We start from the raw sequence: 72,089 nt of genomic DNA on the forward strand, positions 1-72,089 counted from the left end.
CACATGTAATTCATAATTACATGTGAATCACATGTAATTCATATGTGATTTACTTGTGATTTACATGTGAATCACATGTAATTCACATATGAATTACATGTGATTTACTTATAACCGTCACACCATGATTCATAAAATTCAAAAATTCAAGAAAATTCGAACATGAACCATTATCAATTATGATTGACCTGATAGAAGATGTCACACCCCAAAACCGGAACGGCGGAAACGTTCTGGGGTGGATGACGTCATGTCAAGTATCACAACACATGCATTATAGTAATCAAAGTACAACAAAACATTGCATTAATAGTAATAATTTTACATGGTTTACATGACAAGGTATCAAAGTAATACAGGTAAATATAATAAGTATAGCAAGGTACTATGCTATCTTCATCAACAGTTCCAGGATGTACCTGTCTAATGCTGACCTGAGAATACAAGTTATTTGAAAAGCGAGTATCAGCATTTTTACAAATGCTGGTGAGTTCATAAGTATTTAGTGTCATTTAGTCAAATAACTTTATGAAGTAATAGATTAAGTGTTTACAGTGCATTAGAGTTCTTTCCAGAAAATCCTATATTTTCTTTAATAAAAGCAGCCTTCTACCAAGACTGGTCAGTGTTATGTGGTAAAAAGTAGTTTTCCCTTAATTGCTATCATTATCAAAATACCGAATTTGATTATTAAAGAAAGCAAGAGACAACAGGGAAATAACATATGCCTCAGCAGTGAGGACTGCTGACTAAGGAAAAGGAATCACAGACTCCAGGAGAGTATCGAACGAACGACACGCCTGGCTCAGTCTAACAGAAAGAGACACAGACCCCAGGCGGTACCAAATGAAAGGTACAACTAGTAAGGTCTAATACAGTGAACACAAACCCCAGACAGTACCAACTGAATGATACATCTAGCAAGGTCTAAAACAGTGAATACAGACCCCAGACAGCATCAGATGAATGGTGCATCTAGTAAGGTCTAAAACAGAGAATGCAGACCGCAAACAGTATCAAATGAAAGATACATCTTGCAAGGTCAAAACAGTGTGACTCTGAAAAATGAGTTACCAGGATACAGTGTAAATTGCCGGTGAATACCGTTACCTTAAGACCATGAATTATAAGGTAACCCTGGATACTCGTAACCATACTGACTAGAGTTCCAGATGCCCTACAAGCGTCTATAAAATGTGATATTTGTCACCCCTTGGCTTGGTAGGTCGTGGATTGTAGCTAGCAGTCAGGGTGCGGGGGTGTCAATCCCGTATAGATCTATACACACAATGTCCGCTCTCCCTACAGGAGACTCTGGTTACCAACTAGACGACGGAGAAGGCCGTGTCCTGAAGATGCATCCCAAATAGTGGGTAGAGACTTCCAAATAGTGGGTTTCTAATGTAAGTGCTGAACTAGAGGTAGAGACTCATGACTGAATTAACTGAAGTAAACCCATATGTCTATGCTTGTGTACATAATATATAACTAATGAATCAAACGACCTTCGGATGGACATCCGATCCCACCAGACCACATCTCAACAAAGAAAAGGAAATAGGGCGGATAAGCCTTCCTAAGTCCTTCAATCATTATTTATATGCATCTATACAAGCACAGACATACATCTAACTACGCTTGAGTGTGTATCAAGTGGAATCATATCGTGAAGTATAAGTGTACAGTGTGGAATAACCGACTTGTGAAGTATAAGTGTACAGTGAAATATCCGAGTCGTGAAGTATAAGCGTACAGTGGAATATCCGAGTCGTGAAGTATAAGCGTACAAAGTGGGATAATCGAATCGTGAAGTATAAGTATATCCCGAAGTAGAGACGACAATAAATGAAGTAAGAGCGTCTATCAGGTATAAGCGACTACAAGTATAAGTGAAATAGAGACAATAACAGGTATAAACGCATCACGGAGTGAAAGCGTTATCGAGTAGGAGTTTAAAATACATGAAAGCGATGCAGCGGTAACTAACAAGTAAAAATATACAACGTGAAATGGAACTTTGATGAAAACCTTGGAAAAACCTTTATACTCAGGAAAACTCGCATTTGGTATTCTTTGGTAAAATAAGTGTGAAAACCTTTAGAAATCTTTGGAATCTTTCATAAACCAGTTTAAAATGAATTTAGGTAAAACAGTATAAGTAAGAGTTTTGAAACAATTGAAATCCCTTTTGAAAACCATTATAGTGTCTTACTCGGTTAAACAGTGTACAGTGTGGTAAAAAATTGTGCATGCGGGTTATCAATCACATGTGATTGATATGATAACTGGCATGTTTAACTTGTATTCCTCCCTATAAAACATGTAAAAACATTTAAAATGTTCATTCATGGGTATGAACTCACCTGGTGTAAGTAGGTCCGACGAAGGTGCCGGTTGGGCGTTCGGTGTCACGTAAGGACTCGAACACACTCAATGACCTATTTAACATATGATAACATATGTTCACATACAATTAGTATATTTAATACTAATTAAACAAATATACGCACTCAAAGGAGCGGAAAACACTTTGGTTAAGTGTTTGGGTGTCCCGGGTAGTGTCTAAAGGTGTGTATGGCTTAGGAATGGAGTTTAATCTCCGAGAGTAAACTCTTATCACTTAGTTTACGGCCCAGGGACATCTCACCATGAGTTTATGGCCGTAAACTCATGGTGAGGGGTTCTAGTGTGTTTTAAGGCTTCTAACTTGATAGTGGGATTTTTCTAGGTCCAATTCCAAAAGGCATGAGTGGGTTTAAGGTCTTTAAGGGCATCTTAATGGAGTTTACGGCCCAGGGACAACTCCTAAGGGAGTTTACGGCCGTAAACTCTTATTCCTTGAGTTTTGTGAAGTTTCAAGCCCCTAATACCTTGTTAGTAATTTATAATGAAGTGTGAGGCCATTTGGGGGGATTAAAACTATCATTTGGGTATGTTTAGGGGTGTTTACGGCCCTGGTACATGCCTGGGCCGTAAACTCCTTTTGTCCCTCCATTTTGATGTGTTTAAATGGTTAAACCCGAAATGATAAGCCCCTAATTTATGTATTAAGTCCAAGGGTGGTTTGGGAGTGTTTTTGGGGCTTTTTGACATGTTTAAGAGGTGTTTACGGCCTTGGCATATGCCTGGGACGTAAACTCTCTTTTACCCCCTAAAATCATGTGATTTAATGTTTAAACACTCCTAGGAAAATCCCTTAATTTATTTCCAAGCCTTTAGGGACATTTTGGGGTCATTTTGGCCTCATTTTAGGTGTTTACGGCCTAAGGAGGAGCTTAGGCCGTGAACTCCTTTTTAACAGCTTAAATGGTCCAATTCTAAGCTATAAACACGAATCATAATGTTTAGAGTAAGCTAGGGTAAGTGGACTTACGATTTGGAAGCGTTTGGTTGCAGATTTAGGTCGAAAACGAGTCTAGAGAGAGAGTATAGAGAGAGAGGGTAAAAAGTCTCCAAATGGAGTTTACTCTCCTTTATATATGGGTGGGAGTTGGAGCTCAGTGGAATTCTATCCAATACTGTCGTTAGATGAGGCTTTTGGTGGCACCTGATTTAGTGGTAATAATAATAAAAACTAACTTTTTCCAATTAAATGGAAATGTGTGTTATGTGTTTTTATTCCCTTTTATCACGACTTAACGGCATATTAAATATAAACAAATGAAATGTTTATTTAATTGACGACCTCTAATTGATGGAACTTTTATAAATTGGAATATTCCATTAACGGTAACGGGGAAATGTAACGGAACAACTTGGGTTGTCACAGAAGAGTTGTTGGATGACACTTTGAATCATATCCACATGGAGATCCTTGTTATTCTTCCGAGTCTTGTTCTTTCATTTTTACAGTTGAGTTCTCATGCATATATCATTATATATTGCACTGCTTCCCGTGAATGCAATCTGTAAAACATGTTTCCTTCCATGCATCTCCAAAGTCCTATTATGTAACGTACATGAAAATAAAAATAATCCCCTTAATGACTCCATCAACACATTCAAGAAGGACTATATATTTATATTCGCCTTTGTGTCATCAGAAATTCCATCTCCTACAGCACCAAAGCTATCAACATTCACAAGAACACTGACACCACGTTCATCACCTGACCATGATGGCAAGTCAGAATCATCTTCTATTTTTAAACTTTTATCCTCAAGCATGTCCAAGGAGTCAAAAAATTTGCTTTTTGCATACTCAAAAACCAACAACAAAGACAAAGAAAGAAAAGAAATAAATACAAGAGTGCTCATGATTTATAAGTTGTGAATATTGTTTTTTGATGTATAGAAATCCAATGAACTTGATATTTTAATTTATATGTATTAATTAATTAATACATATAAATTAAATAATTTATTTGAGATCTGCTTGCATCACTTCCTTTTGTCATTGCTTCTAGAGATCCCATTCTTCGATATTATTTTAACGCATTGACCAAAATGAGAAAAAGGACTTAATCTGGTAAGTTATATATGAGTGTTTTCTTTTTGCATAATAATTTTAAAATTGCAAGTTACCAACCTGATTTGTATAAGCTCCAGAAGCTTCAGTACTTCCTACTAAAAAGCTCCCCATCATGACAGTTGATGCTCCTAAAGTCAAAGCTTTATATAGCCTTTGCAACAAGAACAACGAACAGGTCCACCTTCACCAAAATCTACTATCTAGAAAAACAATTCACACATTTTTAGTATATATTGAAATTATTATATCTCAATTTCAATAATTTCAAGAAAAAAAGTGTTTTCCAATTTCCAGTCTTACTTAGATAGGCTCCTCGGATGGATGTGGAAGAGCTAATGGCTGAGCCAGTAAAGCCAATTGCATGCCAGATGTGTTTAAAAGATCTGAAGTGCAAGGAATCTAAACATTTCACAAGAAAAGTAGATGAAAACGAAAGACATTAAGACAACATGTATCACCTGATTAATGGTGCACCTCATGTACTTAGGGCTGCAATTTCCAGTATCCCTTACAATAAAATCACTTGTAGTAGGCTTCAATATCAGAAAAATAAGAATATAAGATTAAACCAATTGAATTCAAGCATAAATGAGATTTAGAGAAGTTATGAAAACATTATCTGTACATTTTTAAGCAAAATGTTTGCTTCCAATTTTTTTTTAAATAAGTTAACTAACCTAAAAATTATCACATTTTGGATATAGCACATGCTCTGGTTGGTAACTATGCATCCATTAAGACTCTGAACCATCTGTTCGTCTGCATTATGCAGTATTGAATCCTAAGAAATATCCAAATCCTGTAAAATGGGGTTCATTAGTAAAGTAACCAACTAGTTTTCAGTAATAGATGGAGATGAAAGAAAGATAGAAAAGTTTAGTTACTTCAGGTATGATCCAAAGTGAAAGTTTTGCATAGAGAAGATATATAGATACACCATTCAACTTGAATTTCATCATAGGAACTTGAGCCTCAGGTACAGGATGCAATTCTGTGACATCAGGCATATCTAAGAGCATTCTTTCAAGCTCACAAAAGAAATCTTCATGTTATTATACAAGCACTAGTGAGTGAGTTGACTGAACTGAACATTAGGATTATAAGAGCCTAAAGTGGGTACAGACAGTAGATCTTACATCCTGCGACACATGCCTCGGTCCAACACAGAGTGTATCGATATCAGCACCAAGACCATGCACCTAATAATAATAATATTATCACATTTTGGATATATGCAGCCAAGACCAACAGGAAACAAAAGTTGGTTCCCAGATATCCTCCTATCTAAGGGAACGGAAGACAGAAGAAAATAATGAGTAAATATCCAAAGTTTGATTTCAAAGCCAAAATTGATTGATTGAACATCCACGTGAGAAAGAAAAAAAATCCAATTGCTAGGGACTTAGATGAAAGTACCTGATTCGTGATGAAAATCGATTTACTTCGAGTTTGTATGTGCGATTTCTATCCTCGGTGAGATTTCATAATCATAGTTGATTAGGAGTAGGTGGTTTAATGGTGACGAGAGAGAGAGAGAGAGAGAGAGAGAGAGAGATTAATGTTAAAGACATATTGTATCCTAATAACCAAGATCAATCTCGATCGTTAGAGGATTTTGGAGTTCAGATCTTCACATCGATTAATGAAGAGATCGATAGAGGATGAGGCGACAACATTAGAATGCAAGACGATGACATCAGGAAGGAATGAAATAGATTTCTAAATGTGAATGATGAGACTATGAAATTGAATTCAACCATTGAAATTGAGAGCTAAATCGAACAGATTGTGTTTCAAATCAGAGTTCAATCATAATAGTTTTAACAATGAAGAACAATAACATGATTCGATGGCGATATCTTTCATAAAGGATTAAGAATAACAATTCACAGATGAACACAATCGACAATTAGAAGCACAATTAACAGATTTTATGAATCATACATGATATTACACTTGCGCTTGATCAAATCGACTATGAATGAGAGATTTCTCGGTTTCTCGTTAATGTTTTCGCCGACGGATGCGACATCTCCTGATGGCGGAGCGGTGAAGAATGTATATGTGTGTGTGAGAGAGACAAATATAGAGAAAGAGAAACAAAGTATCTGAGTAAAAAAAAGAAATGACGTTTTATTAATTAATTGAACTGATTATTAGGATATTATATATTTTATGTCCAATATACCCCTCTCATCATTTTTAAAAAGTCTAATATAACATTAAAACAATTGAATTTTACAATTATGCCACTTTTAATTTAAGCCGTTAAAAGTTTTGATCTAACGTTCCACCTTTAGTTTTTAGGTTCTCGGGAAACTATAGGTTCTCAAATGATCATTCCTTTTTATTTTTTTCTTTCTCTCTCTCTCTCTCTCTCTCTCTCTCTCTCTCTATATATATATATATATATATATATATATATATATATATATATATATATATATAAATATAAGAGTATAATAATTTTCCCAGGTTGTTTTTTATTATAAGCTGATTCGTTCGTAAATATTATTATATATAACTATTTTGATTCGTTGTTCATGATCCATGTTAGCTATTAAAAACATAAGTCCCAAAACAAATTTTAATTGACAACTTTGTTGTTTGACTTCTTCTCTGATAATTTTTCCAATATCTATTTTGAGTTGATTTTTTAATTCATAAACTTGACTATATAAATTCTAACCATACTCCTTAAATTATGTGTTTTTTTTTTCATTTAGATCTATATGAAGTCTTGTATCGTAGTGACGGAGCTATATGAAACGTTAGGGTATTATAACATTTTAAGAAAATTATTTTATGTATATAAAAATATTTATTTGTAAACATGTTTATGTTATTGTATCTCCAACTAAAAAATTATATCATGTTTTTTAATACTCAAAATATCATAACTATATTGATAATATTTATATCCAGTATCAAAATGCTTAGTTCTCCACTTTGTATTGAATTCTAATCTCTTATACTAGAATTAAGATTAAGAAATGTAGATGATCGGATCACAAGAATTAAGATTAAATGTAGATGATCGGATCACGCGTTATCTTCTTCCAATCATTATTAAACACCAGTTTGATTTCTATTTGTCTATTTGCGATTGATTAAATTAGCCACTCAATAAATAACATTTTGGCCTTCCCTACAGGCTACATTGGTACTAGAGTTTGGTTTGATTTAATGGGTTGTCTCTTGCACTATGAGAACGATGATTGTATTTAGTTTTTGTAACCAAAATTTTATCGTATTTTAAATTGCTACATGTTTTGATTATTTTTATCCTAATGATTTTAGTAATTTTAATTGTTATATTATATGTTTATACCGGTCAAAGAAAGGGTTTTTACAATTTCTAAAGAAAGACATCTATGATTATGTTCTAAAAATAATATCTGAAATAAAACATATGGTGATGAAATCTTGATGGATACATCCAAATAAATTTATATTTAAGATACAACTCTTTTAACATTTAGCATATTTATTGAGCGGCTCTTGATCTTATCCTTTTTCCTATGATAAACATTCGATGCATTGATGTGTCACGTTATGTTATCTAAAACATGAAAAAGGAAATAAGAAACAGAAACGAGAGAGAGAATAGAAAAGAGTGTCAAATTGCAACTTAAAAAGACATCTATTTTGGAGTATTGGCCTATGGTGAAGACCTCTATATTAAATTTGAAAATTTTCAAAATCAATGTTTTAAAACATTAATATAGAAAACGCACCGATTAAAATAAGTATATTGTTGGATGTTGTCTTTTTGAGTATCATTTGTGTTTGGATTTATCCCATGTAAAAAGAATTAACGGCGAAAGATTTATAATAAATTAAAATAGTATATTGTTGGATGTTGTCTTTATGAATATCATTTGTGTTTGGATTTATCCCCATGTAAAAAGTATTAACGGCGAAAGATTTTTATTATTAATAGTAAATTACACATAATTAAGAATTAACGGAGAAAGATTTTTAATAGACTAAACTGTACAAATGGTCCCTGTTGGTTGCTGAAAATTGTCATTTTGGTCCAAAAAGATTTGGACTAGCACCACAGGTCCAAAGTTTTCATTTTATTGCGAGTTTGGTTCAATTTATTTTAAACTTTTTTGAAATGATGATTTTACCCTTCTTTTTTGTTTTTTCAGTTTATTTATTTATTTATATATTTTTAAGATTAAAAAATTAATAAAAATTTACCTCTCTCTCTCTCTCTCTCTCTCTCTCTCTCTCTCTCTCTCTCTCTCTGCAAATATGAAACACTCAAGAACACATATTGAAACTCGGGAACACATATTCATATTCATGAACACATACACAAACACTCCATATTTTTTAAGTTTATTCTCCAAACACGCACGCTCAAGAAAACATACATGAAATCAGATCTGATGAAGGGTTTTCTAATGAACACATTCAAGAAGAAGAAATCAGATCGAGTATTGGGTCTTTGATCTCATCCTTAGACGATGATCTCCTCCTTCTATTCCTCCTGTTAAAAGAAGCCCTAGCATGAAACTCTACGACCCCGTCATCGTTAACAACCATAACGAATCAAGATCTAGTAGGGGGTCGAAGGCGGCAGCGGCTAGGGTTTAGACTTGTTCCCTCCTCGTCGCCGTTCTCAGTGTAGATCTATCCAACCATCGTGTTTCTCCTTGTCGCCACCATCTCTGAAACGAATCTGTAACAGGCTAGGGTTTGTAATGGTGGCAAGCTGAAACCCTAGTAATGGCGGTGCTGGACTCAACCTAATCGACTAAGGTGTGGCGACCACCACCTCTTTACGAACCCTTCTCAGATCTTACACCGATGAAGGTTTGGCGCTGAACTCGACTGCTGTCCTTCTAGTTTTTTGAAACCTTAGCTTTTCAGATTTGTTGTGGTGTTTATGTGTGTATGTGTGTTTAATCTCTCGTTGGTCTTGTTTGAGTTTGTGTGTGTGTGTGTGTGTGTGTGTGTGTTTAATCTATATGTGTGTGTGTATTTGTGTTGTATCTGTTGAAAAATTAATGGATGTTTGTGTTGATCTGTGTTTGCTCATCAAATTTCATTTTTATGTGGGTGTGTTCATTTGATCTGATTTTTTGTATGTGTTCATCCGATTTCATTTAGGTGGAGATGGATATGGCAAATTGTGGTTGTGGCGGATGGTGGTCAAACAATGGTGGTGGAGGACGACGGTCGAATGGTGGTGGTGGCAGAAGATATTCTTTAGCGTTCTTGAGGAAGAAGAAGAAGATGGGTGAGAAAGAGAAAAAGAGAGAGAGAGAGAGAGAGTATTTTCTTTTTTCTTTTCTTTTTAATTCTATTTAATTGTTGTAATAAAAGAAAATTAAAATATTAAATAATCAGGGGCAAAATCATCTTTATAAAAAAGTTCAAACAAAATCGGACCAAATTCGCAACAAAATGAAAAGTTTGGACCTCTGGTGCTAGTCCAAACATTTTTGGACCAAAGTGGCAATTTTGAGCTAACCACAAGAACCATTTGTACAGTTTTGTCTTTTTAATATTAAAGAGTAAATTACACCAATGTTCCTATAGTTTGGAATAGTACAATGGTCCTATGGTTTTGAATATGTTTGGTATTTAATTTAATTTTTTTTAAAAAAATTATAAGAATGGTCCCTATGTTATGTCACAACTCAAACGTTTGGTCCAAAAAGATTTTGACTCGTGCTAGTGGTTCAAAAGATTGATTTTGTTGCGAGTTTGGTCCAAAATTTTTAAAACTTATTAGTAAGATATATTTATCCTTGATATTTTCCCCTTTTCAATTTTATATTAAATAAATAAATAAAGTACTCACCCCGCCTCTCTCTCTTTCTCTTGTCAAGAAATCAACTGATTAATTCTCAATTCTAATCTCAAAAGAAACAAAATCATTAGCAGGGTTGCAATTTCATCTCTAAGAGATCTGGATTTTGGTGGTTTAGTGAGCCATTAGTTGGATGTCCCTGACGCAATTGGGAAGGTAATCTTCCCTTCTTCTCGTTCCTATCACGGAAATTGTAACGCTCGTGTTTCTAGGCTAAGCATTAATATGATGATGTAATAGTTAGGGTCAACAATTGTAACCTAATTTGAAGTAATAAAGATGAATTACTTGAATATTATATAAATTATGTGATTTTATGTGCATTATACTCATTTATAAGGTATAATAAATTAAAAATGAAAATAAGTGTCAAAAATAAAATAATAGATAAACCCAATATCTATGAAGACAGTTGTAGTGGTCGTGACAAAGATTCCGGAGATATAAAGAACGCCGAAATCCGAGTTATAACGAAGAAGTTATGACTTGTCAAAGTTTTACGGCTAAACCGGCACGACACTGCGTAACGTAAATGTGAACTTTTGATAAATTACTTTTTAGCCTTAGCGATCTAAACATAAGTCGTAGTTTACATTAAACCGAGAACGTGCGTAAAAACATCCAAATCTGATTTCGTATGAGGAAGTTATGATTTTTCTAAGATTTAGCATAGCAATGCACAACGTGGAATTCAAATTTTAGATCGATCGATTTTTAGCCGATACAGCCTAAATGAGAATTGAATATCTCATTAATAGGAGCTCAACGATAAAAAGACAGTCGAAAACGGAGTCCGTATGTAGAAGTAATTAATTTTATACGGTCGTTAACATTGTGATCTTCTCATACTGTTTAATTTAAAATTGGTCGAGAATTAGCCAATGGAGTCAACGTGGATATAAAGAACGTTGAAAACGGAGCTCGTATGCGAAAGTTACGGAATTTAGAAGTCGTAAGGGTGTTGCTACGAAAGGGGTGGCGTGGCTTAATCTGGACCATTGGCTTCTCCCCACGCTTTGCCACCAGATGGTGACATGTGGCACCAAATCGAAGAGTAAGAGGCTCAAACTCGATGAGTTTGGATATTTTCCAGCCTATAAATAGGATTCGAGAGCATCCCATTTTCTTCACACCAAAAGCCTTTCTCTTTCTCTCTCTCTCTCTCTCTCTCTCTCTCTCTCTCTCTTTCTCTCTCTCTCTCTCTCTCTCTAACTTCTCTCTGATCCCTCCCAAAGCCCTAGTAACTACTAAGTGCTAGAGGAAACCCCCGGAATGCCATAAGGATCCGAGAAGAAGAGCTTTCGGCTCGGAAGTTCTGCCCCGCAGAGCCCGGTTCCTCGCTAAACCCTCTGTAAGTTGAGTTATGCTTACCGTACTTTAAGTATAACTTATGTTTAAGTTCATTATCGTTATTATGAACCTATAAACAAGATTTATCAGTGATTCCAAGTCGTTATACTGATTGATCTACTTATGGGGATGATATATATATGTTGTGATTTAGTGAGGTGTTTAAAGTGGTATTTCCAAACAGCATACTTATTATACCAAACACCTCCGATATGATCCTACCTGGTTGTTCCTTACTTGATAGATCATGAAAGTAGACTTTAACTTAATGATGAATCTAGACTAATGATTAGTCGTAATAAATATTAGAATAAGACTTAGTAATAGTAATGCTAGATTATGTCAAAGGAAAAGACAATTGCTAGAAGCGAAGCGTTGCTCGAATTTCGAGTCGTCACTTTAACAAATGAGTGCATAGTTACTTTCATCATACACATAAACATGAAGTATTTAATATAAATTACATGATATGTGTGCATATTATTTGTGTTCTGGATATCTATGTTTGATGAATGATATATACATGTTTTAAATAATTTAAACTGTACATGTATTTTATATCTACGAATATGTTGGGTAGAACATGTGTAGATGAAATAGTTGATGTGTGATGAAATAAAATGATGAGAGGCCTCGATGTTTACGATGATCCAGTCATCTAGCGGAGTATAGATGACGACCATAGATTATTCTAGACAGTCCAGTGGAATGCTAGCAGGCTCGCAACCTGTAGGTGTATATTTGAACTACGTGTTCACCAGATGTACTCCATCCCCCTCATGGTTGCCTTATTTGACATGTATTGCTGAGGAATCCCCAAAGCAATGTTGTCACCCCGATGAAAGTCCTTAGGTTAGGTCCCTTATAGTAGATGCTTTAGGGACGTAAGGTGAGGATAACGGGAATGGGTAATCGGGTTGAATGATTTGACGAAATTAATGAACTTAATTATTATGGGTTGAAAACCCTATGTGCTCACCAGGCTCCCAAGCCTGACCCACTCAGTTTCTTGTATATAGTAGTGGCAAGAGAGCACATGAGTGATGGTTTGATGAGAGATCAATGGATTATAGGCCACTAGAATAAATAGATGTTGTAAGGCCTATGTTGTTTCTGTTTATGCTTTTGATCTGTATTGACAATGATATCACGATGTTTTTTTTAATATAATGAGAATACATTTCTTCGGAAATGTTTTGATAAATTTTTTATCATATTTTTTGGAATAAATTGCGCAACATATTTCTATAAACGTATACTCTGATTTTCAAATGACGCATAAAGAAATCGGTCTTTTCTGTCCGTGAAATTGGGGATGTCACGGTTGGTATTAGAGCATTAATTTAAGCGAACTAGGAATTTGTAGGATTTCTAGACTTAAACTTAGAATGCTAAGCGATGATTTTGAGATGAGTGTCTAGTACATTTTAGACACGAGCACTAGCTTATTTTAGGAAAGATGCCTAAATTGATATTATATGCTAAATAATTTATATTATAGCTATAAAGATGCCTTATATGCTATTATTTGATCGGATCTATGGTTTGTTGTCGACTAGATCTCGAAACTTTATGTGTTCAGGATTCTAAACATATAATTATAGTATTAGAATTAGCATATAACTTTTCGGAGTGACAAGGAGGATTAAATGTCAATCGTAAATAAATATCTAAATTTTCCTACTTTAGTATATAGATTGTCATGGCAAGAACCCGAAGCAGATTCGAAAATGCCAATGGAAATGCTAATGGTAATCAGCAGCCTCAGCCGCAAGCCCGCAAGTTACTATGCGTGTGCCGGTAGCAGCAGATGCACCTGCGTCAATCACAATGGCATGAGTGCAAGTGATGATCCAAATAATGTTGGATCATCAGATGGAGGAAACAAGGAGTTTACTTCAACATAATAGGGATGAGCCTACTATGCCCGTTGAACAACCCGAGCTGAACATTGAGCAGTCTAATGAAGGGAACTATAGTCAGAATGTTAGTCAAGCTGAACCACGAGTGGGAAGGAGAAACCATCACAATGGAAGAAATGACGGACGTGGATGAAAATACATGGATTTCATGGCATCGAAACCACCGTGTCTTTACGGTAGTCCGACGCCGGTGGAAGTAATGGATTGGATCTCCAAGATGAAGATGATGTTTAAGAGTTGCATTTGCAACAACAAATAAAAGACCGCTCTCGTGGTTACACTGTTAAAGTCTGGAGTACTGAGCTAGTGGAAGCTACTAGCTGATACGATGCCCAAGGGAGAGGCTAGCAAGATGTCCTGGGAAGACTTTTTGGTGCAACTGAAAATGCAATACTGCCCTGAGAAGGATCTTCTAGAAATCAACAATGAGTTTTAGAATCCGAGGAAAGGAAGAATGAGCGTCATCGAGTATGCTGCAAGTTTTATAGAGAAGATGAAGCTTGTTCCTTACCTAGTTCCAACTGAACTCTCCAAGGTCAACAAGTTTTCCGATGGACTACCAGCAGACATTGGTCTAATGGTCAAACAAGCAACTACTTTGACGGCCACCATGTAGGCTGCTAAGAATGTTAAAACCCAGATAAGGGAAAAGGGTCTGGAGAGAGCTGAGGTTGGTGAGAAAAGGAAGTTTGATGGATCTTCAAGGTCCAAAAAGAAGAGAAAATTCTCGAAGTCTGGTTCGAAGAAATTTGGAGGAGGAGGAAACGAAGCTAAGTGGTGCGAGAAGTGTAAAAAGAAACACTTTGGGAAATGTAGCGAGGAGGTGAACTTATACATGTGTGGAAAGACTGGGCATTATGCTAACGAGTACGCATCCAACAAAAGGGTGGTCTATCGATTCAACAAAGAAGGGAACATTTTGAAAGACTACCCGAAGAAGAAGGAGGCAGCAAGGCCCAACATTACACTAAGGCCGAAGGAGAGAGCTTTCCAGATGACTCTGGAAGCCGCAAAGGATGAAACAAATGTCACTTCAGGTACCTATCTTGTAAATGGATTCCTTGCCAATATATTGTTTGATTCCAGAGCGAATTACTCCTATATATCACAAAAATTTGGTGGAAGACTAGCATTGCGTGTAGATAAACTTGATAATGCTCTAGTTGTAGAAGTTGCCAGTGGCAAATTCATGCCTGTTAGCGATTGCATTAAAAACATCGCCATCGACTTGAATAGAAACGAATTCCACGAGGAGTTGTTACCCATTGAGTTGAATGGTTTCAACATCGTACTGAGAATGGATTGGCTTAGCGCCAATGATGTCGAGATACTATGCAAGAAGAAGATAGTAAGAGTGAACCCACCCGGAAAAGAGTCATTTATGGTGTACGGGGAAAAACGTAGAGTGATTCTGGAATCATTTCCCTGATGAAAGCCAGAAAATGTTTGTCTAAAGGATGCACATCATACTTGACATTTCTAATAGATTCAAAGAAGGAGAAGAAAGAAATACAAAGATTACCAGTGGTGTGTGACTATCCGGAAGTCTTTCCCAAAGATCTTCTTGGATTTCCCCCTGATAGACAAGTGGAGTTTTGAATAGATTTGTTACTAGGATCAACACCAATAACGAAACGACCATACTGATTAGCACTAATAGAGATGAAGGAGCTTATGATGCAACTTCATGAGTTGTTGATGTTGGATTAATGTCTAAGTCCGTAACTATATTTGGTATGTACTGTTGGATTAGTGTCTAAGTCCATAACTATTTTGGTATGTAGTTGACCCGATGGTGCATGGTCCTTTTGGGTTGCCTTCACCAAAGCAACTTGATAGGATGAATTATGGAGAGGAAGGATTAAATATGATTTATTAATATATTATGAGAATAATATATTAAAGGAGAAATCATATTGTTTAATTAATATTAGTCAAGAATTAATAAGAATTAAGTTTGTGACTAAAAGACATTAATTAAAGTAAGGAACTAGAACTGTCAATTGTATGATAGTTGAATATTGAGCTAATGGACTCCATATTAAAGGGTTGGACGAATTCTATGAGGAAACCCATTAGAAATCGTCCTAGGGCCTTTAAGGAAGGTGTCCATGGGTTGCTTAGGGCTTAAGCATCCAAAATAGGGTTTCCTTGTTAGATAACCCTAATAGCCTCACTATTTAAAGAACCCTTATGCCCCAAAAACGTGGTGAACTTGTTGATTAGGGTTTCCACACGTTTTGGGCAGCCTCCTTCTCTTCTCTTCTTCATCCTCTTGCTCTTGGTGTTTGTAAACCATTAGAGGAGTGACATTTGTGACTCTAAGCTTTCTAAAGTCATTACAAGGAGGATTTGAGATTGTTATTGCTACATAAAAATCAAGGTATGATCTAAACCCTAATTCATATGTTATATTGATTATCATATACTAGATCTAGGGTTTATAGCCTTAGATGAACTGCATGTACAATAGAGAAACCTAGATCCAAGCATTAGGGTTTGTATGAGCACATAGGATGTTCTTATGGCCAAAACCCATCAGTGGTATCAGAGCCCGATTGGTTTCTATTGTATTGATGCCTTGTATGTTTGTTCAAGTTGCAAAATTGATTTTTAGCCCACCTGCCTGATGAACTCAGCGAGTTCCATTGTGGACTCGACGAGTAGGCCCCTACTCGACTCTGTTCTAGGACATTAAAATCCGATTTTATACATATTTATGAGTATATCCTTGATTAAACAAAAGATAATTACCAATTGATTAGATAATAACTTCCTTATATGATAAAGTTCGATTATTTGTATTAATTGGGTAACTTATTTTGCAAGAAATTGAAATTGGGTCAAATATAGATAATGATAAAATTAATTGTTTAATTTATATTATTTGTTATTTGATCCTTGTGTTATGAAAAGTTTCAATTTTCCCCTTTAGGTTTTATAGTTTAAATTTGAACTCAAAAGTTTTTATTTTTGAAATTTAAATAGTTGAAACCCTAATGTTTTGAAAAGGTTTCAAAACCTGACCTCAAGTTTTGGAATTTAAATTTTGATTAAAAGTTTAATTTTGATGTATATTTAAATTCTAAACCCTAAAGTTTTGAAATGTTTCAAAACTTGCCCTCAAGTTTTGGAATTTAAAAGTTGATTAAAAGTTTAATTTTGGAATGTTAAATTCTAAAACCCTAGTGATGTTTTGAAAATTTCATATCACACCCTTATGTTTTTATTAATTAATTAAGGTGTATAATTAAAAGAGGTTTAATAAATCCATAAAGCTTTGGTTTACAATTTAATTGAATTAAAAGTATAATTGTTAAATTTGACCACCTAGTATTTTAAAAGTGTAAAATACACCCTATACTATGTATAACATTAAAAGTCTAACATTATATATATGTATAAGTAAAAGTCAGTCTTACCGTTAGTAGGCCTTATTCACAAAGCTGGTCTATAAGGGGTGTTTAAGGAAATTGTCTATAAAATGGCGATTGAATGGGTATGCACTCTTACCCACCTCACCCTTGACTAGTGGAGGGTCGTTAGCCGAATGGGTAGGATAGAACAGAAACCTTTCATTATAAGTATAATGAAGTACAAAAGTAACTAAATGTTTTACAAATTCTCAATCTTAGTTACTTTAGGCAAAAGTGAATTGATGCAATTCCATGAAATTACACTTTGTACCCTTGCAAAGACATTAGTGGAGCGTGTGTGGTTAACCGACACACTAAATGGTTCTAAGCAAAGGTGGCAAAGGGTGACTCAATGTTTGTCATAGTTCGGTGGAGCGTGTGTGGTTTACCGGCACATCGAATAGGTGACTGTAACATGTGAGGGCACCATGTAAATTTGCATGGTTATTCACACCCGCTTTGTGATCCTCGGCATCCCAGTTACAAACTAGAGGGGCATATCGAGATTTAAACATGCCATTGAAATGTTCAATGAGTCTCAAAGGATCTAGCAGTTTTCATAGATTTAAAAATTAAATTTCTTTTTCGTTTTAATGGTGGAAATTAGTGAATCGTCATTCACTTACCTTCAAATATTCTGCAACTAGATTACGGCATCCCTTTTCTAGGTTGTAGCGTATTGTGTTGGGTCCTAGCCTTAATATCTCATTTGGGTGATTTATTAAGGACTCAATCAATCAACTAACTTGAATTTGTTTTCTCCCGTTTTGTAGATGTCAAAGTACGACAACTATGGTCTTCCCAAATCCTGTGGAACAAGCATTCCACATGAAGATGATATTCCACGATTCGATTGAGGAACAAGAAATCATGCTTCATTACCTCCTCCTCCTCTCGTTGTTCTCCCTGACCCACAAGATCGAAGAATTGAAAGGTTCAATGTCACTAAAGCCCTATTGGAAATGAAACATGAAGATGGTAAACCCGTGTGTGCCCACGTTCTAGGAATGAAATCACACATCGATAGGTTGATAATGTTGGGTGCGTCATTCCCTAATAAGTTGGCTGTGAACTGGGTTCTACAGTCACTCCCCGAATCATATAATTAGTTCAAAAGAAAGTATTATATGATGGATCATGACGATAACCTCATTGACCTAACTTACATGCTCATTGCTGCTGAATCAGAAATGATTTGGCAAAGCAATGGAACATATTTGTTGGGAAAGTCAACCAACCATGCTTCCGAGGACGTTCTAGGAGAACCGACCTGCGTTTGCTGCCAAGAGAAAGGGCGTTGGATACAAGTCTGCCTTAAGAGCCTGAAGAGTCCAGAAGATTGGAGAGTCAAAGAGTATGACTATGCTTCAGGTAAAATCCACTATCTAACTCCATTAAGTTCCTATTCGTTGATTCTTAATACATGATGTGATAAGATTACATTTGAATGTTTTGCATGATCAGTGAAAAGAGAGGAAGCTTGATGAAAGAGCAAGATAAGTCTAATCACGAAGAAATGGATCTCGATCGCATGGATTTGAAGATTAGATTTTGAGCTTAGAAAGTTATGATAGAGTTGTTAGGAATTTTTCTTTTGACTACATAGTTTTCAGTTGATTTTGCATTGTAAGGAGAAATGTTTTCTGCTGATTTTATGAATAAAATAAAATTTTGATTTGACTTATTTATTTATTTATTTATTACCTTGCAATGAAATCGTTATGAAAAATTGATGTTTGCATATTTCTACAACGAATGGATAAGATTCTTAATTATGTTAATAATTGAAATGTCAAGAATTTACCAAATATGGAGAGTTTCTCATCGCCCAAGTTTCAATTGGACAGAAACTTGGAATCATGCAACTTGGTTACACGATGAATGAAAAATTTCATATTTGGAAATTAGACTAATTCGTTGACAAAGTGTCAAGTGAAGGACTAGGAGATCGAGTACACAAAGTTGTGTGTTAATCAAGTCCACCACAAGGGTAACAAAGATATTCGTCATGATTTACTAAAGGATTAGTAAATATGATTATACTTATAAGATTAAGTGGAATTCTGAATTGATTAAAAAAAGGTTTAAATCAATATCAGAACGAATAAAAGAATCAAGTAAGCAGAAAGATAAAAGTTTCTCTATTCTAAGAAGAAGGGAGAGTACCTTTTATACTTTATGATATGTCTTAATGATTAAAGAACCATATTTCAATTGATCCTCTAAAATAAGTCTTAGTAGAAGTGTATGTATAAGAAGAGGAATCAAGAATTGTAGAAATGATTAGATCAAGAAGTCAATCATACTTCATTCCAAAACAAGCCTTAGAGTTAAGATTGTAATATTGAGTGACAAGTCTTAAGAAGGTTTATAACATTCATCAAATGTAGAATTTGGAAAAAGGCTTTCCTATTCTTGCACATTTGAAATTAGAAAGTTGCGATGTCTTGGATAAGACAAAGACCAACTAGGACCAATTTTATGAAATGTCTTGTCTTGATAAAGGCTACACTAACTCTTCAATATTTTTTTGTCAAGAAATGTTTATTGACAAGAGAATCTTATATGTCAAGGAGTCAGTGGGAGCCTTAATGGTCTTGAAAGGTTTCATGAACAAATCAAGAATAAACCTTATCGATCATCACTAGCACACGAGTAGAGGTTTACAACCTATCGTGTTGACACTATTTTGTTTCTATGCCATTCCAATCGAGTTAATTATGCATATGAGTTCTATGAGTTCTCATTTGAACGCATAAAAGGCAAGGACCTTGATCAATGAAAAGTAAATTGATAGGAAAGGGTGAGCTGCTTAACTACTTGGAAGACATGGTGGGCAGCCGTGTTACCATAAGGCAAGAAATCAAGATTGAGAAGGTTCGGTCCATATGATTTTGGATTTGTCGCAAACCTTGGTTTAAACAAATTCACATGGATAGGAACACATACACCATTAAAATCTAAGTGTCATAAGATTCCCTCCTTCATGAAAATGACTATGAGGAAATGCTTTCACTAAGGAAGATTTTAAGAAGATAGTGATTGTGAAAATTGTATTCTCGAATTCGATTATGGTTACGGTATCCCTTTCCATGATTCGAATTATGAGATTTGGCAATTAGTCTAAATTGTTTAAGACACACATATAAACTATCTAAGACAAAGGTGTATAAGTTTAAGAAGTCTTGATAAAAGATTATCAAAGCATTAGGTAGTAGAAACATGAACTTAAGAAATTCAATAAGTATTGTTTTTCTGGAAGTTAAGCTGGTTTCTGAATACATGTCAAAGCTAGTGGGAGCATAAGTGTTATGTTTGTAATAATCATCGTGATAGTGGGAGCATAAATGTTATGATTGCATGATTGTTAAGGCAAGTATTGAAAGTTAGCAATATTAATTATAGATAACAAGAGTCATACTTTGCAAAGTTGTAAGGGTTGAATAGTTGTTTTGCTATAATTAAGGGAGAGAATATTATGCTTCGGTTGTGGAATGTTAATAAACTTAGTCAAGGATACATACTGTGTTCTTAAGTTTCGATTATGATTACGGCATTCCTCTTCATAATTTGAATTATAAGAACGTAGCACATAAAATATTATGGCAGAAGATTGATAAAGTATCAAATCTCTATGTAAGACACTATGCATTGTGTCCCATATGCTTCGGGTATAGGATCGATTGCAAATACTATAATATTTGAACATTATAAAATTTTCCGAATGTCTAGCACATTTAGATGGAAAAGGACAAGAATCGGTTTGACTAAGATAATTAAACAACTATCAAAGGACAATCCAAAGTTCGCCGAGGATTGGTCGCTTGTGAGTAGTTGAAAGTATAGTATTAGATGGACCATATCGACGTTATTATGAATAGAAAAGATTCTATTAAGAATGAGTTGTCATATGGAAAATATGGAAACGTTTCCATATTGGGAATTGAATGTTGAGAATCAATGTCTAGATTAGAAACTTTTATGCAAAAGGATGTTCAAAGGAATGTACTTTGAGTGAGAGACATCACATCTATGGAATTGTCTTGTAACAATCTCCGATAGAGGACTTTGTGATTTCATTGACAATAGTCATTGTGACTTTAGTGCAGTGATATTACGAAAGGATCATTGAAAATGTTAGAATCTAACATATTTTATAAGTGGCAAGAATTTCATATTCTTTCATTTATGAAAAAGGATTAGGAATTGTGAAATGAGTATGATTGGAAATGTGTTCATTTGATCTATTTCACAAAGTAAGAACTGTAGGTAAACATTATGTGCATGCTGAGAGCATGGGACAGGTATTGTAATAATTCAAGTAAGAAGTTGATTACCCGAAACAATAAATAATGAGTAATCGATATGGTGATAAATAAAAGGTGTTTTATTTATACTCAAAGGTTTGAGGCCATATGGGATTAGTATTATTCTTGTATTTCACTTTGCATGTTTTAACTTCCTGAATAATTTAATTAGTTGGGAACAGTCAAATTATTCGAACGGGCCACAGTCATTCATATGTTGGAAGTAGATATGAATGAAGACTATCGTGAATTGGTGTGTGGATTGTCTAAAGAGCATTAGACATAAGCAAATGTTTGCTGCAATGTTCATGAGTGCTTATGAATATGATTTGAGCATTGGATTAAACCCACGCTCACTTGGATCACTTCATGGATTTCATCACGAGTGATTGGTGAGATGATAACATCTTATATTCTTGAAATTGAGATGTGTGAGTTGTATCTTGCGAGTCGGTTGCACATTGATAATATGTAAACGCACCAGTAACTTGGTGTTATAAAATATATTGTTGTGTGTGATTTAGTGAGTGAGTGAAAGCAAGCATTGAGTCAAAGTTTTTCCGTTCCTTTTATCCAAAGTAGGATAAAAGCGATATATGTGGGCCCCTCGATGATTTAGTGATGGCACCTAAGCGCTTTGCCAAGCCGGGGCTAATTTGATGTGTTCAAACTGTAGTCTGTTGTCAGTCGCCATAAATCTAAATTCGGGAAACAACACATAGACAGAGAGAATGATTTAGATCCATGTCTCAGTCTATACAATATCTAGAATGGAGGAATATATCATCCCTTATCTAAAGGACACGCGTATCTGATAAGATCAGAGTTGACAGCGACTTTAGAAAGCTACGATTACAGATCAGGATCTGAAGTCATACGCAAAATAGTTATTAGACTTATCAAAGTGGGAGACTGTTGGATTAGTGTCTAAGTCCATAACTATTTTGGTATGTACTTGACCTGATGGTGCATGGTCCTTTTGGGTTGCCTTCACCAAAGCAACTTGATAGGATGAATTATGGAGAGAAAGGATTAAATATGATTTATTAATATATTATGAGAATAATATATTAAAGGAGAAATCATATTGTTTAATTAATATTAGTCAAGAATTAATAAGAATTAAGTTTGTGACTAAAAGACATTAATTAAACTAAGGGACTAGAACTATCAATTGTATGATAGTTGAATATTGAGCTAGTGGACTCTATATTAAAGGGGTGGACGAATTCTATGGGGAAACCCATTAGAAATCGTCCTAGGTCCTTTAAGGAAGGTGTCCATGGGTTGCTTAGGGCTTAAGCATCCAAATTAGGTTTTCCTTGTTAGATAACCCTAATAGCCTCACTATTTAAAGAACCCTTATGCCCCAAAAACGTGGTGAACTTGTTGATTAGGGTTTCCACACATTTTGGGCAGCCTCCTTCTCTTCTCTTCTTCATCCTCTTGCTCTCGGTGTTTGTGAACCATTAGAGGAGTGACATTTGTGACTCTAAGCTTTCTAAAGTCATTACAAGGAGGAATTGAGATTGTTATTGCTACATAACAATCAAGGTATGATCTAAACCCTAATTCATATGTTATATTGATTATCATATACTAGATCTAGGGTTTATAGTCTTGGATGAATTGCATGTACAATAGAGAAACCTAGATCCAAGTATTAGGGTTTGTATGAGCACATAGGATGTTCTTATGGCCAAAACCCATCATGTACTTGACCCGACTCGACATTGTCCATTTGGATTGCACTTCACCGACACAATTTATATGGATAGTCTTTTGAGAATAGTATATTTATGATTTATATTAATATATTATAAGTTCTAATATATTAATATGGAATCATATTATTTAATTAGTATTTATCAAGAATTAATTTAGAATTAATTAAGTGATCAAAAGGAACTAATTAAATATGGACTCTTATATATATATATATATATATATATATATATATATATATATATATATATATATATATATATATGGAATGTGCGAAGTTCATTTAGGTTGGGCTAAGCTATCATGGATAGTCCATGGAGTTTTAACCCATGGATCCTATGAAATGAAAGGTCATGGGTATTAGGGTTTAGATGAATGTAACCCTAATCCTCCATACATTATAAAGAGGCCTTTGGCACAAGAAATGGCACTAGTGTGTGAGGACATAAGAGTGGGACGATTTTAGTGTGCATACATATTCTCTCAAGTGCTTCCAAGGTGTTTTGGTGATTTGTGATTCCACTTGAGGCTTCCACACTATTGGGGCTAAGCTCTTAAAGCTTGAAGACATCAAGCTACATCGAAAGGTATGTCATCTAACTAGAACTTTATTGTATAGGTGCTTCATAATATGCTAGTTAGGATGAAACCTTGGAAAGTTCTTATTTGCATGTATGATAGAGAAAACATAGATCCAAGGTTTATAGGGTTGCATGTACGTCATAGGAGTGTTAGAATGCTCAAAACCCAATAGTGGAATCAGAGCCATGGGTTGTTTTCTGTTATATTCATGCAAATGTTTGATTTTCAAAGTTGAAAAAAAAAGAAAAAAAAACATGAAGTTTGTCAAATTTTAAGATATTTACTTGTTTTGTGAAAAACTAATTATTTGTAAAATTTGAATCATGTGCTATATGAGTTGAATTAGGTCAAATTTAGTAAAAGATAAGATGATATTATTATTTTATTAGTTTTAAAAGTTTGATCTAAATGTTTTAAGGAGTTACAAATTTTGGAGCTCAAAAGTCTTTTTTTAAAGTTGTGATGTTAAGAGTTGTGAAACTTCCATAAGTTATATGAAAGTTTTTTTTTTTTTTTTTTTTTTTTTTTTTTTTTTTTTTAAATTGATTCAAAGTTTTTATGGAGTTACAAAATTTGGTGTTAATGTTTTAAAGAATTCCATAACTTGTTCTTAAGTTATGGAACATGATAAATTTCATCATAAAACAAGTATTTAACTCCATAAGTTATGGAATCCAAAAGTTTTCAAGAGTTACAAAACTTGTCCTCAAGTTTTGGAATTTGGAAAAAGTTTTTTATGAAAAAAAAGAATTGAATTCTAAAACTCTTGGGTTCATAACTTAAACAATTAATTAAATGGTTTTAATTTTGAATTTAATAATTGGAATTATGATGTTTTTATTGAATAATTCAATTAACTCTTATGGACTTTATTAATAGATAATTAAAGTGTTTAATTAAAAGAGAATTAATAATGCCATAATGACATGGTTTAAGTTTAATTAAATTAAGAGTATAGTTTAATTAATAGATTAAACCACCAAGTATTTTAAATGTCTAAAATACACTCTTATACTATTATAATATTAAAAGTTTAATATATTATATGTATAAGAGCAAGTCATCTTACCATTAATCGGCCTCATTCACGAAGCCGGTCTATAAGGTGGGTATAAGGTTACTGCCTATAAAATGGCAGTTTAATGGGTGTCCACTCTCACCCACCGCTTCCTTGACTGATGGAGGGTCGTTAGCCGAACGGGTAGGACAAGGACTATAATTCTCCCTTCATTAAAAGTATTAATGATAAATACTAAGTAACTAAACACTTATAAATTCCCAATCTTAGTTACTTAGGAAAATGTGAATAAGGTGCTAATCCATGAAATTACACTTTGCACTTTGTTTAAGTCATTAGTGGAACATGTGTGGTTAACCGGCACACTAACCTGGATTTAACAAAGTAGGCAAAGGGTAACTTAATGTTTATCATAGTATCGGTGGAGCGTGTGTGAAAAGTTCAATGAATCTAGGAGTTTCAAAACCAATTAAAACCTAATAATACATTTCGTTTATCTTGGTGGAAATTGGTGAATCGTCGTTCACCTACCTTCTAACATTTTATAGCTTGGATTACGACATCCCTCTTCCATGTTATAAAATGGTTTGCTGGGTCCTAGCCTTAATATTTCATATTGGGTGTTATATTAAGGACTTTAGATCAACTATCTTGAATATCTCCCAAAAAGATGTCTGGTTTAGACATCTATGATCCTCCCAAATCTCTTGGAACTTCACTTCCTCCACCTCCTCCAATTATTCTCCCTAACCCACAAGTTCAAGGTCACTTAAGCCCTATTGGCAAGAAAGGTCTATGTGTGATCGCATCTTGGAGATGAAGTCACATATTCACAAGCCGGGAGAGTTGGGTGTCACACTCTTGAGAAAGTTGGTGGTTCAATCACTTTCTAAGTCACATAGTGAATTCCTCTGGGACTACTATGAAACAGACTATGACATGACCCTTAATGATCTTATCTATTTTCTTGGTGCTACTGAATCAACAATAATTTGGAGCACTGGGAGAGCAAATTTGATTAGTATATCAACTTCCCAAACTACCATGGACATTGACTATGGTAACATTGGATATCTAGAAAAGCCTTCTCTTCCCAAGGAAAGGGATTGCCATAGTCCCATGTACCATTCCCAAAGAGTCCCTATGTTTCTCTTGCCACAGGAAGGGGCATTGATTGCGAAGCAGCCTATTTACCTGAAAGATCATAAGGTTGATCAAGTCAAGAAGATTGACTCTACTTTAGTTAAAGTGCACTATCTAACTTTGTTAAGTTTCTATTATGAGATTCTTGTTACATGATGTGACTGGTTCACATGTTGATGTTTTAAGAATCAAAGAAAAGTGAAGAAACTTAAATGAAGTATAGGCTGATTCTGATCGCGAATATGGATCTCGATCGCATGGTTCTGTGATCAGAATTTTGAGTTGTTGCTTAGGAGTTATGATATATTGCTTAGGAATAGATAAAAACAAAGTTTTTCATGTGGTTTTGCACTGTAAGGATAATTTTTCCGCAAAGTTTTTAAAATAAAAGGAAAAAAATTTGATTTTATTTATTTTAAAATATCCTTATAATGGCATTTGTGAAAAGAAAAAAAATTGTTTCTTATATGATTCCATTAATAGCAAGAGTGGAAATATGAATTTGATTCTTTCAGTTGTTGTAGTGTCTAAATTTTCAAAATAAGGAAAGATTCTCATCACCCAAGTTTCAGTTGGATAGAAACTTGGAATCATGCAAGTTGTATAGTATGATGAATGAGAACTTTCAAGCATTGGAAAATTAAGACTAATTACTTGTTCACATGGATGTGTGAGTCAAGTAAAGGACTAAGGGACCGAGTACACATTCTTGTGCACTGATCAAGCCCACCACAAATGTAACTTGAGTGACATATCTTAAAGAAGGTTTATTAACACTAGTGAAATGTAAGAGTAAAAGGTTTTCTACTCTTGTACATTTGAATTTGGTAAGTTGTGATGTTTTGGATAAAACAGAGACCAACTTAGGCTAATTGTTTTAACTATTTGTCTTGATTAGAATCCACACTATCTCTTGAATATTTGGCAAGAAAGTCTTATAGGTCAAAGAGACAGTGGGAGTCTAAAAGATCCTGAAAGGGTTTCAAGAAGTAATCAAGAATAAAACATGTATTTCATCACTAGCACAGAACTAGAGGTTTATAACCTTCTGTGCCCATTCCAGTTAAGTTGGCTATACATTTGAGTTCTACATGTTCTCAATTGTTTGCATAGCTACTTGGAAGAAATGGCAGGCCCTTGAGCTGCCAGGTGGCAAGAAGTTAAGATTGCACAAGTTCAATCCTATATGAGTTAGGATTTGTCACTAACCTAGTCTTGTGATTATGGCTTGACAAATTCACATGGATAAGAACACATACACCATAAAATCTAAGTGTCATAAGGTTTCTCTCTAATTCATGAAAATGATGGTGAGGAAATTCTTTCACTAAGTAGATTTTAAGTAGATAGCAATTGTGATATTTGTAGATCTCAAAGTCGTTAGTGGAGCGTGCGTGGTTAACCGGCACACTAACATTGACTTATGAGAAATGGCAACAGGTCTAAACAATTGAGACTATGATTATGGCATCCCTTTTCATAGTTCTGAAATTGTTTAGACACACCTGTGATCTACCTAAGATAAGGTGTATGATTTTGATAAAGTCTTATAAAAGCAATCTAGTATCAGAAATCTAAACTTTGGTAAGAATGTCAATAAAGTATTGACTTCTTGAGGTCCAACTAGTTTCTGGATACATGTCAAAGCTAGTAGGAGCATAAGTGTTATGCTAATAATCATCATGTTAGTGGGAGCATGATAATTATGATAAGTATTGCAAGTTAGAAATGTTAATTATCGAAAACAAAAATTTCAATTCATGAGGTTGCAGGGGTTGAAAAAGTTGTTTTGCTATAATTAAAGGAGAGGAAATTATACTTCATTCAATTCTAAAATACTTAGATTGAGTTTATAATCATTCTAAAGAGCTTATATTGAGATTTTTAATCACCTTTAGTCAAGAATATATATATGAATTTCATGTTGGATTCGTTCAACTTAAGAAAATTCTATACATTGCGTTCTCAAAATTCGATTATGATTACGACATCCCTTTTCACAGTCAAATTTTGAGAATACGGCAAACAAAAAATAATTGTGGCAAAAGACTAGTCTAGAACCATGTCTTTATGTGAAACATCATGAATCGTGTCCCATTTACTTTGGGTACAAGATCGATTACATGTGCTATAATTTTTATCCTTTCTGAATTTTCCAAATGCCGTGGGGCATTAAGGGGAACAATGTCTAGAATTGGATATGACTAAAGTGATTAAGCAATTATCGAGGACAATCTAAGGTTTACCAAAGATTGGTTGCTCAAGGACAGTGGGAAGTATACTGTTAATATTGGAAGGACCATATTGACATAGTCTGAAAAGAGGCAACTCTTGTTCAGAAGTGGTAGTCAAAATGGGAATATAGAGTTGTCTTCATAGGTGGAAGCTATCTGTGTAAGGTTAAAGAAACTTAATGCAAGAAGCATGTTCAAAGCAATGCGCTTTGAATTTGAGACATCATTTCCATGGAATTGCTCTCAATTGGAATACTCTATAATGATTGTTGCCAAGTCTTTGTGGCTTTGTGCATAATCATTACAAGAGGAGCAGTGCATATAAGTTTAAAATCTAAACAAATTTCGATAAATGTTTGGAATTCTTACATTTATGACAATGATTTGGAAGTGTGAAAAGAGAATCATTGAAATTATGTTCAATCAATCTAGTTCACAAAGTAAGGATCATAGACAAACATAGAATGCATACTTGGTGTATGGAAAAGCTATTGTTTAGAAAACATAGTGTACATGCTTGGAGCATGGGACAACTAGTGTTTTCAATTCAGGTATAAAGTTGATGAAACCAAAACAATGAATATTGAGTAATCAGTATGGTGATAAATAAAAGTGGTCTATTTATATTCATAGGGTTTGATACCATATTGATTCATTTATTCTTGTGTTTCATTTTGCATGTTTTGACTTCCAGAATAAATTAGGTCATTCTTCCCGAATGACTAAGTTATTCAAACCATCCACAGTCGGTCATATGTTGGAAGTAGATATGAATCAAGACTGTCATGAGTTGGCGTGTAGATGTCCAAGTTGTTGGACATAGCAAAGTATTGCTACAACACTCATGAGTACTCATAAGTTCTGAGTATTGGATTCAACCCGCGCTAATTTGAATCACTTCATGGATTCTATCACGAGTGATCATGAGACAATAATATCTTATATTCTTCAAACCTAGAGATATGAGTTGTTACTATAAGTTGGTTGTACATTGATTGCATGAAAACGAATTCGGTAACTCAATGTTATAAAACGTGCCTTTGTGTATGATTCAACAAGTAGTAGAACAAGCCATATGAGTTGATGTTTATCCATTCCTTTTACCTTCGGGATAAAAGCGATATCTATGGGCCCCTCGATGATTTAGTGATGACACATGTGAGTGCTTGGCCAAGCCAGGACTGATTTGATTTGTTCAATTAGTTAGTCGTCATAAATCGGAAATCGGGAAACAACAAATGGACAGAGAGAATGATTGATAATCCATGTATCAGTCCATATGATATCTAGAATGGAGGAATATATGATCCCTTATCTAATGGACAAGTCATTGACAAAGGTCAGAGTTCGTTGACAAGGTCAGAGTTCGACAACGACTTTAAGAGTTACGATTACCATTTAGGTTTTGAAGTCATACTCAATAATAGTTTTAGACTTATCCAAGTGGGAGACTATTGGATTAATGTCTAAGTCCATAACTATATTTGGTATGTACTTGACCCGACTCGGCATGGTCCATTTGGGTTGCACTTCACCGACACAATTTATATGGATAGTCTTTTGAGAATAGTATATTTATGATTTATATTAATATATTATAGGTTCTAATATATTAATATGGAATCATATTATTTAATTAGTATAGATCAAGAATTAATTTAGAATTAATTAAGTGATCAAAAGGAACTAATTAAATATGGACTCTTATATATATATATGGAATGGGCAAAGTTCATTTAGGTTGGGCTAAGCTATCATGGATAGTCCATGGAGTTTTAACCCATGGATCCTATGAAATGAAAGGTCATGGGTATTAGGGTTTACATGAATGTAACCATAATCCTCCATACATTATAATGAGGCCTTTGGCACAAGAAATGGCACTAGTGTGTGAGGACATAAGAGTGGGCCGATTTTAGTGTGCATACATATTCTCTCAAGTTCTTCCAAGGTGTTTTGGTGATTTGTTATTCCACTTGAGGCTTCCACACTATTGGGGCTAAGCTCTTAATGCTTGAAGACATCAAGCTACATCGAAAGGTATGTCATCTAACTAGAACTTTCTAGTATAGGTGCTTCATAATATGCTAGTTAGGATGAAATCTTGGAAAGTTCTTATTTGCATGTATGATATAGAAAACATAGATCTAAGGTTTATAGGGTTGCATGTACACCATAGGAGTGTTAGAATGCTCAAAACCCAATAGTTGGACAATGGTTTCATTAGACCTAGTTCATCACCCCGGGGAGCTCAAGTGTTATTCATGAAGAAGAAGGATGGAAGAATGAGGATGTGCATAGACTACAAAGAGCTAAGCAAGGCAACGATAAAGAAAAAGTACCTACTACCAAGAATTGATGACTTGTTCGATCTGCTGCAAGGTTTGAGCTATTTCTCAAAGATCAGTCTTAGGTTAGGATATCATCAGTTGAAGGTGAGAGAGCAAGATATTGAGAAGACCGCATTCAGAACGAGATACAGACACTATGAGTTCTTGGTTATTTCATTTGGACTAACCAATGCTCTAGCAACATTCATGTATTTGATAAACTGGGTTTGTAAACCATTCCTCGATAAATCTGTGATAGTGTTCATAAATGACATTCTGATTTACTCAAAGATCCATCATGAGCATGGTAAGCACCTGCAAGAAGTGTTAGAAGTTTTGAAGAAGTAGAAGTTGATGCAAAGTTCTCCAAATGTGATTTTTGGATACGAGAAGTCCAATTCTTGGGTCTTATTGTTAACCAAGAGGGAATAATGGTTGACCAAACAAATATTGAAGCTACAATGAAGTGAGAGCGACCAAAAAGTCTCACTGAGACTCGAAGCTTTCTGGTATTAGCTGGATATTACCAAAGATTTATCCAAGGATTTTCTTCGATAGCTGCTCCATTGACGTCTTTGACCCATAAAGGAGCTACATATACATGGAGTGAGAAACATGAAGAAGCATTTGAGAAGCTAAAGAAGAAGTTGTGTGAAGCACCAATTCATTCTTTACCCGATGGAGTTGAAGACTTCGCAGTCTAGAGCGATGCATATGGAGTTGGGTTAGGTTGTGTTCTGAACCAAAGAGATAAAGTGATAGCATATGCATCTCGACAATTGAAAGAGCACGAAAAGAACTACCCCATTCATGATCTGCAGTTGGCACCACTAGTGTTGGTATTTAAGATATGGAGGCATTATCTTTATGGCACGAAGTGCAAAATTTTCACTGATCATAAGAGTATCCAGTATCTATTTAATCAAAAGAAATTGAATATGAGACAACGACGCTGGCTAGAGTTACTCAAAGATTACGACTATGAGATACTTTACCATCCTGGTAAAGCAAATGTTGTAGTCGATGCTCTAAGTTGGAAAGAAAAAGGCTGAGAGCATTAAGAATTGAAGTTGTCTCAACGATTGTGGAAAGCATCAAGAAAGCTCAGGAAGAAGCTTTAGAGAAAAGTGACCGGAAGGAAGAACGTTTAGGTAAGATGTTGGTGCTCGGTACAAACAATCAAAGATTGAAGATATTCCAAGATAGGATTTGGGTGCCTAATATGGGACGAGTAAGGGATCTTCTGATGGAAGAAGCTCACAAGACCATGTACTCAATTCATCCCGGCAGCACTAAGATGTATAGGGATCTGAAGCCCTACTACTGGTGGTCGACGATGAAGCTCGATGTTGCAAAGTATTTGGCCGAGTGTGTAACATGTACGAGAGTTAAGGCATAACATTAGAAACTATGTGGGAGTTTAGAACCTTTACCTGTACCCATGGGTAATGGGAAGACATCACCATGGATTTTGTGACTAAACTGCCCAGAACGAAGAATGGTCACGACATGATTTGGGTAGTCGTAGATCATTTCATAAATAGTGCACACTTCATAGTAGCCAATGAGAAATGGTCTATGGATAATCTTGCAAATGCTTACGTGAAGGAGGTAGTAAGACTTCACGGTGTTCTTATAATGATTGTATCAGATCGTGATAGTCATTTCACGTCAAGGTTTTAGAGGAGTCTACAAGAGGAAATGGGTACGAAGTTGTGTTTAAGTACAACTTACCATCCACAGACTGATGGTCAAAGCGAAAGAACAGTTCAAACACTAGAATATATTCTAAGAGCATGTACCCTAGAATTCCAAGGTAACTAGGATGAGCATTTACCCTTGGTAAAGTTTTCCTACAAAAATAGTTACCATTCGAGCATGAAGATGGCACCTTATCATGCTTTGTACGGACAGAAGTGTCGTATGCCATCTTGTTGGCTTGAGGCTGGAGAGAAGCAATTTATGGGCCCCAAGATAGCCCATCAGCCTGTTGAAAAGTTGAAAGTGACCAAAGAAAGGATGTTAGCAGCTCAAGATCGTCAAAAGAGCTATGCTGACAATAAGAGATGATCGATGAAATTCAAAGTTGGAGATTTGGTTTTGCTCAAAGTCTCTCCATGGAGGGACTTATAAGATTTGGTGAGAGAAGAAAGTTGAGTCCAAGGTTTATTGGACCATTCAAGGTTCTTGATTGGGAACCAAGCTTACAAGCTAGAACTACTAGAAGAACTTGATGGTATTCATAACACCTTTCGGGTGTGTTATTTTAGGAAGTTCACAGGTGAAGTTCCCGATATAATTCCACTTACGAAGTTAAGGATGAATGAAAATAAGAGGCTAATTGAACAACTTGAGGCAATTATTGACCGTAAGTAAAAGAAGTTGCGGCGCAAGATGGTCGACTTAGTGCTTGTGCAATGGAAACATACAAATGTGCTGAACCTCACCTGAGAAAGAGAGAGTGACATGATGAGTAGCTATCCACATCTGTTTGCTGATGCATGATTTCAGGACGAAATCATCCTAAGGAGGAGAGAATTGTGACGCTCGTTGTATCTAGGCTAAGCATTAGTATGATGTAATAGTTAGGGTCAAACTATAACCTAATATGAAGTAATAAAGAGGAATTAATTGAATATTATCTGAATTATGTGATTTTCTGTGCATTATTCTTATTTATAGGGTATAATAAATTAAGAATGAAAATAAGTGTCAAAAATAAAATAATAAATAAACCCAACATCTATGAAGAAAGATTTAGTGTTCGTGACAAGGATTCCGGAGATATAAAGAATGCCGAAATCCGAGTTATAATGAAGAAGTTATGACCTGTCCAAGTTTTACGGCTAAACTAGCACGACACCGGGTAACGTAAAGAATGAATTTTTGATAAATGACTTTTTAGCCTTATCGATCTAAATGGAAGTTGCAGTGTAAGTTAAACTGAGAATGTGCTTAAAAAGAACGTTCAAATCTGACTTCGTATGGGGAAGTTATGATTTTTATAAGATTTAGCATAGTAATGCACAACCCGGAATTTCGAATTTTAGATCGTTCGATTTTTTGCCGAAAAAACCTAAATAAGAATTTAATATTTCATTAATAGGATCTCAACAATAAAAAGACAGTCGAAAACGGAGTTTGTATGTAGAAGTTATGAATGTTACACGGTCGTTAATTGTGTAATCTTATCATACTATTAAATTTATAATTGGTCGAGAATTAGCTGAAGGAGTCAAAAGGAGATTTGTAGATCTTGTCAATACCTACATGTGGATATAAAGAACGTCGAAAACAGAGCTCGTACGTGAATGTTACAGAATTTAAAAGTCGGAAGGGTGCTGCTCGATAGGGGTGACATGGCTTAATCTGGACCATTGCTTTCTCTCAACGCCTTGCCACCAGATGGTGACATGTGGCACCAACTCAACGACTTTAGCCATTTTCCAACCTATAAATAGGATGCGAGTACATCCAATTTTCTTCACACCAAAATCCTTTCTCTCTCTCTCTCTCTCTCTCTCTTTAACTTCTCTCTGATCCCTCCCAAAGCCCTAGTAACTACTAAGTGCTAGAGGAAATCCCCGAAGTGCCAGAAGGCTTCGAGAAGAAGAGCTTTCGGCTCGAAATTTCTGCCCCGCAGATTCCGGTTCCTCGCTAAACCCCCTGTAAGTTGAGTTATGCTTACCGTACTTTAAGTATAACTTATGTTTAAGTTCATTATCGTTATTATGAACCTATAAAAAAGATTTATCAGTGATTCCAAGTCATTATACTGATTGATCTACTTACGGGGATGATGTCTAGGATGTGATTTAGTGAGGTGGTTAAAGTAGGATTTCAAAACAGTATACTTCGTATACTAAACGGACCCTACCTCAGATATGATCCTACTTGGTTGTTCGTTACTTGATAGATCATGAAAGTAGACTCTAATTTAATGATGAATCTAGACTAATAATTAGTCACAATATATATTAGACTAATACTTAGCAATAATAATGCTAGATTACGTCAAAGGAAAAGAAAATTGCTAGAAGCGAAGCATTGCTCTACTTTCGAGTCGTCACTTTAACAAGTGAGTGCATAGTTACTTTCATCTTACACATAGATATGAAGTATTTAATATAAATTACGTGATATGTGTGCATATTATTTGTGTTCCTGATATCTATGTTGGATGAATGATTTATAAATGTTTTAAATAATTTAAACTGTACATGTATTTTATATCTACAAATATGTTGGGTAGAACATGGGTAGATGAAATAGTTGATGTGCGATGAAATAAAATGATGAGTGGCCTCGATGTTTACGATGATCCAGTCATCTAGCGAAGTATAAATGACGACCACATACTATTCTAGATAGTTCAGTGGAACGCTAGTACACTCGCAACTTGTAGGTGTTTATTTGAACTACGTGTTCACCAGATGTACTCCATCCCCCTCACGGTTGCCTTATTTGACATGTATTGCTGAGGAATCCCCTAAGTAATGTTGTCACCCCGATGAAAGTCCTTAGGCTAGGTCCCTTATAGTAGATGCCTTAGCAACATAAGGTGAGGATAACGAGAATGGGTAATCGGGTTGAATGATTTGACGAAATTAAGGAACTTAATTATTGTAGGTTGAAAACCCTATGTGCTCACCAGGCTCCCAAGCCTAACCTACTCAGTTTCTTGTATACAGTAATCGCAAGAGAGAACATGAGTGATGGTCTGATGAGAGATCAATGGATTATAGGCCACTAGAATAAATAGATGTTTTAAGGCCTATGTTGTTTCTGTTTATGCTTTTGATCTATATTGAGAATGACATCCCAAGATTTTTAATATAATGAAAATACATTTCTTCGAAAATCATTTGATAAATTCTTTATCATATTTTTGGGAACAAATTCTGCAACATATTTCTTTAAAAGTATACTCTGATTTTCAAATAAAGCATAACCAAATCGGTATTTTCTGACCGTGAAATTGGGGATGTCACAGAAATGACGAATCAGAAGGCTACATTGCAGTGGATATACTGGAGACACCCAAGGAACTTATTATGTACATGGTCGTACCTAGTTTATCCTAATATGGAATCAGGTAAATGATTAGTTGATGTAATTTGAAGAAAATTAGAGATTTAGAGAGATCGACTGAACTTGTGTTATTTTTTGTTGCATGTGACAGTGGAGGATGAAAAATTACTGGTGGTGAGAAGAAATGGGAATATGAAGAATGAGGAAAATGAGGAGGAAGGGTGCAAGTACCTGAGACTGGAAAGGAGACCTCCTCAGAAGCTAATGAGGAAATTTCAGTTGTCAGATAACTGTGATGTCTCGAGCATCACCGCCAGGTGCAAAAACGGGGTGTTGACAGTGATGGTGGAGAAGATTCCTCCGCCACCCAAATCCAGCACTGCTGAAGTAGTAATTTCTTGAAGTGGATAGTAATTTTAGGAGTGTTTATTTGGTTTGGTTTGGGGTTTAGTTCATGTATTCATCGAAGCTTTTAAGAACCTCCAAACCCAGAATAATCAAAACCTATAAAATCAAAATTGAAACCGTAAAGGAATTGTGGATAAATTGCGTTCTCGGGTGGGTATCGCTTGCAGATTGTCAACAAAAATAGAGATTATACTTTCATCTTTGCTCTTATGAGTAAGTTAGCTGAAAATTTGTGTTTCATTCTTCAAATCTGAAGAATTATATATTCAAATATGAATCTCTTTCAAAACACCTTCGTAATCCTGCCCTTGTCCTAATTTGCTTTCGATTCTGTTCACCTGTTGAAGGATGGCTGTTTTTTTTGCTTGAGTAAATAGTTAGGTTGTGGGTTTGATGATGGTGTGGGATTGATTTCTTCACCAAAGCATGGACACAACAAGAAAGAAGTGTTTGGGGCTTGATTAATTGTGTGTGTGTTCTTTTTAGGAAAGAGACGAGAAAGAGAGGTATTTTATTTTTAATTGTTTTTAAATTATTGTAATAAAAGAAAAATAAAAAATAAAATAATAATGGGCAAATTTGTCATTAGAAACACTTTGGACCAAACTCGCAATAAAATCAAACTTTTGGATCACTGACGCGAGTCCAAATCTTGATTTGATCAAACTTTCAAGTTATAACATAACACAAGGACAATTCTTGGAATTTTGTTTGTTTTTTAGCTTAGAAATCCCTATTGAATGGTTTTAGTACAACTTTGGTCCCTTTCATACAGCTTTGCTCCATGTTATATACAAAAGAATATTTTGTTCTTACTAATTCATTTTTCAATTTATTTATTTCATATATAATTTCTTATATAGTTATTATATCAAATGTGCCCCAACTTACTTGTTGATACTCTAGTGATTGCTCATTCCCATCACATCCGACAACCATCGCCAGTCCACTTTGGCAACCATTGTAAGTCCACTCCGGCAACCATCTCAGTTCAATCAATTCAATTGACTAGGACTAGTAACCTTCGAAACTATCCAAAACCAAATCAAAACCTACAACCAAAATCAAATCATAATCTGCAATCAAAATAATATATGAAATTAGAATATGAACTTTCCTAAAACATGTAACTTTCTCTCGATCATCTCCATTAAGCTTTTCAATTAGCTCTTCAACCCGTTAAATAAATTAATGGAACGAAAGCACTCAAATTATAAACATCATACTGATTCTTATCACTAAGAAATGTTATCATGAAATTAGAGTACAAAAAGTGAAACAAGATCGAGTTACTAACTTAACTCTTACAGAACATCATGTCAATCGACGCCGTAATTGTAACACTAAAAAATCCAGGTCTTTCATTTATGCCCTCGAAGTATTTCATTTTTGGAAATTATTGACCTTCCATACAATGTCATACATATGCATACGCTTAGTGTATGCTTGTGCATGCATCAATGGGCTGAGGCTTGTACGCGGGGCCTATGAGGCCAATGACCAAAACCCTAATTTCATGGCATGAACCCTATTTATGATGGATTTTGAGCATAACATCATTCCTATGGTGTTCATGTATCCCTAATTACTTTGATCTAGGTATTTCTAATTAAACATACAACATTTAATACCAAAGAAATAAACCTTAGATCTATCATACTATGAACCGAATTAAGGGTTTAGAAATTACCTTTGATTGCTATGTAGCAATAGCAATCTATTCCTCCTTGTAATTGGCTTCAGAAAGCTTAGTGTCACAAATGTCACACCTCTAATGGCTCACAAACACCAAGAGCAAGAGGATGAAGAAGGAGAAGAAGAGAGGCACCCAAAAACGTCTAGAAACCCTAAGGAATCAATTAGCCACGTTTTTGGTGCCCTAGGGGTCCTTAAATAGTGAGGCTATTAGGGTTATCTAACAAGGAAACCCTAATTTGACTGCCTAGGCCCTAAGCAGCCCATGGACTCCTTCTTTAGAAGCCTTGGACGATTGCTAATGGGTTTCCCCATAGAATTCGTCCACTCCTCTAATATGGAGTCCATTAGCCCAATATTCAACTATCACACAATTGATAGTTCTAGTCCCCTAAGTTTAATTAATCTCTTTCAGCCACAAATTAATTCTTAATTAATTATTGAATAATATTAATTAAACAATATGATTTCTCCATTAATATATTATTCTCATAATATATTAATAAATCATAATTAATCCTCTCTCTCCATAATTCATCCTATCAAGTTGCTTTGGTGAAACCAATCCAAAAGGACCATGCTCATAATCGGGTCAAGTACATACCAAAGTAGTTATGGACTTAGACACTAATCCAACAGTCTCCCACTTAGATAAGTCTAACAACTATTCTTCGTATGACTTCAAACTTGATCAACAATCATAGCTTTCAAAAGCCGTTGTCAACTCTGATCTTATCAGAAGCGTGTCCTTCAGATAAGGGATCATATACTCCTCCATACTAGATATCGTATGAACTGAAACATGGATTTTGATCATACTCTCTGTTCGTATATTGTTTCCCAACTTCCGATTTATGACGACTGACAACAGACTACAATTGAACACATCAACTTAGTCCCAGCTTGGCCAAGCGCTTAGGGTGTCATCACTAAATCATCTAGGGGCCCACAAATATCGCTTTTATCCTACTTTGGATAAAAAGGAACGGATAAACTTTGACTCAATGCTCGCGTGTACCCACTCATCAATTCACACACAACAATATGTTTTATAACACCAAGTTACTGGTGCATTTACATATTATCAATGTCAAACCGAATTGCAGAATACAACTCACAAATCTCGGTTTCAAGAATATAAGATAAAATCGTCTCACTGATCACCTGTGATAAAATCCTTGAAGTGATTCAAGTGAGCGTGGGTTTAATCCAATGCTCAAATCATATTCATAAGCACTCATGAACGTTGCAACAAACCTTTGCTATGTCTAATACACTTTAGACAATCTACAAACCAATTCATGACAATCATCTTTCATACCTACTCCCAAAGTATGAGCGACTTTGGAACATTTGAGTAATCTTATTATTTGGGAAGTCAAAACATGCAAAATGAAACACAAGAATAATACTAATACTATATGGCCTCAGACCTTTGAGTATAATTAAAACACTTTTATTTAATCACCAGATTGATTACTCATTATTTGTTGTTTCGGGTAATCAACTTCTTACACGAGTTTTAAAAAAAGTTGTCCCATGCAACAAGCATACATACTATGTTTACCTATGGTTCTTGCTTTGTGAAATAGATCAATTGAACACATTTCCAATTATTCTCATTTCACAATTCCTAATCATTAGTGTAAGAATACAAAATTCTCGCCACTACTAGAATATGTTAGATTCTAACATTTTATGCAACAGTCCTTTCGTAATATCACGACACAAAAGTCACCAAGACTTGGCCAATGAAATTACCAAAATTCTCTATCGGAGATTGTTACAAGACAATTCCATAGATGTGAAGTCTCACATTCAAAGTACATTCCTTTGAACATCCTTCTTGCATAAAAGTTTCTAATCTAGACATAAGTTTTTAACGTCCAACTCCTAATATGGAAACATTTTCATAATTTCCATTTGACAACTCATTCTAAATAGAGTCTTATCTATTCATAATAAAGTCAATATGGTCCATCCATTAGTATACTTCCAACTATCCAAAAGCGACCAATCTTTGGCGAACCTTAGATTGTCATTGACAGTTGTTTAATTGTTTTAGTCAAATCCGGTTCTAGTCCCTTTCCCTCTTAATGCTCCAGGCATTTGGAAAATTTTAGAACGGTCAAATATTACAGCATATGCAATCGATCCTATACCAGAAGCGTATGGGACACGATTCATAATATCTTACATAAAAGCATGATACTTTATCAGCCATTTGCCGTAACATTTCTATTTTCCACATTCTCAAAATTTGAACTATGAAGAGGGATTCCATAATCATAATCGAAATTTGAGGACGCAATTAATATATCCTTGACTAAATTTGATTAAAATTTATCGATCTAAGCTTTTAGATTTCGAAACAAAGTATAACATTCTCTCCCTTAGTTATAGCAAAACAATTTTTCAACCCCTGCAACTTTGCAAAGTGAAACCTTTTGTTTTCTATAATTAATATTACTAACTTGCAATACTTAAAATAATAATCATTCTCCCACTAACATGATGATTATATCCATTCCAATATAATATTTATGCTCCCACTAGCTTTGACACGTATTCAGAAATCAGCTAAACTTCTTAGAAAACAATACTTATTGACTTCCAAAGTTCATTTTCCTAATACGATATGCTTTGATAAGCCTTTATATGAGCGTCTGAAACTCATACACCATTCCTTAGATAACTCACATGTATGTCTAAACTAATTCGAAACTTATATTACTAAGTCCCAAAATGTTCAGACTAATCGCCAAATCTCACAATTCGAACTACGAAGAGGGATGCTATTATCATAACCGAATTTGAGAATGCAATCTACATAATTGCTATCTTCTTAAAATCTCTCTTAGTGAAAGAGTTTCCTCACAATCATTTTCATGAAGGAGAGAAACCTTATGACACTTAGATTTTATAGTGTATGTGTTCCTATCCATGTGAATTTGCCATAACCATAATCGTAAGATAATGTTTGTGAAAAATCCAAAATCCTATGGATAGAACTTGTTCATTCTTGATTTCTTGCCATCAAGGGTCCCACCATTTCTTCCAAGTTAGTTAGCAGCTCACCTATGCCAGTTAATGTACTTTCATTGAACAAGGTGCTTTCCTTACGCAGTCCATTGAGAACTCGTAGAACTCATATGCTTAATTAAATCAACTGGATTGGCACAGAAACAAGAATACGTCAACACGATAGGTTACAAACCTCAAGTCGTGTACAAGTGTTTAATAATAGGTTTACTCTGGATTAGTTCTTGAAACGTTTCAAGATCGTTTAGACTCCCACTGACTTCTTGACATATAAGATTCTCTTGTCAAGAAAACATTTCTTGAAAAATAAATATTCAAGAGTTAGTGCGGATTCTTATCAAGACAAACACAACATACAATTGGTATTAGTTGGTCTTTGTCTTATCCAAGACATCACAATTTACCAATTTCAAATATGCAAGAGTAAGAAAAAACAATCTTCTACTTCATATTTGATGAGTGTGTTAGAACTTCGTAAGATGTGTCACTCAATTCACAATCTCGGAGTATGACTCTAAGACTTCACTTTGGAACGAAGTATGACTCATCCTTTTGATTTAACCATTTCGACAATTTCCGATTCCCCCTCTTAGCCATACTAGTACACTAAGATGTCCTTAGAGGATTAATTGTGATATGGTTTCATAATCAACAAGATGATCATAAAATACGATACAAAAGTACTCTCCCTTCTTCTTAGATTAGAGAAACTTTTATCTTTCTCCCTAATTGATTCTTTTTGTTCATTCTTCCCTTCATTGAAACTTTTTAATGATTGAGAATTATACTTAATCTTGTAAGCATAACCACATTTCCTAGACTTTTAGTAAATTATGACAAATAGTCTTATTATTATTTGTGGTGGACTTGACTAGTGCACAACATTGTGTTCTAGTCCTTTAGTCCTTTCACTTGACTCACATACTTGTGTGATCAAGGAATTAGTCTTAATTTCCTAAGTACCAAGATTCTCATACATCACATGATTCAAATCATATGATTCCAAGCTTTTGTCCAATTGAAACTTGGGCGATGGAAATCTTTCCTTACTTAGAAAAATTATGACACTACCATAAATAACATAACTAAGAATCACATCCACTTAATATTGCTTTCAATAGAAACACACAATCATCAATAACATTTTAAGGAGATATAAATAAGACAAAACTCAAATTTATTTTATTTATAAAACAGTGTGGAAAAACTTGTCCTTACAATGCAAATTCAAATGAAAACTATGCTATTTTCATATTCCTAAGCAATCTATCATAACTCTAAAAGTAGCAGATTAAAATCCAATCATTGAATCATGCGTTCGAAATCCATTTCTTCACGATCAGACTCAGCTCACTTCTTTCTTTAAGCTTCCTTTCTTTTCTTTGATCCTACAACAAAATGCAATCTTATCACATCATGTATTTTAGAATCTCCAAATAGGAACTTAATGGAGTTAGATAATGGATTTTACCTGAAGAAAAGTCATACATCTTGACTCTCCCATCTCTTAGATCTCTCAGGTAGTCTGGGCAGCTTCGTAACTAATGCACCTTCTTTTGGCAGTAGAAACATATGGATTCTTCTGGAATGGTACACAAGACTATCTTAGACTTAGCCTTTCTCTTGCGTGGAGAAAACTTTTCTGGACTTCCAATGTTGCCATTCCCCATAGAAGGATGGGACATTGATTTACTAGACAAATTTGCTTGACCAGTGCGCCAAATCATTGCAGATTCATTAGCAATAAGCAAATAACTCAAATCAATGAGGGTCACGTCATGTTCCGTCATATACTACTCTCTAACGAACTTGCCATATGAATATGGAAGTGAGTGAAGAACCAAGTCAACACCCAACTTCTCCAAGACATCGACGCCCAACATTCCAAATCTATCAATATGCAACTTCATATCCAAGACATGAGCGCATACCGACTTTCCATCTTCGTGTCCTTTTGCCAATAGGGCTTGAGTGACCTTGAACTTTTCAAGTCTTTGAATACGTGGGTCAAAGAGAATTATTGGAGGAGGTGGAGGAAGTGAGAGTGAATTCCATTTTCACAATCCAATCGTGAAACATCATCTTCAAGCGGAAAACTTTTTCTAATGGATTCAGGAAGACCATAGTTGTCAGACCTTGACATCTACAAAACGGGAGAAATTCAAGTTTTAGTTGATTGGAATCCTTGATATGACACCCAAATGAAATATCAAGGCTAGGATCCAACACAATATCCTACAATATGGAAGAGGGATACCGTAATCCAAATTGCAGAACATTTGAAGGTAGGTAAATGACGATTTACCAATTTCCACCATGAAAAATGAAAATTAACAATTAAGTTTTAAATGAATTGAAACTCCGAGATCTTTTGAGATTCATTGAACTTTTCAATGGCATCTTTAAACCTCAAGTGTGCGCTTCGCTTGTGACTGGGATGCCGAGGATCACAAACAAGTTGTGGTTAACCATGCAAATATACATGGTTCCCCTAATGTTACCATCACCTAATCGATGTGCCGGTTAACCACACACACTCCATCAATCTATGACAAACATCGAGTCACCCTTTGCCACCTTTTCTTAGAGCCCAACTAGTGTGCCAGTTAACCACACACGCTCCACTAATGTCTTAGCAAGGGTACAAAGTGTAATTTCATGGAATAGCACCAACTCCACATTTTCCTAAAGTAACTAGGATTTGGGAATTTATAAAACATTTAGTTACTTCGTATTTCATTATAGTTATAATGGAAGGTTGTGTCCTATCCTACCCGTTCGTCTAACGACCCTCCACTAGTCAAGAGTGCGGTGGGTAAGAGTGGATACCCAATGTCGGTCATTTTACATGCCACTTCCTTAAACACTCCTTATAGACCAGCTTCGTGAATGACGCCTACTAACGGTAAGACTGGCATTTATTCATACATATATAATATTAAACTTTTAATTCTATATAGTATAAGGTTGTATTTTATACTTTTAAAATACTAGGTGGTTTAATTTAATAAATTAAACTTTTAATTTGATTAACCTTAAACCATATAATCATGGATTTATTAATTATCCCCTTTAATTAAACTCTTAATTAAATTAATAAAACCATAAGGGTGTAATTTGAACTTTTCAAAATACTAGGGTTCTAGAATTTAATATTTCAAAACTAATACCTTTTAATTAAATTTTAAATCCCAAAACTTGAGGACAAATTTTGAAACCTTTCAAAAATATTAGGGTTTAACTATTTAAATTTCAAAAACTAAAACTTTTAAGTTCAAATTTAAACTATAAAACCTAAAGGGTATAAATCGAAACTTTTCAATCTTATAGTCAAATATTGACTAATAATAATCCTATATTATCCATATTTAACCAAATCCATTAATTTTGATAAGGATAATCATTCCAAACATTGAAAATCGATTTTAGGCAATAAAAACGAGTTTTGGTAATCATCCTTAACAAAATCTGCTCGAAAAATCGAAAATCCCGTCAACAGCACCCTGGACTCGCCAAGTCCACTGATGGACCCAAAAACGTCTAGAAACCCTAAGGAATCAATTAGCCACATTTTTGGTGCCTTAGGGGTCCTTAAATAGTGACGCTATTAGGGTTATCTAACAAGGAAACCCTAATTTGATTGCTTAGGATCTAAGCAGCCCATGGACTCCCTCATTAGAAGCCTTGGACGATTTCTAATGGGTTTCCCCATAGAATACGTCCACTCCTCTAATATGGAGTCCATTAGCCCAATATTCAACTATCACACAATTGATAGTTCTAGTCCCCTAAGTTTAATTAATCTCTTTCAGCCACAAATTAATTAATATTAATTATTGACTAATATTAATTAAACAGTATGATTTCTCCATTAATATATTACTGCGGGTCAGATTGGGGCTTGAACTCTCTCATTCCGAGAGTTCAAGGCATGTGGTGCACCTGATTTCTTTGGGGTTAAGGACCCCATCGCTAGTCTCCACTAGGTTGCTGACATGCAGAATGCCCAATACACAAGCTTTTGCCCTGAGGTGAAAAAGGTGGGGTTCGTGTCTTGTATGTTGAGGGATCGGTTGTGAGACTGGTGGGAAGAGGTTACTCACGAGGTAGGATCGACGGGTGTGGATGAGATGACATGGAAACAGTCCGTGCGATGGTTTGATCGGGAGTTTGCACTGGCCGTTGAGGTGCAACGGTTGGTGAGGGAGTTCCAGGATCTTCAGCAGACCATGGAGACTGTAGCGGAGATCACCGCTAGGTTCATAGAGAGAGAACAGTTGGTACTGCAGTACGTTATGGATGAGGATATGATGAAGATGAGATATCAGGCCATGTTGAGGGATGATATTCAGGAGTTTGTGACCTTTTCAGTGTGTAAACCCCTGAATGATATGGTTGATAAGGCCCGAGAATGGGAAATTGAGTTGGAGCTCCAGACAAAGCGGAAGTCGGAGAAGGTTCAGACGGCAATGGGTTAGGCTGAAAAGCCTAATTCCTCCGATCCTCCCAGCGGATCCCAGCAGGGTCGAGGCCGATGTGCCAAGTGCGGCAAGCCGCTCAGTGGACGCTGTCGGGTAAAAGGCTCGGTATGTTATGGTTGTCGCCAACCGGGCTACATGAGTAAGGAGTGCCCCAAGAAGGGCTTGATTTGTTTTCACTGCAACCCGACCGGTCATAAAAAGGCTGATTGTCCGAGGTTGTCTAGAGGAGCAGTGGCCACGCTTGCGCCTGCCACAATGAGTATTACGGATGGCCGCCCGATCAAAGCGGAGGCGCATGCGGTGAAGAGCAGAGCATTTAAGCTAAACATAGAGGAGGCTCGAGCAGCGCTGGACATCGTGACTGGTATGTGACCAATTCCTATCTCATTTATTTTATTGTTCTTCTTATATTGTGCTGATCTTGTATAGGGTCCTTTTTGGTCAATGAATTGTCAGCTCGTGTTCTTTTTGATTCCGGGGCAACCCGATCATTTGTATATCTTACAGTCAGCAAGAAGTTTCGAGATGCTCCGAGGAATTTAGATTCCCCTCTTGAGGTGGATATTACAGATGACTGCACTGTGAGGGCTGCAAGGGTATTTTAGAGGAGTATTTTGAACATGTTCGGCGAGAGGTTCCCTATCGACTTGGTACCGATCCCCTTGGGAGGATTGAAGGCGATCGTTGGGATGGATTGGTTGGGGCCCTATGGGGCCGTGATTGATTGCGAGCGACAATTAATGAAGGATCTAAAAATAAGTGGGGGAGAACTGGTCATTCATGGTGAGAGAGCTTTGCATGGGCTAGCTCTCTATTCAGCTACGAAGGCTAAAAGGCTTCTTCAGCAGAGTTGTGTCGGGGTTCTGGCTTATGTTACAAATTCAAGAGTGGAGACTGCGACAGAATTGAGCAGGACGCCTATCGTGCGGGACTTTCTGATGTTTTTTTTGAGGAGTCGCCAGTAGTGCCTCTCGATAGCCATGTCAAGTTCCAGATTGTTTTTGACAGTTGTTTAACAACTTTAGTCACATCTAGGTCTTGTCATTTTACCTCTTGCCCTAGGCATTTGGAAAATCAGAACAAGTGAATATTATAGCATATGTAATCAATCCTATATCTGAAGCATTTGGGATTCTATACATAATGTATTATATAAAGGCATGATATCTGATCAGTCTCTTACTATAATATTTCAATATACCGAATTTCCTATGTTGAATCATTTCAACATGATATTCATATATGTCCAAGACTAAGTTCCATTAAATCCTTCAATCTAAACTTTTAGATTTGAAATGAAGTATGAATGCTCTCTCCCGCAAATCTTTTTGTAGCAAAACAATTCCCAAACTTTGCAATTTGCAAATTTTGAAATCTTTGTTTCCTACAACTAATATTGCCAACTTGCAAAAATTAACATAACAATTTTGCTCCCACTAGCATATCAATTATGCTCCCATTAGCGTTGGCATGTATCCATAAATCAATTGGACTTCTAGAAATTAGTACTTTTTGACTTTCTTACTGAAGTGTAGATTTCTAACACGTAATGCTTTGATAAGTCTTCAGTCAGACTTAACAAGCATATACACCTTCATTAGATAGCATATGTGTGTGTTTAAACCCTTTCAGAGGTTATAGTTATAAGTCCTGCACGTTGAAACTATTTCTTACCATTTCTCACAATTCGAACTATGGAAAGGGATGTTGTAATCATATTGCGAATTTGAGAACGCAATTAACACAACAACTAACCAAAATGATATTTATCAAATCTTTAAAATCTTCTAGCGAAAGTGTATCCTCATAATCATTTTCATGAATTAGAGAAAAAACTTTTGTCACCTAGATGTTATGGTGTATGTGTTCCCATCCATGTGAATCTTATCATTTCCAGCCTACTATCATAAGATAAGGTTGAGGACAAAACCAAAATCAAATTTAGTTTTCCTTTCATGTACTGAACTTTGCTCATTCTTAATTTTTTGCCTTCTGGTAGCATAAAGGCCTATCAATGCTTTCAAGTTGTTAAGGAGTTCACCCATATTGATTAATGTACTTTCACTGACCAACATGCTCTGCCTTTTGCAGTCAAATGAGAACCATAGAACTCATAAACATTGCCAACTCAACTGGAAGATGAACAGAAACAAGAATGCGTCAACTTAACACGACAGTTATCAACCTCAGGTCGTGTGCTAGTGATAACTAAAAGGTTTATTCTTGAATGACTCCTGAAACTCTTCAATATCAGTAAGCCTCCCACCGACTTCTTGACATATGAGTTTTCCTTTTAAGGAACATTCCTCGACAAGCTTAAACAAATATTCAAAAGTCAGAGTGGATACTCAACAAGAAAACACTTCATAGAATTGGTCTTAGCGTATACTTTGTTTTAACCAAAACATCACAACTTCTAATTCCAATGTGCTAGAGTAAGAAAACATTATTATTCCACATTTCATGTGGTGTTATAAACCAACTTAGTACAAAACAAGCTTCAAGATACGATTTATAGTCACTAGAGCATCACTCTAAAATCTTAACTGGATATGAAATATGACTCATCTCATGATTGAACCATTTTAACAATACCTGATTCCTCTTCTTAGTCAAAAAATTATACTAAGATGTTCTTCGAGGATCTATTCGTCACATGGTTCCACAATCATTAAGATGATCATAAAACATGAAACTAAAGTACTCTCCTTTCCTTTCAGATTGGAGAAACCTTTATCTTTATGCCTAATAGATTCTTCTTATTCTTTCTACCACTCTTTAAAACTTTTCAAAGTTTCAGAATTTTGCTTAATCTTATAAACATAACCATTCTTACTGAAACATCAGTAAATCATGACGAATAAAGTTATCATCCTTTGTGGTAGATCTGAATAGTCCACATCAAAGTGTACTAGATCCTTTAGTCCTTCACTTGACTCACATAAGCATGTGATCAATGAAATAGTCATAATCTTCCTATGATCAGGATTCTTATACATCACACTATTTGAAATGTTTGATTCCAAATTTCTATCCAACTGAAACTTGGGCGTTGAGAATTCATTTTCACTTGGTTAATTATGATAATACCACAAGCGATATAACAAGAATCAAATGTATATTTAACATTGCTAATAATAAAAATATAACCACCAATTTTCATTTAAGCTATTACAAGGAAATATAAAGTAAATAAATTAGAAGTTCACTTTTATTGATAATAAGCGGAAAAATTTGTCCTTACAATGCGAATATATGAAAACTATGTTCTAGATATTTCCTAAGCAATCTATTAATCTATCATAACTCCTAAATAGCGGCTTCCAAAATCTGATCATCGAACCATGCGACTAAAATCCAACTCTCACGATCAGATTATCTTATTCTTCTTAAGCTTCCTTCTTTATCTTAGATCCTGCAAAACATCAAAATGTTACTATAACAACATGTATTAAGAATCTATGAATAAGAACTAAATAATGGAGTTACATAGTGGATGTACCTGAAGTAGAGTCACTCGACTTGACTTTACTATCTTTAAGAACTTTCATGTAGTCTGGGCAGCTTCGCATCCAATGCCCCTTCAATTTTCAATAGAAATATATGGACCTTTCAGGAATAGCACATGGGACTATCTCAGAACTAGCCTTTCTCTTTACCATATGGTCAAATGGTTTGACCTTGGTCAATACCTTTCCATTGTGAAGAGAAACCTTTTCTGGACTAACAATGTTTCCATTGTCAATGTCCATGGAAATTTTGGAGATAGATCCTTCAAACATTTTTGCTTGACTTGTGCTCATAAGCATTTATGCTTCCGTAACAATCAACATATATGTTAGATCAATTAGGGTCACGTCGTGGTCCCTCATATAATAGTCTTTAATGAACTGACTATATGACTTAGGAAGCAAAAGCAGAACCAAGTCAATAGCTAGCTCCCTTGGGAAAACGACACTCAACATCCCTAATCTATAAATGTATGATTTCATTTTCAGAACATACACACACACAGACTTTCCATCTTGATGTTTACACGCCAACATGGCATGAGTGACTTCGTATCTTTCAGCTTGAAGGAAACATGACTTGGGGAGAGACACTGGAGGATGAGGAGGAAGAGTTAAAGAAACATGATCTTGAGTTCGACCATTGCTTGAAAAAGGGAACATTCTTTCACCTTGATCAACATGTGGAAGACCATCTTCAGATAGAGGAAAAACATTTCCAGAAGAACAAGGAAGACCATTGTTGTCTAAACTTGACATCTATAATAGGAGAAAAGAGAATTCAAGTTAGTTGATTTTAATCCTTAATTATTAACCCAGAAATTTAAATTAAGGCTAGGATCTATATTCTTGATTCGAACTTTGAAGAGCGTTGTCGTAATCAAATTCGAATCTATTTTAGGTAGGTAAAGCATTTACCAATTTCAATCTCATGAAACTCCTAGATCATTGAGATTCATTGAACTATTCAATGGCATTTTTAATCTCGATTATGCTCTCACTTTGTGACTGGGATGCTGAGGATCACAAATGAGATGTGAATAACCATGCAAATTAGCTTTGTACTCTCGATGTGATTTATCATTTGATTTTAATGTGCCGGTTAACCACGTGCGCTCCGTTAATCAATGATAATTTACGAGACACCCATTGCCAACCCTTTTAGTCCATATTAGTGTTCCGGTTAACCAAACACGCTCCACTAACCACCAATAAGGTGCAATGTGCAATTTCATGGGTTAGCATCAATTTCACATTTTTCCTAAAGTAGCCAAGAGTGGGATTTTAGAAAATAGTTTAGTTACTTTTCATCATTATACTTTTAATGAGGTTATGTCCTATGAAACCCGTTCGGCTAACGACCATCCAAAAATCAAGGTAGCAGTAGGTAAGAGTGGATACCCAATGGCGGTCATTTTATAGGCCGCTTCCTTAAACTTCCCTTATAGATCGACTTCGTGAATGAGGCATACTAGCGGTTCGACTGACTTAGTTTTATACATATAGTATATATTGAACTTTAATTATATACATAGTATAAGGTGTATTTTAAAACATTTTAAAATAGCAAGGGTTTAATCCTTTAATAAATTAAACTTTTAATTTAATTAAATTTAAACCAATTTATGGATTTATTAGTTATCTTTTAACTAATCACTTAATTGAATTAATAATAAGATCCATAAAGATGTATTTTAAACTTTTCAACATACTAGATTTAATTATTAAATGTCCAAAATTAAAACCTTTAATTTAAATTTAAAATTAAACCACATTATTTAATAATTATCTTAATTGAACATTTAATCAATTTATTAAATCAGATGAGGATCAACTAATTAAATTAATGAAGATACTTTAACCTAACCCTCTCATCACTAAATTTCGAAAATCATGGGAGGGATACACCAAATCTTATGATTATCTAGTTAATCAAATAAGGAGATAATTACCAAAATTAAGAAAATGTCTATCATATATAGCAATTTTCGAAAAATGGCTAATCTTGGGGAGGAAGGCAAGGATTTCAAATCCTTGCCATATTTTGAAATCCTTTAGGGTTAAGGAACCCTTGATTCGAAATTTGAGGGACAAAGGAAACTAATAAGATCCTTTCCAAAAAAATTCAAAATCTACGGTTTAAAAACCCTAGAATCGAAAATCCTAAGTCCCCTAAGGGTTTAATTTCCATAAACCCTAATTGATAAAATTCAAAACAATTTGCACTCATATTCAATAGAAAACAAGCTAAGGCTCTGATACCTCTGATGGATTTTGAGCATAACAAACAATTCCTATATGTGCATGCAACCCTAAAATCTTGGATCTATGTTTTCTCTAGTTGAACATACAACTTTTGAACATCAAATGGAAAACCCTAGGAGGTATATGCTATTTTCGAAACTCATATAACTAGGGTTAGAATACATACCTTAATTGTCATATTGCAATAAAAGTGAATTCCTAGTCTTCTTGAACTTTAAGAGCAAGTGTCACATGTGTCACGCCTCTAATGGTTCATACCCAAACTAAGTAAGAGGATGAGAGATGAGAGGATTGCTAGGAATTTTGGCTATTCCCTTAGGGTTTCATGTGGCCAAAATTGTGAAGGGATTAGGCTCTTTATATAGTGAGGTAGCTAAGAGCCAAAGCTAGGGTTTTAGGAGGACACCCTAATTCCCTTAGCTTAGGGACCAAGCAGCTCATGAACTCCCATCCAAAGGAATTTAGATGAAAATTCTAGGGCCTTCCTAGAAGTTTTTGTGCAACCCCTTCTAGGAAGGTTCTAGAGCCCATTTCCTCAACTATCAATAAACTGCCAAACAGCCCCTACACTTACAATTAATCCCAAAATTAATTCCAATTAATTTGTGATTTACAATTAATTAAGTAACATGATTTCTAATTAATATATTATTGTCATAATACATTAATAAATCATTTATTTCAATTAATTAAACAAATAATAAATACAAAATCGCTCCAAAAGTCATCATGTCTAGTTCCTAGATATGTGGTCATCCTAAAAGGATTGTGTTACTATCAATTCAAGTATATACCAATTATAGTTATGGGCTTAGACACCTAATCTAACGGTAAGATACATGGAGGCTGCTTGATTACATAAGAGATATGGAGTGGTACTTTGAAAGAAAGATGAGGACACTTACCAGCGTTGATTGGAACTGGCGATTAGATGTCAATCTCTACGGAGAAGACAGAGACGTCGCCATTGTTGAATCTTAGCAAAATATGATGATGATGATTTTTGGTATGGGAGAGGGGAACGGGAATTAAGATGGTAGTAGTGGGAGAGCATAATGAAGGGGGTAGGGCAAATGGGCAGAGTGTGGCCATTGATTTTATTTATCCTTTAATTGTTTTTAGTTAAAGAAAAATTTAAAATAAATTAAAAGGGGTATGTAAGTACTTTTAGGGGACGAGGGACCAACCACGATAATTGAAAACCATAGGGACCTTCAATAAAGTTTTTTTACAGTTAGGGACTAAAGCCTAGATTCTGCAAAACCACAGAGACCATTTATGAAGTTTTGTTTAAGTTAAGTAAAACATTAATGATTTTCTCTATTTATAAACAACATAAAATATAGATAAATTGAAGCTAAGAAATTATAAGGTAAATAGCCTTTTTGGGTATGGCAAGGGCCAACAATACAACAAAAACATGATATATGGAACTTTTGTGTAACGTACTAAATTCTCACCCAAAATTTTCATTTTAAAAATCAAACCAAACAATCCAATCCCATTTATAAGATAATAAATAACTATATGTTTTTAGTTTGATAAACAAGAAACAAACTAGAGTATCAAAACATGATAAAAATCAAAAGTTTCGAATCTCCATAAACATAATTATCAACAAATATGATGCAATCAAGTCGCATACTTCCTTTTGCTACCCACACAAGCTGAAACATTTTAAACTTATAACAGTAAACACAAGTCCTAGTGGTTTCCCCAAAATACCACATACCCATATTAATGTTATGTTGGATTTGGTGTCTAACCCCATAACTATAATTGGTATGTACTTGACCCGAGAGTAGCATGGTCCATTTCGAGTTGCCTTCACCAGAACAATTTGACAGAATGGATATTTGAGAAAGATGTTATTTGTGATTTATTGATATATTATAAGTATAATATATTACTTGAGAAATAATATTATTTAATTAATATTGGTTAAGAATTAATTTAGAGATGAAAAAAGATTAATTAAATTAAGGGGACTAATTAAGTAAATCAATAATACATATAGTTTGGGCCAATGATCCATGATTGATTAGTGACAGACTAGGTTTATGTGAGAGTCCATGAAGTGTTAGTCTATAAGGCTTATCATATGGATTATTAGATTCAAGGCCCAAGGAATGAATTAGGGTCTACATGTTGAAACCCTAGGAATTCCACACTATAAAAGTAACCCCTTAGCTCCAAATTTACTACCCCAAGGGTTCTAAGAGAACCCTAGCCGATTTTGGTGGTTCTAGCTTCTCTCTAAATGTCCTCCATTTGTTCATGGTGTTTGAGACTTGTTTGAGGCATCACACTTGAGGTGTTGAGCTCTTGAAAGGCCCATAAATACAACCAACAAATAAGATGTATTATTCTAACTTGTTTTATGATACATGTACCAAATTTGTATGCTAGATATGTTTCATGATTTGGATAATTTTTGTTGCATCTACAAATAGAGAAAAGTTAGATCCAAAGCATTAGGGTTGTATGTGTTGGGTTATGAGCACTACATCATTCATATGGTGTACTTGCAAACCCAAAAGCTTTGGATCTAGTTTGTCTAATGAACATACAATAATCATCCAAAGCCATAAACCCTAGATCTAGCATTTGATAATCGATATTAACATAAGAATAGGGTTTAGATCTTACCTTGATTGTTATGTAGCAATAACAATCTCGATTCCTCCTTGTAATTGACTTCTGAAAGCTTAGTGTCACGAATGTCACACCTCAAATGGCTCACAAACACCAAGAGCAAGAGGACGAATTTGGAGAAGAGAAGGAGGCATCAAAATTCGTCCAACAACCCTAAGGGAACCTTAGCCACGTTTTTGGTGCCCTATGAGTCCTTAAATATGTGAGGCTATTAGGGTTTTGAACTAGGAAACCCTAATCTGACTGCTTAGGCCTTAAGCAGCCCATGGACTCCCTTTGGAACACCCCTTGGACGAATTCCTTATGGGCTTCTATAACATACACATTTTGAAATCGTGTATTGTAAATTATAAAAGAGAATAATATTATGAAATATTATGTGAAACTGAGTGTTGAGTTCTTATGAGATTCCAAATCTCTCTTAGTGAAAGCGTTTCCTCACAATCATTTTCATGAAGGAGAGAAACCTTATAACACTTAGATGTTGTGGCGTATGTGCTCCTATCCATGTGAATTTTTCATAACCATAATCATAAGACAATGTTTGTGACAAATCCAAACTCTTATGGACAGAACTTGTTCATTCTTAATTTCTTGCCATCAAGGGTCCCACCATTGCTTCCAAGTTATCGATCAACTCACCCCTAGCTTTCAATGTACTTTCCATTGATCAAGGTGCCTTGCCTCTATGCAACCCCATGAGAACTCATAGATTTCACATGCATAGTTGACCAAAATGGAATGGCGCAAAAACAAGAATAAGTCAACACGATAGGTTACAAACCTCAAGTCGTGTGCGAGTGTTTAAAAATAGGTTGACTCTCGATTAGTTCTTGAACTTTTCAAGATCACTTAGACTCCTACTGACCTCTTGACATATAAGATTCTCTTATCAAGAAACATTTCTTGACAAAACAAATATTCAATTGTTAGTGTGTGTCTTTATCAAGATAAAACCTACATGCGTTTGGTATTGGTTGGTCTTTGTCTTATCCAAGACATCGCAACTTACCAAAATATTCAAAAGTAAGAACAGTTCTACTTTAGATTATATCACTCAAGTCACAATCTTGGAGTTTGATTCCAAGATTTGATTTTGGCACGAAGTACGATTCATCTTATTGACTTCACCATTTCAACAATTCCCGACTCCTCTTCTTAGCCATACTAGTGCACTAAGGTGTCCTTAGAGGATGAATTGTAATATGGTTCTTAAGATGATCATAAAACATGATACAAAAGTACTCTCCCTTCTTTTTAGATTGGAGAAACTTTTATCTTTCTGCCTAATTGATTCTTCTTATTCGTTCTGCCATTCATTGACAGTTTTAATGATTCAGAATTACACTTAATTTTGTAAGCATAATCATGTCTACTAGACCATTAGTAAATCATGACGAATAATCTTGTTGTTATTTATGGTGGACTTAACCAGTGCACAACATTGTGAACTCGATCTCCTAGTCCTTCACTTGACTCTTTGTCAAGGGATTAGTCTTAAAATTTCCAAGTACTAGGATTTCCATACATTACATGATTCAAATCATATGATTCCAAGCTTCTGTCCAATTGAAACTTGGGCGATGGGAATCTTTCCTTACTTAGAAATTAAGACATTATCAAAAATAACATAACTAAGAATCACATCCATTTAATAATGCTTATAATAGAGACACACATACATCAATTTTCACAATTGACATTGCAAGGAAATATAAATAAGACAAAATCAAAATTTATTTTATTATGGAAAAAATATATCCTTACGATGCAAATGAAAACTATCCTATTACATATTCCTATGCAATTTATCATAACTCTAGGCAGCAACTCATAATCTAATCATCGAATCCATGTGATCGTAATCCATTTCTTCATGATCAGACTCAACCCCCTCCTTCTTTTAAGCTTCCTTTATTTTCTTCGATCATTCAAAACATGAAAATGCAATCTTATCACATCTTGTAGTAAGAATCTCCAAATAGGAACTTAATAGAGTTAGATAGTGGATTTTACCTAAAGCAGAGTCATACATCTTGAATCTCCCATCTCTTAGATCTCTTAGGTAGTCATGGCAGCTTCGAAACCAATACCCCTTATTTTGGCAATAGAAACATATGGATTTTACTGGAATGGTACACGGGACTATCTCAGACTCAACCTTTCTCTTGTGTAGAGAAAACTTTTCTGGACTTCCAATGTTGCCATTGTCCATAGAAGGTTAGGATATTGATTTATCAGACAAATTTGCTCAACCAATGTGCCAAATCATTTCTGATTCAGCAGAAATAAACAATTTAGTCAAATCAATAAGGGTCACGTCGTGGTCCATCATATAGTACTCTCTAACAAACTTATCATACGATTCAGGAAGTGATTGAAGAACCAATTCAACAACTAACTTCCTTGAGACATCGACACCCAAAATCCTTAATTTGTCAATGTGTGACTTTATCTTTAAGATGTGCACACACACAGAGTTTCCATGTTTGTGTCTTAATGCCAACATGGCTTGAGTGACCCTGAACTCTTCAAGTCTTTGAACACGTGGGTTAGGGAGAATTATTGGAGGAGGTGGAGGAAGTAAAGCATGATTTCCATTTCCACAATCCAATTGTGGAATATCATCTTCACGTGGAAAACTTTTTCCAACAGATTTAGGAAGACCATAGTTTTCAGACTTCGACATCTATGAAATGGGAGAAAATTCAAGTTTAGTTGATTGAGTCCTTACTAAAACACCCAAATGAAACATTAAGGCTAGGACCCAACACAATATTCCACAAACTGGAAGAGGGATGCCGTAATCCAACTTGCAGAACATTTGAAGGTAGGTAAATGACGATTTACCAATTTCCACCATGAAAAACGAAAAAGAAGGTTAAGCTTTAAATGTATTGGAAACTCCTAGATCTTTTGAGATTCATTGAAGTTTTCAATGGCATGTTTAAATCTCGATATGCCCCTCGATTTGTGACTGGGATGCCGAGGATCACAAAACAGGGTGTGAATAACCATGCAAATATACATGGTGCCCCCAATGTTACAGTCATCTATTCGATGTACCGGTTAACCACACACGTTCCACCGAACTATGACAAACATCGAGTCACCCTTTGCCACCTTTGCTTAGAACCAATTTAGTGTCCCGGTTAACCACACACACTCCACTAACGTCTTAGCAAGGGTACAAAGTGTAATTTTCATGGAATTGCATCAATTCACTTTTGCCTAAAGTAACTAAGATTGGGAATTTTGTAAAACATTTAGTTACTTTAACATTCATTATACTTTTAATGATGAGAGGGTTTGCCATATCCTACCCGTTCGGCTAACGACCCTCCACCAATTAACGAAGCGGTGGGTGAGAGTGGACAACCATTAAATGACCATTTTATAGGCCATAACCTTATACCACCCTTATAGATCGGCTTCATGAATGAGGCCTACTAACGGTAAAACTAGCAGTTTAAATTATACATATATAATTTTAGACTTTTAATGTTATATATAGTATATTGTGTATTTTACACTTTTAAAATACTATGCGGTCTAATTTAACAAATTACACTTTTAATTTAATTAAATGTAAACCTTATCATTATGGATTTATTAACTCTCTTTTAATTATACACTTAATTAATTTAATAAAACCATAAGGGCGCAATTTGAACTTTTCAAAATTAGGGTTTTAGAATTTAACATTTTAAAATTAAACCTTTTAATTAAAATTTAAATTTCAAAACTTGAGGGCAAGCTTTGAAACATTTCAAATCATTATGGTTTAGAATTTAAATATTTCAAAATTAAACTTTTTTAATCAAAAATTTAAATTCCAAAACTTGAGGGCAAATTTTGAAACTTTTGAAAACTATCTAGATCAAATTACAAATAATTAAAGTAATCAAATAATTTGAATTATCTAAATTTGACATAATTTAATTTTTTTTCACAAGATAATTCAAATCAAAATTATAAATAATCAATCTTTATCTAATAAAACAAATAATTATCTTAATTTCGACAATTATCCATTAATAAGATTAGGATATCAATTACTATAACAAAAAATCTGGTTTTTTATTTGAATAAAGCAATTTATGGTAATTATCCAAAGCAAACTAAGGCAAGATTTTCGAAATCATGTTATCAGACTGGGTTCACGACATGAACAGCATGTTCACGACGTGAAACTGGTTAAATTCAAAAAAATGAAAATTTTCAGCTATGAACAAAAAAACTTTGCATCAAATACATTAGAATAAACCATCCTACGCTCTAAAACCACTGTTGGGTTATGAGCACTACATCATTCCTATGGTGTACATGCAAACCCTAAAGCTTTGGATCTAGTTTGTCTAATGAACATGCAAAAATTATCCAAAGCCATTAACCCTAGATCAAGCATGTGATAATTGATATTAACATAAGAATAGAGTTTAGATCTTACCTTGATTGTTATGTAGTAATAACAATCTCGATTCCTCATTGTAATTGACTTCTGAAAGCTTAGTGTCACAAATGTCACACCTCTAATGGCTCACTAACACCAACAACAAGAGGATGACTTTGGAGAAGAGAAGGAGGCATCAAAATTCGTCCAAGAACCCTAAGGGAACCTTAGCCACGTTTTTGGTGCCCTAGGGGTTCTTAAATATGTGAGGCTGTTAGGGTTTTGAACTAGGAAACCCTAATATGACTGCTTAGGCTCTAAGCAGCCCATGGACTCCCTTTGGAACACCCTTTAGACGAATTCCTTATGGGCTTCCCATAGAATTCGTCCAACCTATGTTCCAAGGTGATCCATAGCCCAATTGCAACTATCTTATAATTACAATATCAGTCCCCCAAGTTTAATTAAAGTCTTTTTATCACAAAATTAATTTCCTAATTAATTCTTGAGTAATAATAATTAAACAATTTGATTTCTCTTTTAATATATTATTCATATAACATATTAATAAATCATAATTAATCTCTTTCTCCATAAATCATCCTATCAAGTTACTTTGGTGAAGGCAACTCAAAAGGACCATGTTCGCAATCAGGTCAAGTACATACCAATAATAGTTATTGGCTTAGACATTAATCCAACAATATGTGCACCATAGGAGTGTTATAGTACTTAAAACCAAACAGTGGTATCAGAGCAAGGTTAGTTTTCTGTTATATAGATGCATTGTTTAATTGTTCAAAGTTGAAAAACCTGAAAAAATTGTTGTCTGACTGCTAGCCTCGAAGAGTCCCATGAGTGGACTCGACGAGTTAGCTCACATGACCATGAACTCGATGAGTCCATAGCCTGGCTCGACGAGTTGGATCATTAGATGGCAGATTTTTTTTTTTTTTTTTTTGAGTTTTTGGCTTGTTTTGGATTAGGATCATTACCATAAAATGTTTTGGCTCATAAAATTTGATTTTACTGATATGGTAATGATTGTCCCCATCCAATAACATGATGATGGTCAAATTCTAAGATAATTACTTGATTTTATGAAAAACTAATTATTTTTAGATTTTGAAATTATCTTGCCATATGAATTGAATTAGTTCAAATTTCTAATAGATAAAATTATATGATTATTTTATTAGTTTAAAATTCGAACTAAATGACATTGAAGAGGTTCATAACTTGCCCTCAAGTTATGGAACTTGGAAAGTCTCTTTTTATGACTAAAGTGAGTTATAAAAACGTACCATCAAGTTTTGGAACTCAAAAGTTTTTTAAGGAGTTATAAAACTTGCCATCAAGTTTGGAATTCAAGAGTTTTTGAATTTGAAAAGTTAAATTAAAAGGTTTTAATTTGAAATATTGAATTCTAAAACATCTAGTAATTTAAAGGTTTCAAAATGGTTCATAACTTAAAACTTAATTAAATAGTTTTTAATTTTGATTTTTTTATAATCTTGATGCTTTGAATAGTTCAATTACATCTTATGGACTTTATTAAAATGATTAAAGTGTTTAATTTAAAGAGAATTAATAAATCCATAATCATATGGTTTAAAGTTAATTAAATTAAGAGTATAATTTATTAATAGATTAAACCACCTAGTATTTTAAAAGTGTAAAATACACTCTTATACTATATAAAATTAAAATTTTAATATTATATATATATATATATATATATATATATATATATATATATATATATATATATATATATATATATATATGTATGTATAACTAAAAAGGTCAGTATTACTATCAGTAGGCCTCATTCACGAAGCTAGTCTATAGGGGGTGTTTAAGGAAGCGGCTTGTAAAACGACCGCCATTGGGTATCCACTCTTACCCACCACACCTTTGACGAATAGTGGCTCGTTAGCCGAACGAGTTTGACAGGACATGTAAATCATCATTTAAAGTATAATGAAACATAAAGTAACTAAACACTTTATAAACTCCTAATCTTAATTACTTAGGAAAAATGTGAATTTGATGCTAACCCATGAAATTGCACATTGCACCTTATTAGTTGTTAGTGGAGCGTGTGTGGTTAACCTGCACACAAATATGGGACTAATGAAGGATGAAAATGGGTAGTTCATAGTTTGTCATAGATCAATGGAGCGTGTATGGTTAACCGACACATTGATTGGGTGATAAATGACTTCGAGAGTAGCAAGCTAATTTGCATGGTTATTCACATCTTGTTTGTGATCCTCGGTATCTCAGTCACAAACTTGAAGGGAAATCGAGATTAAACACGCCATTTAAAAAGTTCAATGAATCTCAAAGAATCTAGGAATTTCAATTCATTTAAAACCTAATGCTCTCTTTTGTTTTTCATGGTGGAAATTGGTAAATCGTCATTTACCTACCTTCAAATATTTTACAATTGGATTACGACATCCCTCTTCCGAATTGTCGAATATTGTGTTGGGTCCTAGCCTTAATATTTCATTTTGGGTGTTATATTAAGGACTTAAATCAACTTGAATTTCTCCCCTTGTAGATTTCTAGGTCAGACAACTATGGTCTGCCTTATCCTGTTGGAAAAAGCTTTCCACATGAAGATGATATTCCACAATATCATACTTCAATTTCTCCACCTCCTCAAATAATTCTCCCTAAACCACATGTTCGTCGACTTAAAAAGTTCAAGGTCACTCAAGCCCTATTGGCAAGCAAACATGAAGATGGAAGGTCTGTGTGTGAACATGTCTTGGAGATGAAGTCACACATTGATAGGTTGTGAATGTTAGGAGTCGTTGTGTCAAGGAATTTGGTTGTTGACTTGGTTCTTCAATCACTTCCTAAGTCATATAGTGAGTTCTTTAAAGATTACTATGTGATAGACCACGACGTGATCCTTATCGATTTTACCTATTTGCTAATTGTTGCTGAATATGAAATGATTTGGCGTACTGGTAAAGCAAATTTGATTGGAATATCTAGTTCCCAAACTTCCATGGACATTGACAATGGAAATATTGGAAGTCCAGAAAAGTCTTCCCAATGGAAAGGGAAAGGCTAAGTCTGAGATTGTCCCGTGTGATATTTCAAAAGAATCTGTTTGCTTGTATTGCCAAGAGAAGGGGTATTGGATGCGAAGCTGTCGCATTTACCAGAAAGACCACAAGGATAGTGAAGTCAAAGTGTTTGAATCTGCTTCAGGTAAGTCCACTATCTAACTCTATTAAGTTCCCATTTCTATATTCTTAATACATGATGTGATAAGATTACATTTTGATGTTTTTTAGGATCGAAGAAGAGAAAGGAAGCTTAAAGAAAGACCAGGCTGAGTCTAATCGCGAATAGATGGATTTCGATCGCATGGTTCAATGATCAGAGTTTTGAGTTGCTGCTTAGGAGTTATGATAGATTGCTCAGGAATATTTAGAAACATAGTTTCATATGTACTTGCATTGTAAGGAAAAGTTTTCCGCATTTTGTAAATAAATAAAAAAAATTGATTTTATCTTATTTTACATTTCCTTGCAATGGCATGTCTGAAAATTGACGTTTTTATTTTTCTATTTTTAGCAATATGGATTTGATTCTTTCTTTTGTGGCAGTGTCTAAATTTACCAAATAAGGAAAGATTCTCATCACTAAATTTTCAATTGGACAGAAACGTGGAATCATGCAACTTGTATTGTATGGTAAATGAGAACTCTCATCTTTGGGAAATTAAGACTAATTCCTTGTTCACATATAGATGTGAGTCAAATAAAGGACTAGGGGATCTAGTACACATTGTTATGCACCGATCAGGTGCACCACAAAGAACGATAAGACTATTCGTCATGATTTACTAAAAGCTTAGTGAAAATGATTATGCTTACAAGATTAAGTATAATTTTGAATCATTGAAATATTTTCAATGTATAGTACAACGAGTAAGAAGAATCAATTAGGCAGAAAGATAAAAGTTTCTCCAATCTGAAAGGAAAGGAGAGTACTTTAGTATCGTGTTTTATGATCATCTTAATGATTATAGAACCATATCACAATTGATCCTCTAAAAACACCTTAGTGCACTTGTATGGCTAAGAAGAGGAATCATGAATTGTTGAAATGGTTAAATTAAGAAGATAAATTATACTTCGTTCCAAAATCAAGTCTTAGAGTCATACTCCAAGATTGTGTCTTGAGTGACAAGTCCTAAGAAGGTTTGTAACACATCATGAAATGTGGAGTAGAAAATTTTTCTTGCTCTTGCACATTTGGAATTGGTAGTTGTGATGTTTTGGATAAAACAATGACCATCTAAGACCAAACTAAATGAGGTGTTTTTCTTGATAAGAGCCCCCACTAACTCTTGAATATATATATTTGTTTGTAAAGGAATGGTTCTTGAGAAGAGAATCTTATATGTCAAGAGGTCAGTGGGAGTCTTAAAAGACCTTGAAAAGTTTCAAGAACAAATCAAGAATAAACCTTTTGTTAATCACTAGCACACGACTTCAAGAGTGGGGCCATTAATTTTTATTTATCTTTTAATTGTTTTTAGTTAAAGAAAAATTTGAAATAAATTAAAAGGGGTATACAAGTACTTTTAGGGGACGAGGGACCAACCACAATAATTAAAAACCATAGGGACCTTAAATAAAATTATTTACAGTTAGGGACTAAAGTCTAGATTCTGCAAAACCACATAGACCATTTATGAAGTTTTCTTTAAGTTAAGTAAAACATTAATAATTTTCTCTATTTATAAACAACATAAAATATAGATAAATTAAAGCAAACAAATTATAAGGTAAAATAGTCTTTTTGGGTATGGCAAGGGCCAACACCACAATAAAAACATAATATATGGAACTTTTGTGTAACGTACTAAATTCTCAACCAAAATTTTCATTTTTAAAATCAAACCAAACAATCCAATCCCATTTATAAGATAATAAATAAGTATATGTTTTTAGTTTGATAAGCAATAAACAGACTAGAGTATCAAAAGATGATAAAAATCAAAAGTGTGGAGTCTCCATAAATATAAATATCAGCATATGTGATGCAATCAAGTCGTGTACTTCCTTTTGCTACCCAAACAAACTGAAACATTTTAACTTATAACAGTAAAAACAAGTCCTAGTGATTTCACCAAAATACCACATACCAATATGAATTTTATGTTGGATTTGGTGTCTAAGCCCATAACTATAATTGGTATGTACTTAACCCGAGAGTAGCGTGGTCCAATTTGGGTTGCCTTCACCAGAACAATTTGACAGAATGGATATTTGAGAAAGAGGTTATTTGTGATTTATTGATATATTATAAGTATAATATATTAATTGAGAAATCATATTATTTAATTAATATTGGTCAAGAATTAATTTTGAATTAATTTAGAGATCAAAAGAGATTAATTAAATTAAGGAGACTGATTAAGTAAATCAGTAATACATATAGTTTAGGCCAATGATCCTTGATTGATTAGTGATGGACTAAGTTTATACGAGATTCCATGAAGTGTTAGTCCATAAAGTTTATCATTTGGATTATTGGATTAAAGTCCCAAGGAATGAATTAGGGTTTACAAGTTGAAACCCTAGGAATTCCACACTATAAAAGTAACCTCTTAGCTCCAAATTCGCTACCCCAAGGGTTCTAAGAGAACCTTAGCCGATTTTGGTGGTTCTATCCTCTCTCTCAAAGACCTCCATTTGTTCATGGTGTTTGTGACTTGTTTGAGGCATCACACTTGAGGTGCTGAGCTCTTGAAAGGCCCACAACTACAACCTACAAATAAGAGGTATTCTTCTAACTAGTTTTATGATTCATGTACCAAATTTGTATGCTAGATAGGTTTCGTGCTTTGGATAATTTTTGTTGCATGTATAACTAGAGAAAACATAGATCCAAAGCATTAGGGTTGTATGTGCACCAGAGGAGTGTTATAGTACTTAGAACCCAAACTGTTATGATCCACCCATAGTCTTACACTCATTTTCGTTACTACAGTCCAACTGTAGTCTTTCCTCCTACGAACAAACCATAGAATTTCATTCAACTACTATGGTCTAACCATCATCTTTCATACAAGTGATATGATCTAACCATAGTCTTTCATGCAAGTCATAACGACAATCTAGCATACCATGACACCTAGTGTCCAACATAGTATAGTAGATGTCAAACATGAATCAAAAGTTGGATCCCAACTACTTAATTATTGAAGAATCAACTACACGAACCGTCTAAATCAAACAAAGACTAAACCTCAGTCTATTGCTCAATCTTTCCAATTTTACCTAAAGTCAAACTAGTCAAAAAATTCAATGGTCAATAATCAATTGTCAAATTCAAAGATCAACTGGCACTCACGCCGCACCAGCTCATTAGCCATGTTGCTATCACAAAACGCTAAGGCAGTAACGATTGCTCATTGTGACCCACGTCACGATACACATTCATTGCGACATGACACGTGGTCCAAAAAAATTAATTCATTAATCTCTTAATCATTAACATCTAACATTCTAAATCTACAGAATATAGTAAATCATCATCTTAGCGGATAAAATTTGGAAGTTCATACATTTGCATGGCTCAAAATCTCCAATCTCCTAATTTTCGTCAAAAATGTACAAAAAGGTCACCAAAATCATGCATGATTCAAAATGAAAGTTAAGACTTTCTTAAATCCACCCCAAAAGGGTCTAAAAGACCTAGCAAAATAGTCTTTGGTTATGGAATATCAATACTCCATAATAATAACAACAAAGGGACCAAAACAAGCATAAAATCGTAGATATATAAGACATGAAGCATAAAGTTTGGAACTTGGACACTTATAGAAGTCTACAGAAAAGAAAGTAATTTAATACTTGAATAGATTTATCACATTGGCACACAAACCACCTTCTCTTTCTTCCAAAGCCACACAAGAACACCAAAATTACAAGGAGTGCATAAATGAAGGCTAGGGTTTCGATATTGGGGATGGAGGCTGAAACAATCAAAAAAACCCTAGAAGTTAGTGCACTTATATATGGCCTATAGCCCAATATTTCGGGTTTTATGCCCAACCACCATCATGTTGTGAATCCTTTCAAACTATGTCAGGATTTTAATGGTGTGGTTTTAACACTTGAATTTTGTATGTTTCACTTTTAACCCCCATAACTGAAAAACCTTTCATTTTGGTCCTATAGCTAGCACGTGTGGCGTACTAAGTGGTATGCTTCGCGTACTAGCCCGATGCCTGATCGTAGATGTCACCCACATACGCGGGGCATACGTGGAGTACGTACGGCGTACGCAAGGCTGGGGCAAATATTAATTTTTAGGGTTTATCCCTATTTAAATGTCTTAAACCCCATTTTGGACCTCTATTGACCAGCCTCCATCCTCCTGGTCCCAGAAAACGAAACCCTAGAGTGATTTGGTGAGTTTTGAGCTTGAAAGAGTGTTTGTTGGTGGTTTGTGAAGGGGAAGAAGAAGAGGAACACTTGACCGAGTGGCTTGAGCTTGTAGATCTAGGGCTAGCTACTCATTTTCAAGATTTTTTATGTAAAAATCTCACACCTTGATGATCATATATGTTAGATCTAGTCTATAGGGTATTTTGTGTACTTTTGAGTCTTTTGTGTTAAAGGTGAGCTTTTGATCTACTCCAGAAGTAATGGATGCCAGATCTTAGCTCCATTCATTCCCAATGTTCATAAAAATGTCAACTTATGGAGTATTTTGATCCATGCATGTATTAAGACCTTTTTAAGCACTTTTTGAGCTTTTAAGTCCCATTAAGCCATGCATGTATGTAAAATTGCCAACTTTACGTTAAAAGTCACCCTTAAGGACTAGATCTGAGAGTTTGGAGAAAAGTCTTAACTGTTTAAGTGCTAAATTAAGAAGACTTGAGGACAGGGTAGTACGTTGGGCATACGAGCTGAGTACACCCCGAGTACTCAACAGAGGCTGTTTTGGGCTTGGCCATTTTCGGTTTTGGGCCATAGTTGGAATTAAAAGTTTGGACCTGGTTGGGCCATTAGACCTCTGTTTTACGCTTAGGGGTAGCATGTTGGGCTTTCTTGGATATTATGCCCATGATGTCTATTGGGACCAATTTCGAAGATTGGGACATAATTTGGGTTTTAGGATTTGGGCCTTTTGAACAGCTGAGTTGGGCCTTGGCTTTGGTCTAAGTTAGATAAAGGGTAAAATGGTCTTTTACCCTGGTTATGGACCAAATAGCTTAGAATTTTGGTAATGGGTCAAAATCCAATTAATAATTGGATATTATTGATTTTGATAGCGCGAGGATTTTTCCGGGCCAGCAATTAGAAATTCAGTTGAGTGATTTGGCAGCTAGAGGTGAGTTTCCTCACCATGTTTATCGGGTTGAAGGCACCAATGTCTGTCATGGTTTATTATGTTAGTAAGCTAGATGTCTGCATGACTCTAGCATGTTTTATGTGCTTGTATGCTTACTAGGCAAGGCCCGATTTTGGGCGGGGCCCTGATGACTATTCTGTCTGCTATTATCTTTGTGATTATTGTATGATTAATATGATTATATGTTTACATGTTTATATGTATAACGGGTGGGCATGATGTCAGGTGGGGTCCGATGACCGACATATTTATATACCGAGCGGGGTCGATGCATGGCGGGGCCCGATGACAAGTGGGGCCCGATGACGGGCGGGGACCATTATGTGTTTATTATGTATGGTATGTGCTATTTTTGTGGAACTCACTAAGCTTCGAAATGAAAGAGCCCGAGATGATTGCACTACACACACCAGCTTGTTCCGTATTTTATGATTTCTCTAATGTTTCATGATGTATTTGACACACTTTGTTCTATCTTGATTTTATGATGATGTTTGGATTACAGTTTTTTAATTTAAAAACGAAAACTTTTGGTGTTAACTGTTAGGACATTACAATGGTCGTGTCACGATATCCAGAAGTCATGTTGCTCCAGCCAAAAAAACCCTAAAACTAAAACTCTAAAATAAATAACCACAAAGTAACACACACATGAATCCGATTGTTACATTATGAGTAAAAGCATTTAGAGACCTCATACGTGTAACATCTAGTTTTGAGAAGTTTATTATTTTTAGGACTATAGACAATGAATGGATTATGTAAATGTCTTGGCTTCAAGGGAATGGGGTTTAGAGCTTATTGGATGATGACAATGTTGGATAAGTGATTAAAGCCTTCGTGTGTGTCTCGTAGTCAAAGGGTAAAATAGGAAAAGTAATGTTCTAGACTTCCTTCATGAATTATGGTTTTTAGTTCGACATGTTTTAAGCCACAATTAACTAGATGGAATTATGGGGCTCATCAATACCTTTATGTGGATATAAAGAATATCGAAAACGGATTTGAAACGAAGAAGTTATGACTGTTTTAAGTTGGCCTCAAATTGGGTGAAAACCTGTTCTCACGAGGTGATAAGTAATGCACACGACGTGAGAGTGATCATGTGGTGATAATATATTCTCATAACATGAGAACTGTGCAAACCAAATCCCCAATTTTTTTATGGTTTTCAAGGTATTTAAAGGTAAGGATTAATGTTTTAGGGTATTTTCTTAGGTGTTGTTTCTTTTTTTGAAGCCAAAATTTTTGTAGTCTACGGACCACAACTACAAGCCTCTGTGGCAGAAGAGGTGGACCAAATGTCTGCAGTCTGCAATAAAAAGACTGTTTGTTTTTAAAGTCTACAGTTGTTGAAATAAATTGATTTTTCAAACTTAATTTCATATCATAAACATTAAAAATGTATTTTCAGCCAAAAAAAAAAACTACACGGTGGCCCATGTTTTTTTTTATTTAGGTTAAAATGGGGTCTGAAGACCTTTGAAGACAGTGGTCCATGTCCGCGCCAGGAAGACCTCGCGCAGATGTTTTTTGATCTGGGCACTTCCAAAAAACAAACACTTTCTGAGGGCATATGTCTACGCGTTGTTTGCGCAACGCAGACAAAAGTGGTTGCGTAGATCTTCACACACAAAAAAAACAGCCCCTTAGCCTCCATCATATCTAAAACCTATGGGGAGAAACCCTAGCTTCCATTTTCAAGATTGAAGCCTCCCATCTCATCTCTCAACCATTTTTGGAGTTTTTGGTGGTTTTAGAGCAATGTTTTCATGTAAGATTCATCCTTGAAGCTTGGCAATTGAAGATCTCAACTTTCATCTACCTTCTAGACCTTTGTAAGTTATAAAGTTCCAAGCTTTATTGCCTTTCATCTTTGGATATAAGTATATTTTGTGTTTTGGTCCATTTTAATGAGTTTCGAGTGAGATTTGGGAATAAAGTTTGCAACTTAATTACTCTGCAAGGTCCCAAGAACATTGTATGTTTCAAATCTAGACTCCAACACCTTTTTATCAGTTTAGATCATGGACTAGGAAAATTTTGTTATGTTGCCTTCTTTTTCAGGTATGCAAGTTATTTTGGTCATTTAGGACATTTTGTTCTATTAAAGTTTTGATATTGAAAGCTTGAGACATTATTATGGATAAAGTTGGAAACTTTATCCATCTAAACACGATTTGATACTTAAAGACTAGATCTTGATTGTTCTGGCCATCCTAATGGATAAATTTGAAAATTTTATCCAATATGATGCTATTTAGGAACTAGATATGAGTTTATGGGCCTTGGTCTAAAGAGATTAAGCACTTAATGAATATTTGGCCTTCTGGCCAGAAGTGACAAAGTGACATAGAATGTGTCATGACATGACGGTGCTCAGAATCGAGATTGTTTTATCGTTGCATTCTTGCAACGTGACCATGGGATGGTCACGACATGACTTTGACTTAGGCTAAGCTGACCATTGAATTTTTGACTAGTTTGACTTCCTGTCAAATTTGGGTAGAATTGAGCATTGGACTAAGAATTAGTCTCGGTTCGATTATAAGAAGTTTGGTTCGACAATTCTGATGCTGAGGTAGCTGTTGGGCTTCTGTCGGGTAGTTTAGGTAAATGTTCTCACTATGCTGAGGTAGATGGTACTTCATTTTTTGGTTAAGGTTGTGAGGTTGAAGGAATGCATTAGATCTAGAGTTGGTTATGTGTCTCCCTTGGGGGTCTATATTGTGGTAGTGCCTCAAATATGGTCTGAAAAGGTACAGGTGGACTGAGTAAGATAACATGAGAAGACTTGGTTCGAATTGGTTGCATGGTTGTTATTTAGATTATAGCGTTTGAAATGGAACAAGAGTAGAACAACCTAACTCATTCTATGATTGTGTATGACCATGTTTTCATCTTTTTTTGCGTTGGTAGTAGCCTGTTTTGTGAAAGTAATAATGCGTGATAAAAGGGTACACCCCGTGTTGTGTTTGGTTAGCATTGAAAGGGGTGTTGATTGGGTCCCTGTAAGTCAGTGGATTGGTGGTTGAAGTACCTTTACACCCTTGTGGTTGAAGTACATTTACACCCTTGTGGTGCGTGGTACCTTGAGCTTATCATTTTAGTGGTTAGAAGGTGTGATGATGTATCATCAACCAGTGGTCATATGATTCATATGGGTGGAACCCTGTAGCCATTTGATTTAGACTCTTAGGTCTCGGATCATCAGTCTTATTGGCATGTTTGGGTGTTGGTGCTTTGTTGGGAATCGGGAGACTCAGTGACCAGCTGGATTGGATCATGTCGAAAGTAAAAGTTGGTTGGGAGTATTAATTGTGCATCAGAAGTATCATGCTTGTAACATTCAAGTTTAGGTAGGCTCCTCTTTTAGTCTGTTATGTTAATTTTTTATCAATGTGGTCCTTTGCTAGTACGCGGGGCGTACTCTATGAGTACACTTAGCGTGCTAGCCTCCTGATGATCGTGTATTCCACCTACGTACGTTGGGCATACATGGAATACACATGGCATACGCAGGTCTGGAACAAACTCTAAATTTTAGGGTTTTTGCCTTATTAAAGCATCTTAAACTAACCTCCTAGACATTTTTGACTAGCCTCCATATCTTCTAAACCCTATTTTCACCCTAGCCTCTACTTTGGTTCTTTTGAGCTCTTATGAAGAATTTTGGTGTGTTCTTGTGCATTTTGAAGTGGTAGAAGGAGCTTGAAGACTCATTCCTTAGAGTAGAGCTTAGAGATCTAGAGTTAGCATCATCATTTCGATCCATTTTAGGTATAAAGCTCTTAGTCTAACAACTACTTGTGTAGATCTAGTGTGGGTTTGTTTATGATTTATTTTGGGTCCTTTTTGGTTGGTCCTTGTGAGTAAAGGCTGTTTCAAAATCTTGGCCCTTAGATCTGGATGTTTTAGGGGTCCCTTATGCATAAAAATGCAAACTTTATGGTGTATCTTGACCTATCCATGTATTAGGACCTTTTTAAGCTATTTTTTAGCTCTTAATCCCCATTAAGCCATGCATGCATGTAAAGTTGCCAACTTTACGTGATAAATCATCATTAAGGACAAGATTTGAGAGTTTGGAGTAAGGGCTTAACTGATTAAGTGCTTAACGAAGTAGGTTGACAAACTGGGGAGTACGTTGGATGTATCCAGCTGGTACGTTATGTGTACTAGCTCCAGAAGGAGTACGCTAAGCGTACAAGCTGAGTACGCCCCGCATACTCAGGAGATGGTCCTTGGGTTTGACGTTCTCGGTATTGGGCCTTGGTGGGCCATTAGACCTCTGTTTTGGGCTTTTGGCTAGTATGTTGGGCTTCCTTGGATTTTAGGCCCATGATAGGTTGACGCCCAATTTGGAAGATTGGGCCATATATATTGGGCTTTATGATTTTGGCCTTTGTATGGTTGAGTTGGGTTTTGGTTTTGCGCCAAGTTAGATAAAGGGTAAATTGGACTTTTACCTTGGTTATGGGCCAAATATCTTAGACTTTTGTTATGAGTCGAAATCAAATTAATAATTGGATGTTATTGATTTTGATAGCACGAGGATTTTTCAGCCCGCAGTCAGAGATTCATTCGGGTGATTCGGTGGCTTCAGGTGACTTTCCTCACTGTGTTTAGCGGGTCAAAAGCACCAATGATGGCCCATGGTTTATTATGTTAGGGTGCTTGATGTCTTCGTGACTCTTGCATGTGTTATGTGTTGGTATGCTTAGCGGGTAAGGCCCGATGCTGGGCCAGGCCCAATGATTGTATTGTATGCTATTGTCTTTGTGATTATTGCATGTGTTCATATGATTATATGTTTATATGTTTACATGTGTACTGGGCGGGGACCGATGTCAGGCGGTTCCTTATGAATGATGGATCTGTATACCGAGCGAAGCTCGACGCTAGGTGTAGCCCGATTCCGGGCGGGACCCAATGTCGGGCGAGGCCCGATGAAAGGCAGGGGCCCAGTATGTGTTTATTATGTATGTTATGTGGTAGTTTGGTGAACTCACAAATCTTTTTGCTTAAAATTTCAAGTTTATGTTTTAGGTACTTCTTGTTCGAAAGCAAAGGGCTCGAGATGGTTGCAGAGCACACACCACATTATTTCGCATTTTGTGATGTACTATCATATTTTATGATGTATTGATACACTTTTTTCAATCTTGATTTCATGATGATGTTTTGGATTACAGTTTTCTTAATTTAAAAATGAAATTTTTAGTCTTAATTTTGGGACATTACAAGTTGGTATCAGAGCCTTAGTTTGGGGGATTCGGACATAGTCACGGGTGTGTCTGAACTCAAACTGGAGATTTGGTAAAAAAAATTAAAAAAAGGAAATGTTGATAAAAGGGTTTTCTAATACAAGAAAAGGTTGTGGTGCATGAAATGGACCGAACTCAAGTAATTTTTCCCAAAAACCATACATGTTATATGATATGATTTGATCTGTGAACCTGTGAATCGCATGCTAGTTAGGGATAAGGATCTACTTTGTATATGCATGATAGAATGCTAGGACTGATACCTTTATATGCCTATTATATGAGCTTATAGACTTACATGCTAATACTGATCAGTCAGCGATAGGATGGCCTGATTAGGTTATGCGTGATTTTGATTACTCAATGCTCGAATGCAGTGTGCTTTGTGCTTTTTGGAGTAATCACTAATGTCAGCTAACTAGTAAGTGAATATGTTAAGTTACATATTGTTGAGACTAAATAATTTTGGAAGGTTAGGTTGTAAATCTATTGCACAGCTCTCTTGTCTGAGTCCTACCGTTGTAGTGTGAGACCTCTCATTTGAAGAATTATCTAGTTTTGGTGATATGTAATTGTATTTGTAAGCTATTTGGAGGGAGTTAGTGGGAGTTC

At 35.1% G+C, this 72,089-nt stretch overlaps 1 pseudogene; it reads left to right on the forward strand.

Annotated features, from left to right (window-relative positions):
- Positions 1 to 9,601: 9,601 nt before the first annotated feature.
- LOC111901210 (17.4 kDa class III heat shock protein-like) lies at positions 9,602 to 35,761 on the forward strand (annotated as a pseudogene).
- The last annotated feature ends 36,328 nt before the right edge of the window (positions 35,762 to 72,089 follow it).

This window comes from Lactuca sativa, chromosome 6 (genome assembly GCF_002870075.4).
Source record: "Lactuca sativa cultivar Salinas chromosome 6, Lsat_Salinas_v11, whole genome shotgun sequence".
Classification (NCBI taxonomy): domain Eukaryota; kingdom Viridiplantae; phylum Streptophyta; class Magnoliopsida; order Asterales; family Asteraceae; genus Lactuca; species Lactuca sativa.